This window comes from Beta vulgaris, chromosome 6 (assembly GCF_026745355.1).
Source record: "Beta vulgaris subsp. vulgaris cultivar EL10 chromosome 6, EL10.2, whole genome shotgun sequence".
Classification (NCBI taxonomy): Eukaryota; Viridiplantae; Streptophyta; class Magnoliopsida; order Caryophyllales; family Amaranthaceae; genus Beta; species Beta vulgaris.
Window position 1 is genome coordinate 48,586,483 of NC_079207.1, and position 72,089 is coordinate 48,658,571.

The 72,089-nt window shown below is 36.4% G+C and overlaps 4 protein-coding genes and 1 non-coding gene across 5 annotated transcripts in view; 2 read left to right on the plus strand and 3 right to left on the minus strand.

The window, feature by feature from the left end:
- The first annotated feature begins 7,045 nt into the window (after positions 1-7,045).
- LOC109135209 (uncharacterized mitochondrial protein AtMg00810-like) lies at positions 7,046-8,206 on the plus strand. Its single transcript, XM_019249930.2, has one exon. The coding sequence runs from the start codon at positions 7,046-7,048 to the stop codon at positions 8,204-8,206; it is 1,161 nt and encodes a 386-aa protein (XP_019105475.2).
- Positions 8,207-27,783: 19,577 nt separating this feature from the next.
- On the minus strand, positions 27,784-28,596 carry LOC125498601 (uncharacterized). The gene has a single exon (XM_048646834.1). The coding sequence runs from the start codon at positions 28,594-28,596 to the stop codon at positions 27,784-27,786; it is 813 nt and encodes a 270-aa protein (XP_048502791.1).
- Positions 28,597-33,355: 4,759 nt separating this feature from the next.
- LOC104896695 (MACPF domain-containing protein At4g24290) lies at positions 33,356-45,968 on the minus strand. Its single transcript, XM_010683463.4, has 7 exons — positions 45,030-45,968; positions 39,301-39,539; positions 37,786-37,987; positions 37,609-37,677; positions 37,316-37,499; positions 34,966-35,132; positions 33,356-34,383 (listed from the first exon to the last, which is right to left on the minus strand). The coding sequence occupies exons 1-7, from the start codon at positions 45,288-45,290 to the stop codon at positions 33,703-33,705; spliced, it is 1,803 nt and encodes a 600-aa protein (XP_010681765.1). The 5' UTR covers positions 45,291-45,968; the 3' UTR covers positions 33,356-33,702.
- A 17,819-nt stretch (positions 45,969-63,787) lies between these two features.
- LOC130591846 (uncharacterized) overlaps positions 63,788-72,089 on the plus strand; it is an 8,876-nt gene continuing 574 nt past the window's right edge. Inside the window, exons 1-2 of the mRNA XM_057395785.1 lie at positions 63,788-63,863; positions 71,705-72,089. The exon at positions 71,705-72,089 is cut by the window's right edge and continues 5 nt beyond it. Of these exons, the coding sequence (XP_057251768.1) occupies positions 63,788-63,863; positions 71,705-72,089 (461 nt within the window). The remainder of the gene's footprint in view (positions 63,864-71,704) is intronic.
- LOC125499158 (small nucleolar RNA R71) lies at positions 71,794-71,900 on the minus strand. Its single transcript, XR_007275876.1, has one exon. It is a non-coding gene; the product is annotated as a small nucleolar RNA R71 (small nucleolar RNA).

Here is a 72,089-nt window from a genome sequence, read left to right on the forward strand (position 1 = left end):
TTCATGACTGGTAATCACAATACCTGCCGGCCTGATCCACTCATGGTAGCCATCAACTTCTAAAGCCTAAGTCTTTTTCTGCTCTTCCTCTTCGTAGGATGCTTCCACAATAAAATCTCGGTTTTTTCACCATATACCCCTGATAATTTTTTTTGCACAATATAACCTTGCATATTTTAAAATTCACCATACACCCCACTTTTTAAAAAATACATCCATTTTACTACCTTACATGACATTTCATACCTTTGCATAACCCTAATCTTTGCATAGCGTCTCATGCATGCATCATCATTAGATAGTATTTATTTGCATCTCTGCATCATTATGTGCATTATTATCTAAGTTGTTTACACCTATATAATAACGTCTTCTCCTGCAGGTAATCAGATTACTTGTAGTTATCGTTTTGCAGACTAGCTTTGTTTTTTAGAAACCGAAGATATATAGTTCAGTTCAAACTGCAGAGCGTTTAGAATCGTTCCTCGTCCCAACACCGTATATTTTGACTATAGGATTCCTGGATCTCAGTCAAAGTGGAGGCTTCTGTAGACACAAAACATAGCATCATCCTATTTGGTCATGTCTAAAGGAAGAGTAATCAAGCAAGCTAAGCCAAAAGCATTTCAAAAATATAAAGTCTATCTATTAAAACCATAAGCCCAATTTTTTAGTCCCCATTAACTATTCCTAATAATTACTTGTATTTTAATATTTTAATATTAGTTATTTGCAATAATTAATTTTTAGAGGATATTTTTAAAATAATATTTTTATTCCTAAAGATAGCTGATTTTGGATTTTAAAGGTAGATTTTATCAAAGGATAAGAAAGAATCTTACAACAATTAAAAAAAAAAACTAGCTAGAAAATAGGTGCGCATAGCGCAAAGTTGTGCGTCCGGCGCACAACTTTGCGTTAAGCGCAAAGCGGAGCGCCAAGCACACGGTTTTATTTTATCTTTTCAATTCGTTCTCGGTTCCCTTGGCCTATAAATACCTCGTTTCTTCGAACGACTTTTGACAATTATTTCTATCGACTTCTACACATACTCTCTTATACTCATATTCATATTTCAAACCTTCAAATTTCCTGTCTCAAGCTTCAAGATTGCTCATTATGTAGATTGTAATACAAGAACTAGGCGTCAAATGTATAATTCCTTAGGGTCAATTCCAATTTCACTACAAGAAAAATCGTATATTGAGGCAATGTAGATTTGCCTTTGAAAACAATGATGTTGCCTCTAATAAATCAGTCGCTAATTTATGGTTGCCTCTAAAAGCCCATTTTTGTTGCAACATAACTTGTTACATCTAAAAAGCTCTACATTTAGTGGCAACTATGTATTCTTGCCTCAAAATATCATTAGAGGCAATATAAATAATTTGCTTTTAAAGACCACATATATTTAGGGGCAACCATATAATTTTGCCTCAAAACTTAATTAGAGGCAATGTAAAGAATTTGCTTCTATAAGTCGATATATTTAGGGGTAACTGTATAATTTTTTCTCAAAGATAATTAAAGGCAATAGGGACAACCATATAATTCTACCTTAAAATATAAATAGAGGCAATATATACTACTATAACGCAAAAATGTTTTGTGAAGCATAACAACATATAATCACTCTAGACGCCTTTTGCTTTCTAGAATCTCATTTTCATTTTTTATTATGTCGACGCATAATTTTTTTGTGACACATAACAACATCGAGGTTTTTATTCATTTTTTTTAAAAAAATATTGATAAATTTATAATGAATCACAATTAACATTATAAAATTTACATTACAAATCCATTGTATACAAAATATTTATGCATATCACAACAAAATACGTAAAAGTTTACGCCAAACTAAAAACCCCTTTATCTAATATGCAGGAAGCTATACTCATATCAAAATTTCCACATGGGCAAACAAAAATAGGTAGAAATTATAATCAATGGACAAGACAGAGATATAACAAGAAAATATATAAAATGAAAAGACTGAAGAGATGGTTTCGTTATGACACGTTAAATTGTATTACAACGGGCAAGGGAAATAAGTAAAACACCAATCTGCATTCTTACTGCTTGTTCAAATGCGCCAATGTATTTATTCAGCACCCCAGGCCCTTTTACCGATATAAATACGAGAGAAGAAGCAGAGTCTTTCCACAGCCGGGAAGCCCATATAACAGAGCATTTACACGCATCCTTAAAGGAGATTTACCAAATATACTTTAAAATTCTGAAGGTAGTGCAACCATCTATTAACAAAGAGGAATATAAGAAAACATACATATGTAATCCATTATATGACGAGGGAGCAGCCATGGAGAGGTCACTAGGTTGAGTATCATCGAAAGCAAAGTAGAAAAAAATAGAGTAGATAAAGATACTTCAATGTTGTATGCAGTAGAAAAATTCAACAAACGAAAGATAATGATGGCATAATGCTCTCTGTAGCTACTACTCAGATTAATCAACATTCAATCAATGGTCGCAGTTGTATCATCATGATCAAGAATCTTCATAGGACAAAGACAATACAAGCAACAAGTCCTAAAGCATATTGACTTCAAAAGTTCAGACTAGAAATCCTCTCCATGATACATTAAAAGCTAGTTTGGTAGGAAACGGCGATAATAATAATAGTAGATTTGCAAGTTATTTTGTAAGAGGGTAATGTGTCATCCCTTAAGAATGCAATAATATCTTCGATCCACATATCGATCCTGTTGAGAGTGTGAACCTGCATGTATGGAGTTTATGCTTGGCTGGCCGAATACCTCCTAGATTATGGTTCGAGGTGCTAACCACTCGGTTGAGCTCACCATCCGAGCCAGTGCATCAGCCTACTGATTCCCATATTTGCGTAGGTGATGGATATCGAACTTGGAGAGTTTCTTGATCAGCTCTCGAGTTTTCCCGAGGTACATCCACATATTATACTCTTTGGCTTCATACTCCTGTGATACTTGTCTGACAATCAGCTGGGAGTCAAACACAGTAGTGACAACCAGTGCTCCTGTTGAAGTTATGCAAGCAGATTCTAAAGCATCAGCAGCTTGCAAATATCAGCAAGGCATCAGCAGCACTGAAGCAACAACCTTCAGCTCTAACAAACTAAGCCAGCTCAGCATATTCTTTTATATGTGATAACAAACTTGTACAGCTCACCTAGAGTTAGTTACTACTGTTTCTCTTTGTCATTTAGTTGTATATATATAGCTGAGGTTGTAATAATTGAAATCAATGAAATACAATACAATTTCTTCTCTCTAAAATTCAGAGAGTTGTATTCTCTCAAAATCTCTTGTTATATTCTTTGAAGCATATCAATGCATTATTCAATGTTCATCTACTGAATTTCATAAAATTAGATGAACAAATTCATCAATTTCATCATGGTATCAGAGCATAAGTGTTCTGGATTATAATCAAACATTTCGCAACAATTCTCAATCTCTGATTTGAAGACTGAAATCAAGTCTGTTTTTCTGTAACGATTGAATCAATTTTTCTCCTTGCTGAAATCAAGAAATCGATGTATTTTCTTTCTGAATTTCTTCAAATTACATCAAGAATGGCACCTAGAAAATTCAAATTCAAATGCAAACTTAAATGAATCTCAATCACATCTTGAATTTTCACAAGATCCTAACAATGTGTATTATCTCAGTTCATCTGATTTAAACACTACAAAATTAGTTCCTATAGTATTTTCTGGTTCTGGCTTTGCTGATTGGAAAAGATCTATGGTGATTGCACTATCAGCTAGAAATAAGCTAGGATTTGTTGATGGTTCTATATCAAAACCATCTGGTAATGCAAGTTTACTGAAAATCTGGACAAGATGTAATGATCTAGCATTGGATGGATGCCCGCGCATTGAGAAGGAAGGACGCTTTCAGAGGCGAAAGGCCATGGGGTACGAGAAAGGAGCGGGGGCAGAAATAAAGCAACCGGAATCGTGAGTGACTCTTGGCTGCCTTCAACGATAGACTCAAGCGACCAGCTCGGCGAAAACTCACCCCGTATTCCATGTAAGGAATCCGGACACGCGAGAGCCCAGCCCGGGGGGAATGCATGGTTCCGTCATATCCTGGTTTCTTGCTTCATTAGATCAAGTCATTGCTAGATCAATATTGTATTTCAAAACAGCAAGAGAGATTTAGCTTAACCTTGAAGAAAGATTTGGTAATTTTTTCTGGAACTGAGTTATATAGTCTGCAACAACAAATGAATGACATAACTCAGGAAGAAGATGAAAATATTTCAGTTTTTTACAAGAATCAAATCTCTATGGGATATGATTGATGGTCTTGATCCAATTCATGCTTGTGTGTGTACTGGTTGCAATTGCAATATAACCAAGCTCATTCTGAAGTCACAACAGAATGCTAGATTGCTATGTTTCTTAATGAAAGCAAATCAGAAGTATGCCTTGGTCAAGAGTACTATACTCATGATGCAACCCTTACCAAACATAACACAAGCCTATAGACTTCTTTGCTAAGAAGAAAGTCACAGAGGACTTGCAGACTCTGCTAAGAACAACAATGAAGTTGTAGCTTTTACAGCAAGGAAGATTGATCAAAGATCTTACAAGCAACAAGCTGCCAGAGTCACATTCAACACTAATAATAACTCAGGCTATAATTCTAGCAAGGTTCTTACTGGCAACAAAAGACCTTCACTCTTTTATTGTGCTCACTGTAAAATGGGAGGTCATTCCATGGATAGATGCTGGAAAATTCATGGATATCCTGCAAATCACAAGTTTGCGAAAGGCAAGAAAGTAGCAGCAGTTGCTCATGGTGAAACAACTGATGATGAGAACAGTGAAATAATTCAAGCATCATTCACTAAAGATCAGTATGTGAAGTTGATGGATGCTCTTAATCAACATAACATTGCAGATCAGAATGAACATAATGCTGGAGGTTCTGGTTGTCTTGGACTGGCAGCTAATGCTCAACTAGCAGATACTTTTTGTCCAAATTCTATTTTGAAACAAAATTGGATCATTGACAGTGGTGCCACTGATCATATGTGTTCAAATTTAAACTTATTTATCAACTATCATGAAGTATCTGGTACCAATTACTTCATAACTATAACTGATGGAAGCAAAATTCAGGTAGAACATGTTGGAAACATTAAATTAGGTTCTTTCTTAGAGCTTAAAAATGTTTCACATGTTCCTGGTTTTCATTTTAATCACATTTCCATTCCCAAAATATGTCAAGATGATTCTTACACAATTAAATTCACTCATGACAAGTGTTTCATTCAGAGCCCTTTGATGAACCAGTGCATGGTTCTTGGTGAGCTGGAGCATGGTCTCTACAAATTAGGTGAAGATGTTCTTTCTTCTGCACCTCTTACTGCTTCTACTATAGATAATAATGCTACTGTGTCCACTCTAAACCTTTCTACTTGTTTCACTGCTGTAGAAAATGCCAAATTATGGCATCTTAGACTAGGACACATATCTTTTAACAAGATTCCAGAATTAGATCCTTCTATAGATATTAATGGTTGTTTAGCTGAACACATTTGTCAAATTTGTCCATTAGCAAAGCAACCTAGAAGATCTTTTCCTACTAGTTCAATAAAATCTACCTTTGCTTTTCAATTACTTCATGTAGATGTGTGGGGACCTTACAAAACTTGTACCTATTCTGGTCATAACATGTTCCTTACAATTGTTAATGATTTTACAAGAGTTACCTGGACTCATCTAATAAAAAGCAAGTCTGATTATGTTGCTTTAATGACTCAATTTTTGAATTTCATTGCTACTCAGTTTCATACTCAGGTTCAAACTGTAAGAACAGACAATGCACCTGATCTTGTAGAAGGAGACATGAAACAGCTTTTTATTGATAGAGGCATTGAAAATCAGAAGAGTTGCAGTGGTACACCACAACAGAATGGTGTAGTGGAATGCAAACACAGGCATTTGCTTGAAACAACAAGGTCTCTTCTATTACAATCAAAAATTCCTACAAAATATCGGGGTGATTGTATATTGACTGCCACTTATTTGATTAATAGAATGCCTCTCACCAGCATTCAAAATGCCACTCCCTTTGAAAAACTCTTCAAGTACAAACCTACTCTTAAACACTTAAGAATATTTGGGTGCTTATGCTATGCAAACACCACACCTGTGAACAGAACCAAACTAGATCCCAAAGCTCACCCTTGCATTTTTCTTGGTTACCCTCCTGCACAAAAGGCATACAAAGTCCTTGATCTTGTCACACACAAAATTGTAATATCTAGAGATGTTGTTTTCTTTGAAAAACACTTCCCTTTTCACTATTCTTCACTTACAAACACCCCTCTCTCACAAATTTATCCCTTGCAAATTTTCCTTCCTACAGTAACTGATCTTAGTGATTCTAGTTCAGTTCCTTTCTCTACTTCTCTTAATAATCCTAATTCAATATCATCTTCTTCTACTACTCCTACTACTTCTACTACTTCTACTACTCCTGATTCTTCCCTTCCTACTCTAAGGAAGTCTACCAGAATTTCTAAACCTTCTACACATCTTCATGACTATATCTGTTCTCATACTACTCTTTCTCCCTGGTGTAATTTGGTTTCCTAACAAAATTTTCCTTCACATTCTAAGGCCTTCCTAGCCTCCTTGCTAAACACTGTTGAACCAACCAGTTATCATGAAGCTGCCAATGATCCATTATGGGTAAAAGCAATGGATTCAGAGATTTCAGCCTTAACAGATAACAAAACATGGGATGTTGTGTCTCTTCCTAAAGGCAAGAAACCCATTGGTTGTAAATGGGTTTATAGAATCAAAATAAAAGCAGATGGTTCTCTTGATAGATACAAGGCAAGGTTGGTTGCAAAGGGTTTTACCCAAAAATATGGTATAGATTACCAAGAGACTTTCTCTCCAGTGGTGAAAATGGCTACTATTAGAAGCATCTTTGCTTAGGCTGCTAGCAAAGGATGGACTTTATATCAATTGGATATAAATAATGCCTTCTTGCATGGGGATCTCCATGAAGAAGTGTACATGCATATGCCTACTGGTATTCCTAATCCTCACAACCTTGTTTGTAGGCTTAACAAATCTCTTTATGGCCTAAAACAAGCCAGCAGGCAATGGTTTCAAAAGCTCAATTCTGCTTTGCTCTCACAAGGTTTTCTTCAGTCTAAAAATGACTATTCCCTCTTTATCAAGAAAGAAAGTGCTGATATCACTATCCTTGTTGTCTATGTGGATGATATAATCATCACAGGCACCAACTTAGCTACTATTGACTCTCTCAAAGCCTATTTACATACCACTTTCAGTATAAAAGATCTGGGGAAGTTGCATTACTTCCTAGGTATTGAAGTCCTTACCACTTCTGATGGCTTTATTCTCTCTCAACACAAATTCACTAAAGAGCTTCTCCAAGATAGTGGCTTGACTTTTCAGAAAAAGACCTCTACTCCTCTTCCTACCCATGTGAAATTATTGGTTGATGAAGGAGAATTGTATCATGATCCAGCAGCTTACAGAAGCTTAGTTGGTAAGCTTAATTTTTTAACACATATAAGACCTGACCTTGCTTTTGCTGTTCAAAGTCTAAGCCAATTCATGCATTCTCCAAAAATTGCTCACTATCAAGCTCTTGTTCATAATCTTCATTATGTCAATTCTACTGTTGGTCAAGGAATTTTTCTCAAAGCCTCTGATAAGCTTACTCTTCAAGCTTATTGTGATTCAGACTGGGCTGCTCGCCCCAACACCAGGAAGTCTGTTACTGGTTATGTCCTTCTCTTAGGGACTTCTCCCATTAGTTGGAACTCTAAAAAGCAAGGCACAACTTCTAAGTCTTCATCAGAAGCTGAATATCGAGCTATGGCTCAGGCTGCCTCAGAAGTTTGCTGGTTGGTCAGACTTCGTACAAAGTTAGGCATCTCTAATCTCACTCCTGTCACTCTACATTGTGACAATATGTCAGCCTTACACATTGCTCGCAATCCAGTCTTCCATGAGCGTACCAAGCACATAGAAGTGGATTGTCATTTTACTAGAGACAAGGTTCTAGAAGGCTTACTTCAGCTTAGTTATCTTCCCACACAAAATCCATTGGTTGATGTTTTTACAAAAATACTTCCTGTTGCTCAGCATAAAAACCTACTTTTCAAACTAGGTTTGGTTCCTAGCTACCTCTCCATCCCCTAGTTTGAGGGGGGGTGTTGAAGTTATGCAAGCAAATTCTAAAGCATCAGCAGCTTGCAAATATCAGCAAGGCATCAGCAGCTCTTCAGCAGCACTGAAGCAACAACCTTCAGCTCTAACAAACTAAGCCAGCTCAGCATATTATGTTATATGTGATAACAAACTTGTACAGCTCACTTAGAGTTAGTTACTACTGTTTCTCTTTGTCATTTAGTTGTATATATATAGCTGAGGTTGTAATAATTGAAATCAATGAAATACAATACAATTTCTTCTCTCTAAAATTCAGAGAGTTGTATTCTCTCAAAATCTCTTGTTATATTCTTTGAAGCATATCAATGCATTATTCAATGTTCATCTATTGAATTTCATGAAATTAGATGAACAAATTCATCAATTTCATCAATTTCTTCACATTCGACTTCGTTGGTTGATGCTACGAAGTTAAACTTGATGACATACTTCATCTTCTCCCCCCCCCCCCACCTGAATGATGACCAACCCAAAACTATTTCCTGTTTTTGTGGTCGACCCATCTACATGTATATCCCATGACCTAAGAATCCACCAATCCTGTTGCCCGAGCCCTACACTCACTGATAAACCCTTCTAGGGGTTGGGCCTTAATTACTCGTCAGGGTTCATATTCTAATCCAAAATCTTCTAACTAATCGGCTCATACTGTCATATGGGTCGATTGATTTTGTCCTTCAATCATTTTTCAGATGGGTTGTCCGATGAGGACCTTGATGGGATGTGCTTGGAAGTAAGGTTTTAGTTTCCTACTCGTCATGACCAGAGGAACCACCATCTTTTCAGTATGATTTTACTTCCTTTCCGCTTCTCTAAATGCAAGGGTGATGAAATAGACTGGTTATTATGCTTCTTCCCTTTCGGCCACAAGTACCGCATTGAGGGCGTGCTTGGACATTGAAATATAGATATACAATGTTTCTTCTTACAAGGGAGATATTAATTTGGGCAAGGTAGCAGCGTGCAATTTTAACTATTGGAAGGCTGGTTCCGCTTCCTCATCCCACTCAAACTCTTTTCTTTTAAGGGCTCTAAAGAATAATAAACTTTTATTTGCTAAACGAGAGAGGAAACGACCAAGTGCCGCTAAGCATCCTTTGAGTCGTTGAACTTCCCTCACATTCCGAAGGGATGACATGTCGAGCACAACTTTAATTTTTTCGAGATTGGCCTTGATTCCCCTTTCATCCACCAGGAAAACCGAGGCATTTTCCTCCTTTGACTACAAAGACACATTTCTTCGTGTTGAGTTTCATGCCATGTCTTCTTAGCGTGCTTAGTGTTTCCATTAAATTGCAGATGTGATCTGCTTTGTTCTTACTTTTTACAATCATGTCATCTACGTAAACCTTTATGTTCCTCTCAAGTTGCTCTTTGAGATTTTATTGATATGTTGCGCCTTAGGCTGTTACGGAAGTTGTATGTATTTTCTGCCATCGGGATTTGATGATAACTCGCATTAGCATCCATGAAACTCAGCAGCTCGTGTCCAACGGTCGAGTCTAAGCTACCAACCTGTCAATCTTCGGGATTGATTATCTTCAGGGTAAGACTTATTCAGATTAGTGAAGTCAACACTCATCTACCATGTTCCATTTACTTTCTTTTACAAGGACGATATGAGCTAGCCATTTCGTGTATTGACACTCTTCTACGATTCCTAGTTCTAACAGTTTCATAACTTCTGTGTGCATTTCTCTCGTGTCCTTGATGTCTGCGTTTCTGTTTGATGGGCTGAAACCCCTCTTTGATATTGAGTTCGTGGCATGCGAAGCTCGGGTCCAACCCTTGCATGTCTAAGGCAGAGTATGCAAACACATCTTCTTTGAACTCGCGCAGGGTCTGAATCAGCTTTGCTCTAAGCTCAGGGTTGATGCTTGTGCTCACTCTCAGTTTATGCTTGAGCTACTCATTTATCAAGACTTCATCATCACCCTCGACCGGTCGAGGTCCATCATATACCTATGGGTTATCTAGGTTCTCTCTCTTTCTTTTCTTTGGGCGTTGCTCGGTAGTGTCCGGCTGATCTGTTGATCATCATATACCTTCCCGACCATCCCATTGTCGGTTCCATACTACACGAGGAGTTGATACACCAATATCGCAGCTTTGGCCTTGTTAAGTGTAGGCCCACTCATGATGATGTTATGCGGAAGGGGAATGTCTAGCACTAGTAAATCGACTGGTAGGCTTCTACCTTGTCCTTTTCCCCTAGTCTAACAACTAGCTTTACCGTCCCCACGGGGTGTATTGTTCCTCCCTCGAAGCCTATCAGTGGTTGATTGGTCGGGGTAACATCTTCTTTTTGCATATTTAAGCTTTTGGATACAGTCAAGGGTAATGATGTCCCTTGATGACCCGCCATCCACTATTATTCTTTTTACACGTGAATTGGCGATTTTCATCTCAATCACGAGTAGATCATCATGGGGAGTGCAGATGGACCGGGTAGTTTCCAAAAGTTATGACAGGACAGGTCAAGGGGTTTGTTTCTACTTCTAACACTTGGTGCTTGAGACAGTGGAGGTGTGATTTGCAAGCGCAGCTAGTTAGGTCGCCCGAGGGCATGCCTCCAGCGATGACGCCCACAAATCCCTTGAATTTGTCACTACCATCCTGAAATTCTTTCTCTTTCCCTTTCTCCTCCCGATAATATTTAAGATATTTGTTCAGCTTGCCTTGATCTGCTAGATGATCCAAAGCCTTCTTAAGTTCCTAACACTCCTTGGTAGTGTCTTCATTCTCAATATGATTCACACCATAGCCTTTGGTCCCTTCTATCTTTTGATGTTTTGATGGGAGGAGCAAGGGTTGAGTAAGACTAAATTATGCTTTAAATTGAGGTTGATCTATCTTCGGTTGTTGAATCGTGGATTGTTTCTGTTGAAGCCTAAACAATCAACGGCCCTCCAGGAGACACGTGGATCCATCAGGAGCATCCACGTGTCCCATCAAAAGGAGTAAAAAAGAGGTTTAAACTTCGAGTTTTACTGAATAAAGGAGTAAAATCCCACCTTTTGGCCTGAAAGAATATTCAGGGCCTAAATCCTAAAAAAATGACTACACATGATTGGCTGGTGTTTATCACCCAATCATGACCTCCCACATGTCGAGATCTGATTGCCTGACCAATCAAGTGTCCTTATTTTAAGGTAATCTGAAATGGCTGCATTCAAGATGCCAATAGTATAAATAGCCCCTTGAAATCAAGAGAAAGGTAATTTTTTGAACAATGTTCCCATACTCTATGAAAATACTCTTTCGCTTTCTCTCTCTATCTCTATTTTTGTTTTTCACTCTTGATACCTGACTTAAGCTTCGAAGGGGGAATCGCCATTGGTCCCTTCTTTTATAGGTTTGGGAATAGAGCTCACGTTCAAGTTACAAGATTCAGATATCACTGCACAAGTTCATTGAAGAACATTTTAAAAGATAGGAGTTTACTTGTCGGCCAAGTAGTCCAAACATTTGGCGCCGCCTGTGGGGAGACGCTGTGATGAATGACTGTCACTCATCGAATGTGGCAAGGAATCGAAGGTTCCAAATTTAAGTTGATCGAAGATATGATAGACGATAAGAGACCACCTCGAGGGATAGACCACCGTTCATAGTCAATGTTCTTGGACAGATTCATGTACCCGTCATCTAGGTTAATCGTGAATGACCACTGATTGTTGCTCATCTTGAGAACGTCTTGAATGGCTTACAGACTATGATGGGAGCAGTCATCCAAGAAGAAATCAAGAACAATATGCGGTTTTTCCAAGTCAATCCAGATCTAGCTGCGAACAATCCAGTTCCTTTTATAGGGCGTTCCCATGAGAATCGTCCAGTTCCAAGCCAACCTGCTCGTCAGAAACCCTATAGGAGAATAGCCACAGAAAAATAGCCAAAAAAGCAGTGAGCAGTGAAGGAAGATGAACTAGAACCTGATGGTTAAGACCCAGGAAGATGCTTGTCCAAATGGACACTGAATGAAAACCAATGCCCGTGAGTACTTAGAGGCAAAGAAAGTTGTTGCATTATAATGGTTGGCCAGAAGATCTACATCATATTTGAGAGATGCCCCTTTCAGGTTATCTTCCAAAATAAAAGGAAGAAGGTTGGCTCCTTATCCTTTTCGTCCAAGACAAGAGAAAACCGTAGTGAAGCTAATGGTTTATCATCGTGCAGCCCCCGCAAAAACCTCATCTAACTTTGTTTTGAAAGAGTACCGTAAAGAGTTCATGCCCATCAACGGACAGCTTGGATCCCCCCGGATCAACTAGCGAACACCCTTCTCAGTGAGGATCATGGAAGCACCCCCTTTTCCCAAAGGCTGGTTACAACGATCAAGAAGTTGTAATTATTACAAAGAAATACCAGTCAGTAGACGGGTGAAAGAAATCTAAATTACTTCTAAGTACTAAAAGAAAAACGGCCGACAACTTACCTCATATGCAAGTTGAGACATCTAACCAACATGCCCAGAAGATGCACCCTTTTAAGATATTGATGTAGGACTCGAGGAGACATTTAAATAGCTCCTCCTTGAGCTTCTCACATTCGACCTTCGTCATCAAGGCGAAGGCGGCAGAGGACTTAGCGTCCGAATCTGCCTGAGCAGCAGCAACAGCAGCAGGTCCCTTGCTCTTATCTAAAAGTATAGAGGAGACAGTGTTCTTGTTGCAGATGACTACTGCTAGCTTGTTGGACGGACTCATTAGACGACCATCAACCCGTAGTGTCTTAACTACATTGGAGTAGTAGACTCACTCAAGGATAGGGTAGAACATGTGTAAGAATAAGGTGGCATTTGAGCCACCAGTTGAGCGACATTCCTATTGAAGGTCAAACCATCGTTAGTAGCCGCATCCGACTGAGCCTTTATCTCATCTGCTGTCCCAGGCTGGTTCTTAGAATTATCAGTTGCATTCGACTGGTTGAAAAGGAGGGGGGTAGAGGCTAGGTTGGCCTCTCCCGCAAATGGAACGATGGCGGACGAATTATCCACCTTTAAAGGCCTTCACCCCGAAAGAGGTTGGGACTTGTCTCCTGTCCCCTGGTTGAAGGGAGTAGTCTTCTGAGCAGACGGACTGTAACACCCTCGCTGACCCGAACCCTTCCTTATTTGATAAAACTCGGGTTTTGGGGGAAATAAATCCACGAGAGTTCGACTCGACGGGTGGTGCTACCGCCGCAATTATCTATTTGGAAATAAATGCAAGGCTAAGTTACAACACACCAACTCAAATTCATTAATCATTACAACTAAGTAAATTGTTCATTATATTAGACAATACTAATTAATTAAGTGTTCAGAGTTCCAGCAGAAGCTAATCATATGCTAAGTGGATGAAAACTCTAAATCATCTCCCTTTTGTTCCCCCGATCGGTCACCCACATGCACAAATGCATTGAAAAGAGACAAGAGAGACAAGCTCCCAAAAATCAGAAAAACTGAGTAATTTCAACTCCATCCCGTAAAATACTTAAGTCGAAAATACTTTGTAAAATTGTAGATTTAATAGTTTTGGAAGTCATAACACATATACACATATATATATATACACTGAATAATCATATCATTGATTCAATTAATCCAGTTATTCAAGGAGAGGAAAGAGAACACCAGTAAGCCGGGGTCAATCCCCTGTGACCAGTTACTTCAACATAGTAGGCCAGGGAAACCCCCTGTAACCACCTACTTGTAGGCCGGGAAAACCCCCTGTAACCACGTACGAAAAATCATAATGGCCATAATAACAGAGTCCTCAGTGTGCACACCCCTTCTACTTGGATCACAACAAGATAGAAAGAAGACAATAACAGAATAATCAACATAGTAACCTAAGAACCTGTAGGGGCTGCTAAACCACTCATACAGGGCAACCTGTTCATCATTTCCGTCCGATATTTCACTTTACGTGATTAACATCTTTTAATCAAGTCATCACATAAATCACATATACATTTACGTCATCTTGTTCAATCTAGTGTGAACATATTCAATCCATCATAATCTCAATCCATTCATAGAGATTTCATTAACTCCTTTACATAAACACAACCGTCACTTGAGTTTATTTATCACTTCAGATTTATAATCATTTCATTATCACAAGTTCTTACTGTTTCCAATTTTCATATAAACTCAATATTAATAACGATAATAATATTCATGATAATCATAATGATATATAGTAATAATAATAACAATAATAATCACAATAATAATAATAATAATAATAATAATAATAATAATAATAATAATAATAATAATAATAATAATAATAATAATAATGATGATGATAATAATGATAATCATAACATTATTAAACGACATTAACCGATTTTAATAACGTTATAATAAACATCTTTGTCATATCGTACATCGTTCATAGTCATGTCCCTAATCGAAAATCCATAGTCATTGTCCATTTGTCATTCTTATTCGTAATCCGCATTAAATCGATAATCCATAATTATAGTCCATACTTATAAATTTTATAAGCACATAATAATCACGTAATCAATTCGTTTTACGCTAACGGGATCTATGTTTGAATGGACATCGGAGGTTACCTCGTGACGCGTGCCCAAAAGTTAAGTTTCGCCGAACGAATTAGCACTCTTGATAATCCTCGTCTGCGAAATCGGAGTCCACAATAAATATTAACGAGATCTAAGTTAGTTCTTAAATAACCCTTTTTTATATACGTGTGTAAAATAAACGATTTAAATAGTTCAAATAACTTAAAGAAATTTTTTAATGATTTATAAGAGAGTTTTGAATCAAAGTAAACCATTTATGATATCATTTTAAGTATTAAAAGATTACTTCAACTTAATTTAAACGATTATTTTAAACTTAGAAAACTAACTTTATTTTACTTCTTAGTCTAAATTAGAAAATTAGAAAACATTATCAAGTTATAAAAGATCGACTTAAACAAAAATACACTAACTTAATAAGATAAGCTAATTTAGAAAAGTCAAAGGTTTGGGTTTTAAAAGTAAACTAACTAAAAATAATTGAAACCAGTTAAACTTAAAGAAAAGGAAAAGAGATGGGTTTTTAAAAAGGAAAACACTTAGTTACTCAAACTGAGAGAATAAGGGAGGAACGAAAGAAGTCAGTCGGAACCGGGGGAGGTGGAGGTGTTCAGAGGTGGCGGGTTTGGCCGGCGCAAAACGGCGGACGGAGGAAGATCAGGGCGCCGCGAAAAGGATCGGGTAAGGGTTGTGGTGGTTCGCGTGGGTCGTGCCAGAAGGGGGGAGAAGTCTGGGCTGTGAAATGGGGTTTTGGGGTTGGCGTTCGTCGAGTTCGGTGGGGTGGTCCGGTGGTGTGACTGGTGGTTTTTCGAGTGGTGGTGCGGTGGTCCGGTGGTGTGGTGGTTCGAAGGAGCAGAGAGAAGCAAAGGAAGATTGTTAATGGTGGTTTTAGAATTCCATTTTTAATTTCAAAACAATTTTCAAAAATTAAGGAAGGAAGAAATGAATTGAAGCAAAGCTTTTTCAGATTGTTTGCTTGAGCAATTGAGTGTGTTTGTGTTGCTATTTATAGAGAAAAATTTCTGATTTTGTGAAGCTTGGTCAATCTCCATTAATGGAGGAAGTGAGGCTATGGTGTAGCCTTTTGAATATTTTACCCCCTAATATCTGATTTTGTGGACTGAAATTCAAGTTTCTACTGACAAGAGTTGTAATTTGTTGACAATCTTGACTCATTTGCTGCTGTGAAATCAGACGAAGAAGATGGGAGGGGAGGAAGATGGTGAATCACGTTTTCACCTCTTTTTCCTTTTTTTTTTTTTGTTTTATTTCATCTTTTCTTTTTGGTAAAAGACATATGGACTATGGGCTAGTATTTGGGCCTTGGATTATTAATGTGGATGGATAACATGAACAAAGGTACCCACAAACAAATTTAAGGAGTTTGATAAATTAGAAATAATAAAATGAATAATAAAACAAGTAAATGATTTATTTTAAACTTGTTAAATTAATCAAAATAAAATAATCTTTGAAAATTCGGGGTATTACATCTACTCCTCCTTAAAAACAAAGTTCGTCCTCGAACTTTAAAGTTAGATATTTAATAATAACGAAACATTAGCTTTGCGCTTTGTTAGTATTACACGGACGATCCGTCTTCTTCTTGGTTGTAAAGCCTTTAGATTTTTTGGGTGGGGGTTGATCCCCAGTATTGGATGGTCGCTTCTTAGAAGAAGCCGGTTTCCCAGCCAACGTCTTGGACGTTGGGGCACTCTTCTGCCAAAAGAAAAAATACACAAGTTAGATTGTTCGACGTCCACAATAATAAAGCAAAATAGTATCCTAAACACTGCCTGCTTTCCAAAGGAAGTCGGCCAAGATTTTAATTTCATTCCCTGGACGAGGACTAACTTACAACTCGTCTAGTGAAATCCCAAGATCTGGACGAAGACCATTCTGAAGAAGGAACCCGCCCGAGTTTGGAGGTTCCTCTTTTTTTCGTTGGCTCCCATCCAGAGACTGAAAAGTTTTCGGGACATGGACGAAGATTGCTCGAAGAAAGACATCGGCCAGACATAGCTACCTTCCTTTTGCGATAAGTCCTCGTCCAGGAGAAAGGAGGACTTTCAATTTATACGAAGACCATTTGCATAAGGAATCCGGCCAAACCTAGCCGCTTTACTTCTGCAAAAGTCCCTCGTCCAGAAAATAACAAGCAACATGGACGGCTAGTCTCCAACGCTCACCTTTTGTGAAGGATCCTCGTCTGAGCAAGGGCTTACGTCCATATTGATTTGACTGACGGCTGAAGCCATCCGCCTTCCTTCCAGAATAGGCCCATGTCCAGACTTAAAAGAAGAACGACAAAAAAAACTTATTTTGACTTACCAAGGTGTCGGCCCTTTTCTCAGGGTCTGACTTGTTAAACTCTTTCCATAAGTTGTCACTGAACTTAGACATGTTGATATCCCCTGTCCAAGACCTCTAAATTGTTGCTCTAGCCACATCTACAAAAAGAAGGAAAAGACAAGTAGAATAGTTAAAGAGGCATGTACTTTTGACGAAGCATTTTCCTTAGAGATTTTGTGTTATACCTCTGTCCTCAGCCAAACGCAAGCCGGCAGCAACCAAAAAGTTGTGGTCATAAAACATTTCCTTAAAAGGAATCCAGTTAGACGGCACATTAATGGTTGGATGATTTTTTCTCAAATACTCATTCGTCCTGAAGTAATCTACCACCTCGTCATCTGATACACTCTCCAGATCCATAATGGAGGTTATTCGTCTAGAGTTTGTTGTCGCCTGGCTTTGATATTAGTATCATCGGGCAGTGGCCTTATTAGGGGATTGAATGAATCAGAAATCAGCCTTCCATTCATGCATCTTGAAAGGCTTATCCTAAGCCATGATGTACCCTGTACGGTTGCAGACGCTGAACCAGGCCCCATGCACTCTCTTGGGACCTTTAGATCTATCTGAGTGAAGGCTGGCAAAGAAGGCGGTTTGCCCTCGAAGTTCAAAAACGGCTATAAAAGTAAGAATATTATGCCATGCATTTGGCACCAACTGGTTATGGTCGATGTTGTAGTATTACAGCACCAACTGGTTATGACTCCGCGACCAGTTTGTAGACGGGAATATGCCCTCTTTGATCACTCAAGATGGTCTCCCCCTCGTCTGGTATTAAAAATGTATAGCCTGAAATGGGCATGGCCAAAGATAAATGGCTAAGGTCAGGGCCAACTTTCTCTAGCCACTTACGGTTGGCTAGGATAAACCCAGGGTCGGAAAGGGGACCTAAACGTCTCATAATTTCGTACGAGGTAGTAGACGGTTCATCTGAATCATTAGGGGAGCTAGACTCGCCCTCGTTATTTTCGCCTTCGTCCATTCCAACGTCTCTCCCAGACGGACTAGCCTCCAGGTTTACTTACTCGATCTCTTCTTCCTTGATGCTACAAGAAGAAGAAGGATCAACCGCTGGTCAAGCACTTTGACTCTCGTATTCCCTCTCTTCGATACCTCGTCCGGTGGACTCCTCCATCTCAGAACTGAAGGCTGGGAGTACAATTTTGCGTCTAAGACAGGCAGTTTGCTTGAAGCGTGCCAGATTACCCTGCACAGGTAAAGACTAAGTCGTCTGACTTTGTCGCCTCAATTCATAAAGGAGATATGCATGATCGGCCAGAATAGATGCAACCCTAGAATGTGTCAAAGAAGAAAAGCTATCGTTTCTAGACTCAAGGCAAACTCTTGAACGGGCAGGATTACTTGATGAAGAAGAGGAATTCATTTTATTGATTTTTAAAGAAAAAGTAAAGAATAAAAGAGAAAAGAAGAAAGATACCTGACGAGCGCTCGAATGTTCGGTGGAGAAAACAAAAGTTGGATGAACTCACTAGAAAATCATAAAACATTCAAATTCTCTCTCTATAAAAAAATTCTTTCAAGGTGTGAAATGATTTCAGAAAGGACAAAAGAACATATTTATAAAGGGGTGAAAAACCTCCTGAACCGGTTATTCCTAAACCGATTAAAAACGATCGGAAAAACCCCAAAAACTAGCGCATGTTTGTCTTTTTTGAAAATGAGGTAACTTACTCGGGTTAAACGGCATTAATCATCTTACGACACTGGTAAAATCCACTTTTAGGGGTAAATGTTGTAGCCTAAACAATCAACGTCTCTCTAGGAGACACGTGGATCCATCAAGAGCATCTATGTGTCCTATCAAAAGGAGTAAAAAAGAGTTTAAACTCTAAGTTTTACTGAGAAAGGAGTAAAAGCCCACCTTTTTGCCTGAAAGAATATTCAGGGCCCAAATCCTAAAAAACGATTGCACATGATTGGTTGGTGTTTATCACCCAATTATTACCTGCCATGTGTCGAGATCTGATTTCTTGACCAATCAAGTGCCCTTATTTTAGGGTAATTTCAAACGACAGTATTCAATACCCCCAACACTATAACTAAATAGCCCCTTGAAATCAAGAGAAAGGTAATTTTTTGAGCAGTGTGCCCATACTCTATGAAAATATTCTCTTACTTTCTCTCTCTATCTCTACATTTCCTTTTCACTCATGATACCTGACTTAAGCTTCGGATGGGGAATTATCACCCAAACCTGCTGGGTTGGTCCCTTCTTTTGCAAGTTTGAAAATGAAGCTCAGGTTCGGGTTACGAGATTCACACATCATTGCACAAGTCTCCGTTCAAGAATAGTTTGAAAAGTTGGCCAAGTAATCCAAACAGTTCCCCTAGTCAATGACTCTTCTGATGGGTTGATTGTTTCTGCTACTTTTGTTTTATTCTCGGTAAGGGCTATCCTCTTTCCTCTTATTTGTTTTATCTATTACTGGCTTCCAGATATCTGAAGCCTGAATGAATTTATGGGACCGAGTCACAGCCTCGGTGAATGTGATGACCTCATTTTCTGCCAATGACCATCTGAATTTTCCGATCCCGACATCAGGGAGGTGAAGGCGAATCCGTCATATACATAAATTTTCAAAGATTCTTCATTGAACCTCTTAATGTAGCTAGCGAGGATTTCATGCTCCTACTATTTGATCAAAATTAGATGAATGCTTGTCTTCTTATGTAAGTGCCCTGCTATAAAATGTTGATAGAACAATGCCTCTGGCACCGAGAAATTAGTGATGATGCCTGGGGAGAGTCCCAAGAACCAGCTGAGAGCCAATCCTTTTAGTGTTATCGCGAAGTATTAGAACTAAGTTGCCTCGCATCCCGTTGGTACACTCATTTGGGCCTTATAGGCCGCCATATGATCATCAGGGTCGAAATTCCCTCAATATTGTTCAATTTAAGGGACTTTGATTTTACAAGGATGTGAAACCTTTCCCGACTGAAAGGAGTCATGAAATTGAGTACCCCCTATTTATCAAAACGGGACTCTTATAATGGGGGGATCCTCAGTCTCCTTCCTCTTCCGCCCCTGTCCTCTTGGAGCCGAGGGGGGTGCCTTCTCACCCCCTTTGAGGAGTCCAAGAATAGGCCTGTTATTCCTGGTGAGATTTCTCTTAATTATCCCTTTGCTTGTTGTTGATTATATGTCGGCCATCTTGCTCTTGTTTCTGTGGACTATTCTCTTCTATAATTCGTCGGGAACCCAAATCTGGTACTCGATGGGAGTTAACCTATTAGGATGCTCCCCCGCCCCCCACAACTCGTTGCACGCCCTAGTTAAGGACATGAGTGTCGGGACCATCCTTGGCTCGGGGTTCTCCTCGAGTTAACTGCCTATTGCCCCCCTTGACCTCCTTGGTTGTGCTGAGGTGCTCCCTGGTTAAGCTCTGAAATTCCTGCTATAAGCTCCTGCAAGCTTCGCTGCATGTTTGTGTTCAACTACTATTGGGTGATTCTCTTTATGTCGGCCATAGTTACAGCCGAGGGTGGGTCTAATTGGTATTGATCCCAAGGGATGGAGTGCTACGAGGAGTGGATCCCTCGTCATCCCAGGCGGATGATTCAACAAACACATTGTGATGAGTGGACTGTATCAGTTTTGGTTGATGTGGGAGTGAAGTTCGGATTGTTTTCCTTCTCGATGCCATGTGATGTAGTATCCTCCCAGACGGTGTCAAACTGTCTCTACTTATAAACAAGTCAAAAGAGCGATGTATTATTGAGGGTCTAAAATCCCGAGATGGAGTTAAAACCCGAGTCTTGTCACCGAAAGTCGTACAAAATAGTCAAACTGACCCGGGGATTTTTCTGGGAAAGCCCATTCGACGCTCAAGTCAGATGTGATTGAGGTAGAGAGAGTAAGTGAGTAAATGTAGATAGAGAGGCTCTGGTTTTTAAAGGTGAGAATTGAATACTTGTTCATTAACAACACTAGTGATATTTATAGGATTGTGGATCCCTATACAGGTAACCATTAAAGAGAACTTCCCCACTCAATAAGGGAAAGCCTAACTGCGGTTCAAATGGGATTAATTGATCCGAAATTGTACATTATCAATTAGAGAAGGGGAGGAGTGGTTGAGAAAGTTAACTAATCTAGTTCACCATTGGATCAACTAACACTTAACGGGTCCGATTTGTGCTTCGAATTGGATCAATTATTTAAGTTAACTGATCCACTTTAGTTTTGCTAGATCAGTTAATGCTAATGTCAATTTGAAAAAAAAATCATATTTTGACAAACCCTAAAGAGGAGGGAAAGAAAGAGAGGTTGGGAACCTTATTTTTATCATAAAATTACATATCAAAACCTTCACTATAATTATTGTCATAAATGTTGAATTAATAATGGGTTGAGTAAATATAATAGCCATCCAACCTTCTATAGCTCCTTTATTCTTAAAATAATGAAAAACCTCAGGAGTTATGAAGATATTATCCTGAATAAGTCTTTCCGAGATAAAAAGCTCCAGAAGCAGATGAATAATCTTTCCACGGAAAACCTGGAGTCGATTAGTAAAAAAAATTGAAATGATATTATAAATAGTAGAAAGTAAACTAATTGGTCGAAAATGATTTATTGAATCAAGATTGCTAATTTAGGAATTAAAATTTTAATAAGAGAATGGAAGAAAGCTTTATTAGCTCTACAAACTGATCATCCAATTAGGGACCCAATATATCTAAAAAAAGAAGGGAGGGAAACCATCCGGGTCATGAGTTTTATCCTGTGCTAGATTAAATTCTACTAATTTAATCTCATCACTAGTTGTTTCTTGAATAAGGTATTTGTTATCGTGGTCGGGAATTATAAGGGTGATCAATTAAAATCAAGATTTGGATCAAAAAAGCAATATGTATGATCCTTCTAATAACATCTTGTGTAGTTTCTTTCACAATACGTATAGGATTAGAAATAGACTCACCTGAAGTAGAAACAAAAATTTGAAATTGTTTGCGATTTTCTTAATGTTAACGGAAGTGTATATATAAGAGGTATCAGCATCACCTTTACTCCAAAAAATTTCTTTATTCTTTTGCTTCCAAAAAGCTACTTGGTAAGAGAATAATTTAGATCTTTTTATAAATAAACATTCCTGATAAGATTAAAGAGAGATCACTCGGGTTCAAGACTAATTTGGATTAAACAATACTAAACATAGCATCCGAGGAAGTGAAACATGATTATACAAAGAACCATAAGGGAAAAGGGTAAGCCATGAAGTGTTATCTACCGCTAGACTTGGGCATGGACCAAGCCCGATCTGTGCAGGTCGTGCCGTGCCCGGCCAGAAAAATCCAAATTTTTTCCACGGGCCTGTGGGTCGGGCTTGTGCCTCCTGCGGGCCTGACCCATGTTTTATGTTGTTTTTCTGGATTTTTTCCAGTTTTAGACAAAAAAACAAAGAGAAGGGGCTTTCGACCCACGGGCCATATAGGCGTGCTTGTGTCGTACTAGGTATGAAATAAAATTTATTGAACGTGGTAGGCCCATCTAACAGATAACCGGTCGGGCTGGGCCTCGAGCGGGCTCGGGCTGGGCTGGGTCGGCCCGCGTGTTGGTACGGGCCATGCCTACCTCTAGCTATCATCTTGTCAATGCGTTCTAATACATTACGCTCCCCACCTTTTTTCCTTCTCCAAGAAAATTGATTACATTTGTGAGGAATTTAAATACAGCTTAAACTACTTAGAACATAATACATATTATTTAAGCTAGAAAATCTAATTTAGCACCACCAATTTTATCAGAACGAGAACTTGGTTCATTAAAATCACCCAAGACAACAAAAGGGTGCGTTAAACTACTAAAATAACTAGTAACACCATTCCAAAATATCATTCTTATGTTGTGATCTAGGAAGAGCATAAACGAATATAGTAGTGAAAAGCAAATTAGGAATTATCAAATTTATATTACAAGCCAAAAACCCGGACTTGACATAACAAAGAGAGAATGCCTTAGAAGGATGTCCCTTCCATAAGAGACCACCTGACATACCCTGGGTAGGGAGAGCTTCTCAAACAAGCACGAGAAGGCTGGTTATGGGATATAGTTTCACACAAAATAAAGATAGCGGGTCTATTTACATTACAAAGGCACTCATAGCCCAGCCCTTGGATATCTTTATAGCCTCACTGAGGGCCTTCTCTGCGTCGTCGAAGGACTTGGCCGCCTCCTCCTTCAGATGATCGTTATGTGCACTTAGAAAGAGGTTATCCTTTCTAAGTTGAGTGGCGGCCAATAGAGCATCATTCATCTCCTTCTTCAGCTCGGTAGAAACTGCGTCCATGGCTAGTTGCCATTGCTCCCTCTCACCAAGAAGTTGGTTGATCTTGATGAGATACATTTTGTTTTGAGACTCGAGTTGGGCCGACCGTTTCTCCCAGGCCTCCCGGGATTGACGATGCATAGTCTCCAGCAGCTGATAGTCGTGCATGGTCTTGTCCCCGACTGTCCTAGCTTGATGGAGGAGGTGCTTGTTTTCTTTTCTAACCTCCCTCGCCCAGTCTTCAGTTATTATACAGCGAGCAAGAAGCTGTAATCATCACAAAGGAATACCAGTTAGTAGACGAGTGAAAGAAATGTAAATTACTTCCAATTACTAAGACTAAAATGGCCAACAACTTACCTCAACTGCAAGTTGAGACATGTAAACAATGTGGCCCGAAGATGCACTTCTTAACCCCTTGATGTAGGACTCGGGATAACATATAAATAGCTTTACTTGAGCTTCTCACATTCGACGTCGTCATCTTGGCAAATGTTGCAGAGGACTTGTCGTCCGAATCTGCCTGAGGAGCAGCAAGTCCCTTGCCCTTACCTGAAAGTATAGAGGAGGCAGTGTTCTTGATGGGGATGACTACTATTAGCTTGTTGGATGGACTCATCAGACGTCCACCAACCCGTAGTGTCTGAACTACATTGGAGTAGTACAACTTACCCGAGGATAAGGAAGCAGATCTGTAAGAAGGTGGCATTTGAGCCAACAGTTGAGCGACATTCCCACTGAAGGTCGAACCATCTTTAGTAGTCGTGTTCGGCCGAGCCTTTGTCTCATCAACTGTCCCAGGCTGGTTCTCAGAATTATCAGCCGCGTCCGACTGATTGAAAAGGAGTGGGGTAGAGGCTAGGCTTACCTCTCCCACAAATTAAACGATGGCGGACGAATCGTCCACCTTGAATGGTTTTCCCACCAAAAGAGGTTGGGACTTATCTCTCGTCCCCTATTTGCAGGAACTAATCTTCTAAGCAGGCGGACAATCCGTCCTCTTCTTGGCCGTAAGCCTTTGGATTTTTTGGGAGGGGGTTAATCTCTAGTAGCGAATGGCCCCTTCCTGCAAGTGAAACATGATTATACAAAGAACTAAAAGGGAAAAGTGTAAGCCATGAAGTACTAGCTATCGCTAGACCTGGGCATGGGCCAAGCCCGGTTTGTTCACGGGCTCGGCCCGCGGGCTTGGGGCAATGGTAAGCCGGGCCGGGTCCGAGCCCGGGAGAGGCGAGTTATGCCTTGCCGGGCCTGAAATTTCCAAATTTCGTCCACGGACTTGTGGGCCAGGTTTGTGCCTCATGTGGGCCTGACTCATGTTTTATATTATTTTTTTGGATTCCTGCCAGTTTTAGACAAAAAAAAACAAAGAAAAGGGGCTTTCGGTCCACGGCTCATATAGGCGTGCTCGTGTCGTGCCGGAACTAAAATATAATTTATTGACCATGGTAGGCCCACCTAACAGAAAACCGGTTGGGCTGGGCCTCGAGCGGGCTCGGGCTCGGGCCGGGATGGGTCGGCCTGCGTGTTGGTATGGGCCATACCCACCTCTGGCTATCGTCTTGTCAATGCGTTCTAACACATTACCCTCCCAGCCTTTTTTCTTTTTGCAAGAAAATTGATTACTTGTGTGAAGAATTTCAATACAACATAAACTACTTAGAACATCATTCATACGATTTAAGCTAGAAAATCTAATTTAGCACCACCAAGTTTATCGAAACAAGAACTTGGTTCATTGAAATCACCCAAGACAACCAAAGGGACGTTAAACTACTAACATAACTAGTAATTGATGTCGGGTCATTTTTGGTGTCGGTTCGAGCTTAGTATCGAGCTTAGTATCGAGGTTTAGGAGAGATTTGACGTTAGGAGGTGTTGTCGGAGGATGTTGTGTTTTGAGGAGACTAGGGAGCGGTTTGCATGGTGGCGTATTCGAGGTCCTATCTTGGCCCTCCGATCACTTTTTGTGCCCCGGGGTCCTTGTCCTTGGTTCCTTTATGGCGCATCTTCCGAGGTTTCCGAGCTTTGTCCGAGTTTCGAGTCCCAAGGTCCGTCGTTCAAGCTTCCTTGTTTGTTCGTTGTCCGAGGATCATCTTCACTCTGATTCTACAGCTTCATGGCTTACTCAAAAGCCAAGTTCTTTCTCTTTTTTCTCTTTGTGATTGGTTTTAGTGGTTTTGAGGCAAACCATACATCGCGACCCACGATCAGTGTCGCGAGTCGCGACCTGCCCTTAGTCGCAAGTCGCGAGGGTTGTTGCGAGTCGCGACCCCTGTGTCAGCCGCCTTTTGTTTTCTTTTCCTCCCTTGGAGGGTGAGGTTGTGATGTTAGTTTTTAGTTTTGTTCTAACTACGAGAGAAGGGCGAAAGAGAACAGTGCTTTACAAAGTTTCTTCTTCGCTTCTTTGGTAGATTTGTAATGAATTTTATGGCTTTGCTAGCTTAAACTTGTATCTTGGATTTGGTTGTTGAAGCTCTAATCTATTGGTGATAACTTCTTACTCTTTATTTTCTCTATGGTCATTGTGATGCTTCTTGTATTTATCTCCATGATGTTTGCATAATCATTGCTAGGAACGTTACTAGTGTCGTTGTGTTATTCATCTAATGCTAATCCTAGGTGCATAATCGGATTGTTGTGTTCCTAGCTCCATGTAGCATACTACGTGTTTGATTAAATGTTGAACGTTAATCTTGTCCACATAGAGAAGCATTGCTTATTATTTGAATGTTATTACTTTGATAACATTAGTAACCCTATCGTGTTCCTCGACTTTAATGCTACTTTGGTTTGGACTTAAGTGCGATTCATTTGAGCTAAGTCATAGTAAGGGCGGTTCAAACCACGCGGATCGTGTGTTTAACCACGATCTAGGAGTATAGAGGTCTAGACTTCCCGATAGGTGACCATAGGAAGTGTTGAGGGTTAAGGTTTCGTGATCACAAACTAGGTTAGGGTGGATGCTAATCGAGTCCAAGGCCTTTTTATATTGTAATCTCTTCGTGTTTTAGTACCGTGCGTAGTTTAGTTTACTTACATTGTTCCAAATCCCCCCAATTCGGTTACTTTGGCCTTAGCACATACTAGGGTTCTTAATTCACTAATTTTCGATGAAGTTCCTTTGTTCCCTATGGATACGATCCCTACTTCCATTATACTTGCTTAGTCTGCATGAGAGTAGGTTAATTATACCCAGCACCATTCCAAAAACCGCTCTTATCTTATAATCTAGTAGGAGCATAAATGAATATAGCAGGGAAAAGCAAATTAGGAATTAGCAAATTTATATTAGAAGCCACAAACTAGAGTGATTTGAAATAATAGAAAGAGAGAATTCCTCACTAGGATCTTCCTTCCATAAGAGACCAGCAGACATGCCCTGGGTAGGGAGAGCTTCTCAAACAAGCATGAAAAGGCTGGTTATGGGATTTAGTTTCACACAACATAAAGATAGTTGATCTATTTACATTACAAAAATTCTTCATTTCAGTTAAAGCATTTTTTCTATGACACCAACTTATATTCCAAAAGCACAAACAAACAAAAACTGACTAGACACAATTTTTCTTTAGAGCAAAAGAGGCAGAAGACTCATCACCATTGCCCTTCTTCCTTTTCGAGGAGCCAAAGAGGGATTCATGTTTAACACCCAATGCTTCGATATTTTTCAGAATAAAGCTTCTAGAATTAATAGAGTGGAAATATTTATGAGCTTGAGGCTGATAATCACCCAAGGACTAGTTCTCATTTAGTAGCAGAGTTGCATTCTTAACATCAGAATCAAATAAGGATCATTCTGCTTAAACCCAGAAAGGGAAGCAAATTGATTTCTATTCTAAAATTCAGGATACACCATTTGTAAAGGAACAATAGAGATAACAACTTCTATATCATTAATGGCATGGGGTGGAGCAAATAACTAACATGAATTCCCCCCTCTATAGGATGGAGCTTCAACAGACTTTGTTGAAAAGTCTTGGAAGAGGGGAAAAATTGATTTAACAATACTTCTATTTATATGTTTTATTAATCCAACTCCTCTGCAACATAAAGCCTTTGCCAATTTCAACAATCAACACGCTCCAGGCAAAGAGTTCATTTCAATCTATTTTTACTCGGCGCAAAAACAAAAGAATGAAACAACAATGAGTCTTCCACGAGTGTCAACCGTCGTTTATCACCACTATTAGAAATTATAGGCCTTTGATATCAGAGGCGGATCCATGAATTTTTTATTGCCTGGGCCATATGAATCGAACAAGAAATTTAACTAACCAAAAATTAAGAAATATGAATTTTTGAACGACAAAGATCCACAATCATATGATTATATGTTCCAAAAACTTTATTTGATACAAACTATTCTCGTCATCCAAATTGGACTCTCCTTGTTTTCATAGAATTAAAATCATCTATGATCGAGTCGATTGTAAATTTCTCAGTAATATCCTTCTCTATATATATAATCCAGTATTCCGATAGAAAGTCGTCCTCCATCTTATTTCGCAAGCTAGTTTTAACAATTTTCATTGCTGAAAAAGCTCTCTCAGAAGTTGTTGTACTAACAGGAAGAGTTGAAATTAGTCGAATAAATCTATAAACTAAAGGATAGACATTGGACTTACCAATTTCAGCTAAAGTCCGACATAAATCAGTTATGGAACTCAAATTTTTCATCTCATCATGATTAGAGACACATCGGTAAAATAACTGAAGTTGGTACCTCAAATGAAACTGATCATCTTTAGAAACGTCTGGAGGATAGTACTTTTCTGCAAGACGGCAAATGTTATCCACATTGAAGTTTTTATATCCCTTGTTAGGATTCAAGGATGCACTTAAGACAAAAAGCTTTGTTATTTTCTCACTGAAACGACTATTTAGTTCCTGCAATTGCTGATCCATAGTAGTTGTGAACACATCAATTTTATAATGATGTTCCATTGATATGTTATCTTTGTTACGTCGAGATCGTATTGAATCAGAATAACTAGCTTGCATATCTGGGACCAGAGTGCCATGTTTGTTGCAAAATGAGAGTACTTTGTCCAAAAGATCTTTCCAACCTTCATCTCTGAGATCTTGAATTGAGGATTTTGTATCAACAAGTAAATCCATAGCATGCAAGATATCTTGTGATTTTTGTTGTAAGGCTCGACAAAGTAAATCTGTGAACGCCATGGGTTCTTTCATCATATGCAAAATGAATACAAAATCAAATGCTAATAATTTTTTAAGAGCATAATTAGCATCGCCTCATTGTGAATATGTGGTTCGACGATCAATGGCTATTTTCTCAAGTACTGTACGTGTCGCATTGAACATTCTTAGTAAACTGTAAATTGATTTAAAATGTGAACTCCATCTAGTATCTCCAGGACGTTGCAATGTACCAATTTAATTCATCCCTTTTCCAGTATCAACCTCCTCAATTTCAATCAGGTGCTTCAACTCAGCTACTTGACTATCATGTAACTCATCATGATGCTTGGAAGAAGAACTAACAACATTCACAATAAAAATTAAATCCTTGAAGAAATCATGATCAACCTCAGATACTTCTCTTGCGGCAGCAATAAGAGATAATTGCAACTGATGGGCCAGACAATGCACATAATATGCATAAGGGCAATCATCTATAAACAAAGCTTGTAAACCATTCCAGTCCCCACGCATATTGCTAGCTCCATCATATCCCTGACCTCTAAGATCTTTAATATTCAACTCATGATTAGACAAAACTGTTGTTATTTCATCTTTGAGAGTTCTAGAACTTGTATCTTTGACATGCACCAAGTCCAAAAATCGCTCTTGTACAATACCATCTTCATTAACAAATCTTATAACAATAGCCATTTGCTCCCTTTTAGATACGTCTCGTGATTCATCTATGATTATGCAAAATTTTGAATCACCAATCTCCTTTCTGATTTCATTCTGCACTTTCTTAGCAAAGACATGCAAAATTTGCTTTTAAATTGACGGAGCAATATATTTGGCATTTTGTGGTGCATTTGCTAGCACCACGTCTAGTACATCCTTGTTATAGGATGCAATGAGTTTTAACATCTCTAGAAAGTTTCCTTGATTTTTGGAGTCGGCATTCTCAACATGTCCCCTAAACGCACACTTTTGAAATGTGAGCCATTTTACAACATTTATTAAAGCTGATAGCCTTAAACGATTATCTGCAATCTGTTTTGGAGTGAGATTTTCAAAAGCAATGTCTATATGGCCTTTAGTTTTCTGAATATTCTCCCAACATTGAACAGAATATCGTCCATGAGCTTAATTAATGTCTCTTCCCATATGGGATACAAATGCACAATCTTTTCCACAAACTCTCTTCCAATTTCTAAATCCTTGTACTGTAAAAGTATCTGAACCAGCTTTTCCCCAATGGTTTCTTATCGAAAAGAAAGCATGGTGATATGTCATTTTTATGTATAGTTTTTAGATGCATTTAGGTTGCATTTTAGAGCATTTAGTTTCATATTTAGGTTCATTATTGCATTATATTCTTAAGTTATGATTTTCTACTCCTATTCGGTATGTTTTCTTGTTTTTGATGAATTTCAGGCATTGATAACGTATTTGGAGTATGATTAGCTAAGCTTAAGGATTAAGAGCGTGTGGAAAGAAGATACAATGAATATGGATCGTCATAGATATTTTATAGTACGAATTTGAGCGAAAACGAAGCGGAAAATCATTAGAAGAAATGTGAAAAAGAGTCACGTCTACTCTTCAGATCATAACTTTTGATGTGATTCTTAGAATCGAGTAATTCCACCAGATTTGGAAACTAGACTTGAAGATCTTTCCAACGATAGGTGGCACGCCCCGAGGAGACTTCTAGTCAAGGAGTTATGCCTTTCGGAAGATTGCACTGTTTCTGCTGGAATCTGCCACGCGTACGCGCGGATCACTAATCCGCCTATTAATGATATATTTAAGACTTTTCTTATCTTGTAAATTACTTTCCAAGTCATATTAGGTTATTGAATATTTATTTAGATAGGTTTTCATTCTTTTCTCTCTCCTCCTCCCCTTTCACGTTATTTCTTTTAGTTTTAGGTTTTAGTCTTCTCTTCCTCTCTTTCTCTCTAGTTTTTAGTGTAAACCCTAATTTTCATTCTTTTTCATTAATTTATGAGTTCTATTAGTTTCTTTCATTGATTTCTTTAATTATGTTTTCTTTTATAGTTTTAGATTTCATTATTTATTTCATGATAGAGTAGTTTCTTTTATCTATGGTTAAGTTGAACCCTAATATGATTTAATTCATGATTGTTTCTTTAAATTCTCATATTAATTATTAATTGTTCTTGCTTAATTGATTGTGCATATGTCAATACTAGATTAGGGATAACTAGTATTGTTATGATTCCATTGTCTTGATCACAACGGGAGTTGGATTTTGACGGATTTGAGTATTTCAATTAAGGACATGAAATTCTCCACGGAGTAGGTAGAATGAATTGTTAGGAAGTTAAAGTGCCGTGTTTAATGTCTTTAATTTGCATGATTCCACGGGAGTAGGCTTGAATGCATATTAGAGAAGCCATAGATACTCGGGAGAGGTTTATGGTACTTTATAGGGTGTACTTTTCCTTGTGAACATTTAATTTATTAGTTTGGGGTAGAAATTATTTTGTATTATTTCGTGCTAGTGGGGATACTTAACTGTAGAGTCTTTTATTTATATATTGATTAGTATAGTTATTTCAACGATCATTGATATTAATCTCCTTTAGTCTTACCATTATTTAAGGACTAATTATAGAACAACTTTCTCTCTGTGGATTCGACTCTGACTTACCCTACTACATAGTTAGGAGGATTAGTTAGATTATTTATTTTTGTTAGGTGCGCGACACGCCTATCACATGGGAAACAATAGGCAGCATCAGTTGTTGGTGAATACTCTAGCCACGTAAAAGTCTTAAACCAATTAGATGCAAATCGACGTGGATGGCTTTCTGGACCTGATAAGGGATACTCAGATAAACGAGTTTGGTAAGGTCCAAACTCAATGAACTTGCCCACAATTTCTCGTTGTATCCCCGAGGGATAACTACTGATTGGCTTACGCAATGCTGGATCACGCACAAAAGAAGTGTCACTACTATTAGGTTGTTGATTCGGTATCTGAGTTGGATTATTTGGAATCACATTGTTCGTCGTTTCATTAGGATCATCAAAGTTCACGTTATCAAAATTTATTTCTGGAGTAGGTTTTTGTTTCTGGAAGTACGAATCAATGGTTTTTCTCTTCATATTTTAAACCTAGAAAAAAAATACTGAATTATATTAATAATGTATCAGATTAAGACATTTTGAATTAAAAAAAAATTATATGTAAGTGCTAAGAAAAAAGTTATAATATACTTCGTCTAGCAATTAGCAATTAGCAATTATTCTAGTTAAGTAATTTTATTAATGAGATATAAAAATCAAATATTAATTTAATATGCAATATAACAATAACATGATACAACTATGCAAGTCATACAACCAAAGAGTTCAAAAAAAAAAAAAAACATGGTCGCCTGCAATTACCGACTAAGAATGGCGAATATCATAATTCATAAATGCAATTTGGAGTATTGATCGCCAACTATGCAAGCTACTGCCTAGTGTCTACTAAATACTAAAGATGTAGAAATTAAAGGCGAGTACAAAGTATTGATTGATTGCAATCATGGCATCAACATTCATAAAGGGTTGCAAGAAATCAAAAATTAATAAAATATAAGAAAAGTTGAAGGCAACTAATTAAATATAGGATAAAGAAAGAAAGTATTGTACTTCTAATGAAAATCTGAATTTTGATGTTGTACTTGCAGTCTTGCACTGTCGCTTTCACTTAAACGCCTACTTCACGCCTGCAATTACCGACTTGTTTGACTAGGGTACTAGGGTAGGGATTAGTATTTTCAGTTTTTTATAATTGAATATCTTTTTTAAACCTTGAAAACTCCAATTTTTTGGCTTATTTTATATATATTATAATGGGCTTTAAAATAGACTGATTTATTTTCTGGACCATGGGGGGCAAGGCCCGGGTAGGCCCCCTTGGATCCGCCCCTATTTGATATCATATAGCCATTTCACACATAGGATATTAATTTAATCATAATCTTGAGGATAAAAAACTGGAAAAAAAAAACTTTCCATTAATTTAAGATAATGGTAAGGGGTATGACTATTAAGGATGAACAACAAACAAACATCAATATGTGACTTCAGAGAATTAATCAATTATCACAATGTCGAACATGATCACTAAGATATAAGCTGCAAACTTGGATACTTGTAATTCTCTCAAAGCAACGTCAAGAATACTCGTTTATTCATATACTGATACTTTATCCATGCTAGTTAGGTATCCCAGGGTATTTCGCTATTATAAGCAAATATCAAAGGAAATATCTTAAAGACATATCCTGCAAGATCGAGAATAGTTGAAGGATGAAGCAACATGGTTCTCCATTAGTTGTTTGAAAGAGGGGGAATATGAAGGCCTCTCGCATTTTATAGATTTTGCGGGGATAGAGGACATGTAAATCTGATTTGATAATTTTTAATGAGATACAGATATACTTCCTCCGTTTCTAAATAAGTGCAACATTTCTTGTTTGCACGTTTGCCAATGCATTATTTTAACCATTAATATCTTCAATTATCAATAATTAAAAATTATAAAAAGTTGATATTAAAAAAATTCACATTTAGACGAATCTAACAAGATCCCACATGACTATGTTTTTCCTAAAATGTAAATCACCAAAGCTAATTAAAGTTTAAACTGTGAATAGTAAACACTATGCAAATGTTGCACTTATTTAGAAACGGAGGAAGTATAAATTAACCGTAGAAAGATCAATGATCTATATTTCGCAATAGGGGTGATTAGCGGTCAACATTCACGGTAGAATTTTCAATGAAGCGGTGAGCACTTGAATTGCAAACACCCAGCCTTTCTTTTTCCATTATATAGACAAGGATCACAAATTACATAAAACGCTGAAAACTATTTTCTTCTATTTCCTTTTTCTGATGAAGCAGGAAAGGGGAGTAGATCAAACCAAAAGTTCATATAGCAACCATAGTGAAAAAAATTCCTTAATTTCCCACCACCTTTTGCCTGCATTTGCACAGTTTCTTCAATCAATAATGTGGTGATTTGCATCCAAGCTGTCGTAAAAATTTCACCTCATTCACTCCACAATATATTTCCCTTCAATTTTCTACCAATCCATTAAAAAGAAGATTCGAAAGCATTTATTCGAACTCATCATCGTCGGGTAAAATAGGGGTAAGTAATGAATATTTCACCCGGAGCGAGATTTTACCCTTTTCAACAAGGAGCTTTGCACCAGAAACAACCCAGTAACCTGGGGTGTCTTGCGGTCCTCTTGCCATCTCTGTCGTATCAACAAATTTCAACAGCCTGGGTGCTTGGACAGGGACTGGAGGACCACCAGGATACACAGCAGAGTTGATATTTACATCAGCAGGCTGCGGTAGGGGTTTTGCCACTGCCGTAAAGTGCTGACTGATCAAAGTTGATATGAGCCCTGACTTGCGGGCCAAACCTGGAGATCCATCCCACTCTGCGTTCTTTACCAGTGTTGCTCCCAAAACAGTGGAAAAACGGAGTCTAAGAAAAAGTAGCTTTTTGAACCCATAGTCCCCAACTTCCAGCTGAGCTCCGGTTACAATTGAAAGATCTTCATCAGACTCAACTGGAGCTGTGCATACATGTGAAAAATTCTTCCATCCAACTTTTTCATAAAACCTCCGGTCATAGTGTTCTTGCTGAAAATTCCCAATAGGATCATCTTTCAGTTGAAAAATTTTAGGAAGAGATGACAAGTGCTGCAGATGGACGGCCAGGCGATTGCTTTTCCTACCTTCAAGATAAAGCCGTAGGCCCGTCACAGGCCTCCGACCAACATCAACCTGCGCCCATATCAAGAAGCAAGACATATTAGGACACAATTGCTAACAAGAGGCTTAAGCTTAAACGTTGGGCTCGGCCAAAATTAAAATTTTGAATTTCTAAAAAGCACTTGGTGACATTGTAAATTTGTAATGAGAAAGTCGAAACCATCGAAAGAAAAAGATCATCGATTAAACAATTAGTTATCGACTAGGTTAAAATCTAAAGGCAAACTAAATTATTTCTTTTATTCAATCCTAGTGAACTCTATCTATTTCTTAAATTATTGTCAAGTTAATGATATAATAACCTCTCTTCTTCACATTAAAATATGATACTGGTTTGCTCCCAAATCAGGTAATTTTGTTTGGATTACCGATTTGGATTGGTAATCCACACTCTACAAATTTGATAGATGGTTTCAATTCAGAACTTGATTGCGCATGAAAAATTCGGGCTATTTCACAGCAAGAGAATAATACAACCAAAGCTTTTTAAACGCAGACTCACATATACGCCTGCAGGTTAAAAAGCTAGAACACAAATAATGTCTACTTTCTCAGCCCGTAAAGACGAAAGCTAAAAACATCCAGGAAAGTTACCGGAGTGGTATTGACATAGAGCTTCGGACCCATGAAACTGAACTGCAGAGATGCATGGTTTTGTTGCCTGCGTTGAGGACCCAAGGGAAGTTCACTGAACACAGGTGCCCATTGCCTTGGTAACTGAAATTCTAGAAACTGATGAAGCTCTTCTAGTGGTGGTTTGTCTGCAAAAACAAACCAATACAATAGGTAAACCTCAGTTTGCTCATGCAGGCAATTCCACCAGGTTAGGTAGGTCTGTAATAACTTTAGTGATTGGTTTGGCACATCCTGAAGAGCAGAACATGATTCAGAGTAAAAAAAAATACTATCTAAAGTCAAAACTGAAATGCAGTTTTGCTGCATATCTGAAAGTTGCAATGAAATCAATATTAAACCCATATCACCAAAATCATTGGGAAGCAATCATCTTATTTTTAAAAGAAAAGGATTAGGGGACGAGCAGATTTCGCAAACAAGATCCACAAGCTTTTTCGCAATCACTGTCTTTAAGAGAGACTCCTAAAAAGTTTTATACTAATTTGAAATCATTAAAACGAAGAAACAGGATAATTACGGATGTCAGTGTCTTATTATTTTCTGCTTGACAAATAATGCAGTTCATACAGAACATACAAAGAACTCTTTGATCATGCAAATGGACTAGAGCTGTCAAAGATTAACACGACCCGAAGTCAAATATAACTCGATTCAATTGGACCCAACAAGATTATCACCCAACCCGACCAAACCTGCGACCAACCCAACACCCACATTGACTCAAGCATTCCAGATACTTACTGCTCTAACAAGAGGAGAGCTCAAGGTGACACACTAAATACATGAGCCCAAACCACAACCTATACACCCAAACCATGAGAACCCAAAACTAAATGTAACTGATATTACCTCCATGTTGGTATGTAACCCTCCCTCTGGGACAAACTGTTATTGACAAACTCCTGATTCGCACTTTTTAGTTGTCCAGTTAGAAACAATTTATGTTCATAAACTTCTGACTACTACTTGTGGATCATAGGGAGATACAATAACACAATAATGTTACTAATAACCATAATAGTTAGAAGTGAAATTCCAATTTATGAAATGCAATAACTCTTCTAACAAAATACTTCCTTTATTTATTAATAAATGCATCATATTGACTGGGTACACCTGCCAATGTACAACTTTGACCATCAATATCTTCAATTATATATTATTAAAAAATTATGAAAAAAATAATATTTTGAAAATATACATTGAAATTGATCCATCAACAATTAAAAATTATGACATTTCATTTTACAGCATAGTAAATAAATATGATCAAAGTTGATATCCAAATAGTGTAACAAGTCAATATGATAACTCTATTAAGAAAAGGAGGAAGTACATAAATGTTTCGTGCTTTCAAATGATAAGATCCAAGAATGAAGTATACCCACCCAAGTCCAACCTACATCCGAACGACCACCCCACTTAACAAAGGAATAGAACCCCAAAGGAGCCAATTTCTAATAATACTCGAACTTGGAACAACTGAACAACACTCCTTCTGAATTTTGACCTGATCCGAAAGTATTTAAGCCAGTCGCGAAACAACCCAAATCGAACTTGGTCTGAATCTAAACTGACCCACTCTATAGTTGATATCATCCATACTAGACCGACCCAAACCCAATTACGATACGATCCAACTTAACATGAACCCAAAATAACCTGACACTAACCAGTCTAACCCTACCCAACTGAAACCCAATTTCAATTGGCTTAAACAAAACATGACGCAACCCAAAATGATAACTGACCCAAATTGACTCGACCTGAACCAGAACCAACAAAAAAAGAACATTGACCGGAGATAACCGACCCAAAATTGAGCGCGCACCTGAATTATTAGCTCTAAGCTAAACAGCCTATTCTCATAGCAGGATTCTCGCCTTTTCCTTCTCCGTCACTTATGCTCATATGTTGTTTCATGATATATAAAGGAAAATACTCTAGTCAGGCATTACACTACCATGAGTCCTGACTAATCTATATATCTGCTTCTAGTTGTGATTACCAAAACAGCTAAGGATTCAGCTTCGAATTGGAGGACTTGCTTATGAACACCAACAAAGGTTAGAAACCAAGCAACATAAATTCCGAGATGATGCGAAGCAAGGGTAGCACTCTGCACACCCTAAACTGGTTTGATAAGCACATGTTTCCCCTTTTCCCACAAGCCTTGTCACAACAATGGGTGGGTTAATGAATGAACCATTTGTTGCTTCACATGAACAAATTCACCTACCTTAATCTTTTTTCTAACAGGTCAGCCAACATAATTACAGAGCTGAGATAACCAGTAAGATGAACTTACAGCGTAAATAAAGATTTATTGCGTGGCTTAAGAACCCACTCCCAGGGACACCGTTCAACAGAGACGTGATTGGGATAAATGACATGGAAATTACATCTGGCTCAATTTGTACAGTTTGTAACCATTCATAATGAGGACTCCTTTTATCGCTTCCGCCTCTCCTCTTGCAAATGGTAGTAATGTCCTGGAACCGAAAAGAATTGCTAATAATAAGATTAAAGAAATTCGTCCATGCAATTAAGCATCAAAGAAACTCAGGCCATATACCAAGGCAAATCGCATTATTCAAATACCTCCTTGTGTGAATATGAACAAGAAGGGCTCATATCTGCAAATCTCAGTCGCTGTTCTCGAACATCAAGCTGCAGAGAAAAGAGCAAGCAATAAACTAAATGTTCCATAAGCAAATGTTCAGCATTCCCTGTTTATCTAAAACATGCAGCCAAGATATAAATGATAGAATAGAAAACCTTTCCATCATGATAAATTTGACCAGAATTCATGTCATCCTGCCCTTTGGCATCTAAAAACCTTTTGTCAGCGATCTCCTTCAATTTTTTCTGTACTTCAGCAGGTTGAAGGGATGACGAGTGCTGCTGCTTTACATATACAACATCCTTCCCTCCCATCTTTACCCCCACAATAATGTGGGTCCCAAATCTTTCAATGAACCTGAAGATAATCAAGAAACACCAAGTCAAAAAGTTGATTATAGCAAACTCATGGAGTTGCAGAACGTTTCATGAAGATCTAATTTGTACCACAGTAGGATGAAACTTTCAAAATGCTGATGAGTCATGAAACCATTATTAGTTCTTTTTTTCCTGTAAAAATGAATCAACCCTCCAACCCATGTGTGATAGAGACAAACAAAAAGTACGACCCGTGTGATAGGAGAGAGTTAGCGGGAAGATATCACCAAAAAAAGAAATATTATTATTAATGTAAAACTTTCAAATAAGGAAAATGTTGCAATTAAAAAAAGAATGGAGGAAGTAGTTAATAAAAAAATTATATTGGAAAGGTAACAATTTGACTAGAAGCATGTGTACAAGGGAGTTCCTGGCAAAGTTTCCTTACTAAAGGCATAACATCAACAATTACATGTTTGGTTACCTTCACAATCAAAAACCTCAAACAGCTCATTAAGACCTCTATCATTCCTCTTTTTACTCCGTTTCGAACTCCAACTCATGTATGCAAGCTTGCAAGGCCAGTTTTGAAACCAAAAAAAAAAAATTTAGCATAGCCAAATCCACCTCCTAAAGAAGAGTAAAACTCGCTAATCCATAAAGAGCAGTCTCAACTGTGTACGGTTAAAAAGACCCCTTCACAAAGAAAATGATGAATAATCTCATGAAATTCCAACATAATTACTCCCTCTATCGCTTTCTAAGTATGCTGCATCGCTTTTTTTTGGGTCAAAGAACTTTCACCGTGTATAATCCTAATATATAAGGAAATATACAGTCTTGTGGGATCTTGAATCTCAATGTGTATTTTCACAGTATCTACTTTTGATGATTTTTTCTTAAGTATATTACAAATATAGTAGTTTCAAGATGCATCTTACAAACGGTAAAATTCAAGGAAAGCATACTTTAGCAGACAGAGGGAGTATTATGAGAACGAAATTGTAAGATAACTCAGAATGACTAGAAGTTGCAGAAAAATTAAGCCACTATGTTGGACAACTTTACTTTTATGAGCCCAAAGAGTTACAAGATCGTGCCATGTGTGGACAGACACAAAATAACATTATGAGTCATAACTTAAAAGACCAGCTGAAGTTAAAATTATAAAATAAAAAATAAACGAAGCGAAACTTTAGAATGCTAAACCCAACACATAAGAAGAAGAATTCAATAATAACCTATAGAACTTTCCAAATTTCCAATCTATTAGTGGCTCGACCTCCCTTTCTATATGCAATAATGCAGCAGATGCTGAACACAAGATAGCATAATAAATGAACTGAGAAGTACCTTGCTAGTGCAGCAGGCTCCCATGTTGAAGGGACATATTGTTTCACATGATCACGCAATACTAGTTGACTTTTTTCTAAAGCAACAGTATAAAGGGTGATGAAAACCCCATCAAATGCCAATGTTTTTGTGTAGGCTGCATCCTTTTGCCAGCATCCAGAGAACTCGAACATAGTATTAAAGAGGCCAGAGGGTATTTTACCCGTTAATGATATCTCTTGATTAAACTGTTCCGACATCTGCAACGAGAGCCCAAAACCATAAAGAATCGACACATGACAGTAAGAAATTGCTCTGTACTCGTCCGTATTTTTATATTTTACCCACTTTGACTGGGCACGCTTGCCAATGCACTTCTTTTCAAAGTGAAATATCTTTCATTACATATTAGTAAAAGTTATAATGTTTGGTATTAATAAACTCATTGAGACGAATCAAATAATACCCCACATAACTATATATTTTCCTATACACTGAGAATAATTTAGAAGAGTCTCTCTAGTTGTGAACAGTCTCGAGATTAAAGTGGGTAATTATAAAAATACAGAGGGAGTCTGTCATATCCTTCTTTTCACACAAAAGAGAAAGGAGAAGGAGAGGGAGACACCGAGAGCAACAAAAATCCTGAATAATACCATTCAAAACAAAGTACTAATGTTAGACTTTAGCAAGAACAAATGATTATCATCAAGTATTCTTATGACAGCACATTGAGATGGCCTTAAGAGGAACAACTTAAAGATAGTTACCCCCAAAACAAGAAGTTCCAACCTTGAGATCCAAATAATGAATCAACTAAATTTGCTTGTGTCATATGTTACAATGGTTCCAGCTAAATTGACTTTGACACTTACGCATACAAAAAACAGAAACTAGAGGAGTATGTTGTTGTTAAGGTTTTGATGATGACAAGCAAATTTAAGTTTGTCTTTATTTAGAATGTGTAGATTCGATGGAGGGTTCGGAGTTCCCGATTTGGAACACGCTGGAACGAGTTCCTGAGTGGAATACGATGAACGACACATCTTCCATTGAAAGACATGTTTTTGAAAGTGCAAGTTCAAGCCTAATTATAAGATAAACTGCTACAAGTTATAAGAGGACCAAGAGCATGAAAAAATGTGTCATTCCTCAGTGTTTGCAATTCAAAGTTCCGAGAGTTTGGAATAAATGAAGCTACTTTTTGAAGCTTAATCAAGAGGAACATAAAGACTAAAAGTTCATAGTTCAATTTTTAGGATTTATGTACATATTTAAGGGTCTCAGTTAATGTTTGGGAACTAAGAACACATGTGCGAAAATTGGATACAAATTCTCTAATTATTTGGTTTATAAATCATAACGTGTTCTATTAAGTGAAAGAGTTTTGATAAAATAAAAAGACAAGTTTCTCATGGAAATCAAAAGATCTTTCTTGGATCCTTTTTCAAAAATTGTGAGATCAAGTTAAAATAACTAATTTCCTAAAAACATTCTTTCCTTGCCAAGAACTTCGGTGTCTAGGATGCTAAGCTCAAATACCCCATGAAACGTGTTGTTCCAATATTTTAGGAACTAAATGTTAGTGGAGTTAGTTGGCTGAGTTTATGGAGTACTTGACACTATAAACAAAGAAGTTTATTTAGTTTTCTCAAAGTTAGTAAAGGTGTTCAAAGTTTCTAAATTGTCTAAGTTCTCCTAAATATTAGAGTATCGGTTTCATTAAGTTGTAATTGGAGTACAAGGGATTAGAGCCAATTCCTAAGGCTTAGAGTTAGCCTTGTTGTTGAGAGAGTATAATGAGGAACTTTGATCGAAGGGGATAATAGTTTGGGAACTCAAGTTCAAGAGGAACTTGGAGTAGAGTTAGGTTGTAACATATGCGTCGCGATAAAAGAAAGAGTGAGGGAAAGTTTTCCCTTGAAGAATATCAAGAAGGTTCTACGGTTAAAATACCAAGTGTTCCTATTGCTTTCTTAATTAGATTTACAATTCCGCAAAAAGCTTCCTTATAAACTAAACAATGTAATCCAACCCATTTTCTAGTGTTCATCCTACGAATAGCACAATAGATGCTAGGGGGGTGGGGGATACAAGCACACATTAATTATAAAATTTTGGTTCGTTAACTTTGGTTACATAACTGCGGTCCTTTGCTAAAGTTTTGGTTACTTTACATTGTTTGTTCTCTGTTACAGCCTTAGTTTTAAAAAGCGCGCAAGGCACTAGGCGAGCCAAGGCGGTGAAAAAATCGCATCCAACTGCTTAGGCGAGGCACACGACGAAAGGCGCAAAGGAGGCGCGTGCTTTATGGTGCCTTTTGGCGAGTGAGAGACACTATCCCTTTTATTTTTATTTTTCCATGTTTTCATGTTTTTGAATGTGATTTGCTCCAGTGTGTGGGTAGAAAGACTAGAAACCCTAGATCTGAAATGCACCTGCTTGTTGTAGGACGTCGGTGGTCACTGTTGGTCGTCGTCTCCTCGCCGATGGTCACGGCGTGGCAGATAAGTTTTGTTCTCTTATCTTCTCTTCTACTTCTGTCTTTCTTTTTTCTTCTTTTATTTATCTTTTTCTTTTATCTATCTTCTTCTTTTATTTATCTTCTTCTCTCTTCTCTTCTTCTTCGTTGATCTTCACTTCTTCGCTGATCTTCTCTTCTTCTTCATTCTTCTTTCTTCTTCTGTTTTTCTAGGGGAAAGGGGACGTTGGTTCCAGACTAGCCGTTGGTATTCTTTTTTTTTTTCTCTTTTTTTCTTTTTCTTATTTTTCTCAGGCGGTAACTTTTTTCTTTTAGCAATATTTTTTTTTTTTTGTTTTGCCTTCACTTTTCCTTATAGTAAAATATAATTTCTTTTTATTTTGTCTTCACTACGAATTTTTCCATATGGCAGACTGTAAATTACTTGTTATTTTTTAGATCCCTTTACATACTTCTTTAATTAAATAGTTTTGGGATATCATCTAAATTGTAGCATGTTGACTGTTGATGATGAATATTTGGATTTTAGTTGTTCTAGTGGGCTAATCTTGAAAAAAATTGTTTGATTTCGGTATTCTAGCCATGAACTATACTTTCTTATACCTCTTTTGGGTCTTTAATATTGTTTTCAGTATTACAATGTTTCTTTATTTGATTTCTAAGTATTTTGGCACCAAAGGTGCGCCTCGCCTACAAGATGTGTGCGCCTTAGCGTTGCATCTCGGTGCGCGCCTTTTAAAGCTAAGGTTTGAACTTTGAAGTATCAAGATGCTACCCCAAGAATATTTCTGACTCGTAAGTCGCTAACGTCCTTGCTCAATTTGAACTTTTGATGCTCATCTCTTGAACTCGTTATGTATTTACATAGACACCAATTGCAAAAACCCCACAAATAGCAAGCTTTCCTTTTTTGGTAGGAGAATCAAGGTTGCCAACTCACCGGATATGACTAAAATGTTATTGAGCCATCTCTAATAAGATTCAACATCACACATCTGGTGACCATTGTTGAAGAGTGATATTCAATGTAGTCCCTGTATCTCTTCAATCTTTCTCTCTCTCTATTTGCCTCTTCAATGAATGATATTCAAGTCAATCACGCTATCTCCCTTACATTTTGGCTAAATCACAACTATTTTCCCCTTATTAGCCAATCTTTCAAAAAAATTACATTTACATGAAAAATGATCATCATGTAACATAAAAACATATATAGTATCGAATTCAACTTGCATTTCATGCCCAAGCTCGCTTTTTAAGCCTCCCCCAAGAAAAAACAAACAATTAGGAAAAGAAAAAAAAGACAGAAGCGGATAGGCTGAAGTCCATGGTGACAACTAAAAATTTTCATGAGTATGTTTTTGTTATTCGAATGGCGTATAATAACATGATTGCCTTCAGATAATCATAGGTGCTTGATATTGGATGTGGTAAACTAATGACATAAGCACGTATGTCTTTGACTGATTGAACTAATGATTGTACTCTAGAGTTTCACTTTTCTGTGCAACATTGTTTGTTTGTTCTTAAACTCCTTTATCCACTTCAAGGTACTACCATCTACCATTCATCCTGAATTAATCACTTTTAAGCTTCTCTAACTCAACTGAGGCTCATATCAAGATCCAAACAACCATTCAAACACAAGGGAAAAATTTCACATAGTTAAAAGTCCTAGATAATAACTTAACCAAATTGAGGCTCACTTTGATACATATATCCGGTCCATAGATAAGCTCTACACGAATAGGTAAGAGGCTGAATCATAGTTTAAGGTCTCCTTACTAAAGATAATATTATAATAATTACAAAAAATCGATCGAGACAAATGTATATATAACACAGCATCTATATAGCAAAAGACTGGAAAGGGTGCAACTCGACTTCCAGTACCTCAAACCTTGCCCATAAGTAAGTTGGTGGATAGTTTTGCTATAAAATGAGCCTAACAAGTAAATCAATGTTTGCCTCATTATCCTATGTGAACAAAGGATCACTTGCAACAAGGTACTCGGGCACTGATTTAGTCAATTTCAAATCAATCCTTACAATAAAAGTAATAAGCTTGTTTTTTGTTATTCAAAAGAATAATGTAATTCACACACTTCTTGAAGAAATTGTGCATGGTTAGCAATTATATTAGCACCTTATATATTTCAGCCCCTTATTATCTAAGGTATCTGAGATGGATTGCCAAAGATAGCCTAAGCATAATCTAAGAAGTTTGACTTCTATTGTAAGTCTACATCAACCAAACAAGCACTAAGATAACATAGAAAGATGCACATGGGTCTTGACCAATCACATCCTTGGACAAACAATACTAACTCAAAATTCCTCCAATTACTTAACATATGAATTTCTATGGTAAAGCATCCACACATAAATCATTAAGTTAGCTCTCCCTTGTCTCCAAGCAGGAAAAAAAAAAACATTCATCATGCTTGACCCAATTTGTGTCACATTCGGGTATAAGGTTTTGATCTCCCTTGACCTAAAACAAAGAATTACATGGCTCTCTCTCCAAATTCATTACTTATGTTAACTTATGACCCTACTAGTGTAAATTTAAAATAGCTTATTGTAGGTGTGAATTGAATTTGGATAGCCTCATTGCCCCTGCACTTAACTTAGCTGAGATCATTTGTCGTCAAATTAACTTATCTCAACCTGATAGTCACAAAATTAACTTATTAAAACTCAAATGAACTTTTTCCTTATTCTACTTTTTCTTAAATAAGTGAATATAAGTTGAGGAAAACACCCTCAATCAATTTCTCTCCCAATTAATTTTTTCTTTATACTTCACCACCATCTACGTCAAAAGTATTTGCTCTTTGAGGGGAAATGGAAATAATAATTGGTACCTTTAATAGTTGTTTGGTATCCTAGTGGAGTGGAAACAATTGAGAGGTTTATAATTAAGGAAGAAAAAGGTAATTTGTTTCCACCAGTTTGATACGGATAACAAATTAGGGGAGTATGTTTCCCTCCAGAAACGGTATTTGTTATTTAAAACTCATACCAAACATTTAGAAATGAAGAGGCTTATTTGAATTCGTTTTCAACATCAAATTTTTCCATACCAAACACCAACCTTTAATATGTGTGTCCAAACCTAACACGACCTTTATTCATGGACGAAAAAGTATATATAATCATATACAACAGCAGAGAGATAATAAAAAAAAAAACTTGGGCTCAATTAAGTGGAGAATCAAAGAGCAAGTAACCCAAAAAAAAAAAAAATATGGTAGCAGTAGAGTACCTGTTGAAAAGAAAGAACATCAGACCTAAATCTGGTTCTTTCACCTTTATCACATTTAACGGAATTGGGTACATTCGGAACATTGATTCCACCAGGCAAGGCAATCTCCTGACAATGATGCTCATCAATTTCAATCAAACGAGAATCCGACGACTCTCCTTTGCAAAATTTAAGTCTAAGATCTGCTGATATATCGTATCCTCGACCAATCGATCCAATCGCAACTTCCGCTGCTTTCGCACCCGATACTTTCAACGCCATTTTTTTGTTTTACTCAAACATCACTCTATTACACATTCAAATTACTCCAATTTCATGTAAATTATTCTTCAAAAATTTCAAATAATAGCTACTATAGTTCAACAGTAAACCTTCAAATGCAACAAAATAAAATCAAAAAAATAATAACAGGAAGTTGAAGAGTGAAGCTGTGAACTGCACAACTCAAAGTTCGGCCAGAAAAACAGGAGAAAAATAAAATAACAAAGAGAATGTTAGGAGAGTATCGAAAGTAAGCTCAGATCCTGAGAGAAATAATATTGGAAACCCTAAAATAGGAATTTGGGAGAGTGGCAGAAGGAGAAGGGAGATAGATGAAAGGAATGCACAAGAAGAGAGGAGCGAAAAGATTTTTGGAGAGCTGTACTAGTTTGATTTTTATTTTTATTTTTATTTTTATTTTTTGTTTTAAGAGTGGAAGAGATTGGTCAAATCTTGGAGTAGTCAAATCTAGGATCAACTATCAAGGATGACAACCCAAGGCATGAAAAAAATATTCAATTATTTTCCTTGTTTATATTGTGATGAATGAACATGTTTGGGGGGTTCAAAATCTTGAAATGATGAATAGTGGAATGTGAATTGCTTGTGTTAGGTTGAGGTGGCTGCTGCCTGCTGGCGTTTGTTTGATATAAAATCAACTATTGTGATTTGTGAGTTTTCAAGATTATGCATCTCTCCACTTATGATATAATGAAGTATTGAAGTGTATATATATTGTGAATTACTACCTCCCCTTTATTAATTATTAGTTTACCCCTTTTGACTTATAACACTATTCATTTTTATTACTTTAACCATCATTTATACTTTATATGTAAGGAAAACTAGTGTTTAGGCCCGGGCGATGCCCCAGAGTTTTTATGTGCTACAATTTAGTAGTAGGTAAATAAGTCATCTCATACTCATTTAAAAAAATCGTATCATTCACTCATTCATTATATGGATTGCAAAAGTTCTATTTTCATATATCATCATTAATTTTGATTAGATACGCAATAATAGTATAGTGGAGTGATGGTTGGATCTCTTTCTTTCATACTTGAGGTTGTGGGTTCGAATGTTTACGTATGCTTTTCTTTTGTAACTATATGAGAAAGATGTAGATAGAATGCTACTCAATGAGGGATGGTGACACGTGACACATATATGTTCGTAGGACGTTTTTCAATATATTGGACGTGAATGCGGCCTAAGCCCATATTCAATACAAACTTATGATCAAATTTCGTTTATAGTATTACTGTAAATATAAAGGTAGTACTGTAGTGGTCAACACTGCTCTTCAAATGGTATCATGCATACTTAATTAATTTTAATGAACATGCGAATTTAGATGCAAGGGATATGTTTAATAACATTAACTAATTACAACACATATATGTAATTTTGTGGAAACATGGATCACTAAGAGACGTTAGATCAGATGGTGATTCTTTGAAAATCCTTACATAAGATCAGGGGTTTGAGCCTAAGTTTCAGCATATTTATTTTTTAGATAATGACCACTTGACTTTGTTGGTTAACAGACACGTGGCAAAATTTTGGTGCTAGGAGGAGGATGCCACGTGGCGCATAAACGTTGTTAAGCACACCTTTTAATATATTTGTATAAATATAATCATGTGTGATATTGTTTGATTCGTCTCAATGTGTAGTTTTGGAATATTAAATTTTTATAATTTTTACAAATACATAATTAGAGATATTATTACTCAAAGTTTTACATCGATAAATGTGAAAAGTCAAAAGGGGTAAACTAATAAATGATGGAGGGAGTAGTATATTATGATGCAACTGACAATTATATTAAAGTTTGTATATTTCAAAGCTTTATTATATTTTAAACTTTCGTTGATACGACCAAGACGCGTAATAAATAAAGATTATATAGTGTATAATTTATACGACGTGATCCTATTTCTATATATAAAATATTACTAAGTATAGACACATGATTCTATCTCTAATTTAGTGCACAATGATGAAACATATGGTCGTCCTAATTGATACGGTCTAAAGGAAGAGCAATCCAACAAGTCAAACTCAAAATCGTTTTAACAATATAAGGTCTATTACTCTGTTAATTTATTTATTCCAATCTCAGTTCTAAAAGCCTAATTAATTATTTATGATAATTAACTACATCTTTAAATCTCGTCTTTTAAAACCTCAAATAATTATCTTAATTATCTCGATAATTAATTGTACTTTAAATAAATTTTAATTATTCTGGGTAATTAATTATATTAATAAATATTTTCTAAATTATAAAATATATGAAAAATCAGATTTTATCTTTAAGATGATTGAATTTCCGGTTCATAAACAATACTCCCTTAGTTTTCTTTTGTTGTCCCTATTTGAAATCGGGGAAGAAATAAATGCAACTCAAAAAATGAGCAAGATTCCACAATTTCAAATAAAATTAAATTAACTAAATATAAATATTCTTCCTCTTTGAGTTATTTTATGTTAGACAACCAATCATGATACAAAAAGTTTAAGGGTTAAGAGAGTAAAGTAACTACAAACTAGTATGAACACATTTATTGCTCTTTAAGTTAATCTATGTTAGACAACCAATTAGACAAAAGTTTGAGGAGTAAAAAGGTAAAAAAAAAAATTACTATTCAATAGTGTGAACACATTTATTGTAACTTAAAACTAATGAAAAATTTAATTATAATTTACACTATGTATGAAAAGATTCAATATAAGAATAACATATTGAAATTTCTCAATGGGGAATACAAGAACAACAAAAGAAAACGGATGGAGTAATATTTAATGAGGATACAAAGAATTCTTTAAAGATCGGATAAATAATAAAACCCGACAAATCTACGGATAATCAGCAAAATTTAGCACAAAAGCAGATTTGTTCCACCCATTGTGATGTGTATCGTACAACATTGACACATCTTGCGTGTCTTCAAATCTATAGCTCGTTTCCATTCGATTTTCGACAGGCTTTCCTTCACTTTTTCCTACTACTTACATACACTTTCGCGCCGTGAATTTACTCTCTAGATACTTAAAACATAATCTTAAAGACTCCAATTTTCATTAAGTCTTGATTTAAGTTTTAAGATCACTCCTCATGCGCATGGACTAAAACGATAACTGTAATATTAGAGAATTTACAAAAATCGATTGATGAATTTACAAAATTACCGAAATTCAAGAAAGTACCTTGATTTTGGAGCTCGACTAGGTTTCGTGAATTTTGAAGAATTTCCAGAATTCCGAAATAAAGGAACACACCTTTGAAGTTCGACTGGTATTCGAAATTTCGCCTCTTTGCTTGTTTTTCTTGAGTTTCGCCTCTGTGCTCAGGTTTTCTTGATTAATTTCGCCTACTTGCTGCGTTGAAGACCTGAATTTTGTAGATATACATGAATTCGGGAAGAAATTTGGAATAATATTGAAGCAAATCGTGAATTCTCCCTCTTCCTCTTAGTATATAATCACAATTAGTGAATTCAGTTCCTCCTTTCAGTTCATAGGAGAGGATTTGGGAGATTGAAATTTGTTGGCAAAATTGATAGGGTTTTTCAGTTTGTGATTCGATGTCAGTTACCTGAGTAGATGGGTTTCTTTTTTTTTTTTGAGGGGAAGTAGATGGGTTTCTTTGTTTGAGGAAGATAAGGTTGTTTGAAATTGATGCGAATTTTCTTGTGGAAAGTAGCGTTTAAAATTTCGTCAAAAAAAGTGAGGGAACTATAATAATATGTTGAGCGAATTTTTTTTTTTGTGGGCTAACGCAACGACCTATATTACATTATTGTTATTATTTCATCAAATGCAACGACCATCATCAAGCCGTTGCAATATATATATCTAATGCAACGGTTACTATAAAGTCGTTGCAATAGCTTAATCCATAAACCTAAATTGAAATGTGTCGTTGCAATAGATGATCCTAGTGCAGCGGTATAAAAAACAACCGTTGCATTAGCTTATTTTAACCATTGCCTTTGATTAAAAATGTAGTAGTGTGCAGATTGTTATTCAAGACCCATGCAATAAGGTATAATTCCTGAGGTCAATTCCAATTTATTTCATACTATACTAACAATATGTTTTTCATGATGTAGATCAATAAGAGATTTATGCTTTTTGTATATTCTACATCTCTAAACCTCTTCTTTCATATTCTTTTATATATTTATATCATATTCATATGCATGTTGTAGTATATAATCGTGTCTCCACATTTGAGTACATAATGATTATACATATCATCGTCCTAAACAGTCGGACCCGAAGGGGAGCAATCAAACAACATGAGCCCAAAATCATTTTATCAACATAATGTCTATTTATTTATTTCAGGTCTAGTTTTAAAAGCACAATAAATTATTCATGAGATAATTAATTGCAGTTTAAAAGCCCATTTTAACTTAACTCAATTAATTATTCCTAATAATTAATTATATTGTTAATAAATATTAATTATTCTTGATAATTATATTTTCTAAATTATAAGATATTATGAAAATCAGATTTTTATTGCTCAAGATAATGATATCCTAATCTAAAAAATAATATTTAATAATGGCAAAAAGAACTTTTAAAGATTGGACAAATAACAACATCCCCAGTCAGATCTTTGAATGCGCTCCGTGCGCCCGAATGCATTTGGCATGCAAACATTGTGCAATCGCGACATCGAGAGAGTTAGCAAAATTCAAAAGCGCAAAAGTGGATGTGCTACTCCCATCATGTAATATCCTAAATTTTTATAACTATTTTATGAAATTTATTTTGTTATAATAGGATTTTATAATTATGAAATTTTGAAAAAAAAATTAAAATTATAATAAATCATATTTTTTCTTTTATGAGACTCTTTTTTTTATTAAATCAAAATTTTATCCTTTAAAAATAAAATTTTCGAAATCATATTTTTAGTAAATCATATTATTTTTTTCGTCCAAAAAGAAAAATATAGAGAAAAGAAAATTCTGAAATTATAACTTGAGTTGGTTTTGGAAAACTATTAAACTTTTTTTAAATACTTATCTTTTAGTCAAAACCCTAGATTTACATACATATATATATACCCTCAAACACCCAAAAATCCCCACTTAATACACGTTCTTCATCTTTTTGGTAAGTTCCAAATTTCAGATCTAAAATCCACCATTGTTGTGTTTCGAAAATTTGAAAAGAAAATAAAAATAATTGCAACCATTATTACGCCGTCGCCAATGAATTCGCCGGAATACTGATGTTAGCCGGTCGACCTTCTTCTTCCTTCTTCTTCTCTTTCTTCTTTCTTCTTTCCTCTCTCTCCTGCTTCTCGTTGTCTGATGCGTGGAGTTCTTAAAGCTTTTAGTCATTTTTTTAAATTTTTTATTTATTTAAAAAAAAGGGGGGAAAGTTGTCAGCAAAAGTCACGTGGGCTATGTTGTCACACATCAAAACTTTGAACACTTTGTACAAATTTTCTTTCTCCTTTCCAAAAAAGTGACAGAGTCACGTTTTCAATTTTTTCATTTTTTTTCATTCTTTTCTTTTCCTACTTTGGTTATTCATCTTGTTATTATTAATCTTATAAATTTTGATTAATTATTTTTTGGGATATTATATCAATTGACTAACTTTAGGTAATATTATTTGTTGTAGACAGAAACTTATAGAAGACGACTTTTAGTTGATATTGCTATACTTGGGACGCATTCGAGGTAATGCACAATGTCCATCAACAATTAGAATCTCGATAGGAATCCTATGTGCTATGTGTATAATACATGTAGTTATGTGATTCTATGTCTATGTTAGACGTATATTATGTGACAAGAATAATATTAGTACTTGTTATGACTAAAGTTATTATTATTAGTTATTTTAGTACTACTATCCCTGCGTGTAATACATATGTATCTACTAGTATTTTGTTATTACCTTTGGATTTATAATATACATATGTAATCATCATGTTAAAAATTATACTAATGTTGATAATGTAACTTAATGGGTACAACTAGTGAGTTAATGATGTTACGAGCGACATTGTAAGTTGATATTGTGACTCTATGAGGCTCTAATGATGGACGTATTGGTTACTATAAATTATGGATGTTGATTATTGTAATTCTATAAAGTGATTAAGTTGTGAAAAATATTTATTGAACTGAAGATGTTTCTTGTTAATGTCAATATGATGTTTGATGTGTCATAACTTTTAAAATCTATTAATCATGTAAAGTGGAAACATTATTAAGGGAATCAACCTGTGGACTTGGATCCTCCATAGGTGATGAACAATATTTGATTTTTATTCTGTTACAAATCTTTATTGTCTTCCTCCTAATACGTTGGTGCGAGTTGCAAATACTCATTAGATTAGTGAGGAGAGTGCACACTAGGAACATTCTGCAAAATGATGTTGGCCATTACTCTTAATTTATTTGGGTGACGACCCATGTTTAAGTAGGTGGTTACTGGGATTAGTCCCGGCCTAGTGACGTTCAAATCCCCTCTAATAATTAAATTTGTGGTTGTATGACTCATATAAACTTGAAATAATTGAAATGGTTAAGCATATTATATACTTGAATGTATTATGCTATACTTGTATGTACTACATTATACTTGTCTATATTATGCTATAAAAATTATTTTCAAAATACAACTATTATTATTTTATGGGATGGAGTTGTAATTACTTAGCTTTCGCTAATTTTTGTGTATTTGGTTTCTTTTGTTCTTTTCCTATTTATATTGTGCAAGTTGGTGAAAGGGACTAGGTTGCAAGAATGAGTGCACTTATAGTATTAAGTACACCTAGTTTAATAAACATTATAGTATTGTTATTTGAAATTGTTTAGTTTTGGATTAGGTTAAATTAGACAACTTAGTTTGATTTATTTTTATACATTGCTTTATGACTTAAAATTTTATTTTTAAGAATTAGTCTTACAATTATTTTTAATTACTAGATGCGGCGGTAACACCCTAAAGGTTTGGTCAATATTTTAATACAAAATGAATATTTTTTAAAGTTTTGGGGTGTTACAAATTGGTATTCAGAGCTTAGTTATAATAAATTAATATAAATTAGGAGTTAATAAAATGTGTTAAATAATTACGAGTCTAAGGTTAAATAATATATGTATTAATAAATTAATTAATAAACATTAAAATAAATTGTGAGAGTGGGGTCGAAAAGGGTTTACGTGCCTTAATGTGAAAGCACTTATTTCAGGTGCTTATTAATTGTTTTTTTTTCGTTCTTAGATGTTTAGATGCTGAGACAAAATGTAACTACAAGAAAATGTTGTTCTAGGAAGATCGTTCCACCATAGGATGTTGAAATTTATATTTATAATAAGGTATGTATACTAAGTTCTTTAGTAGTACTAGAAATTCTCTAAGTTCCTATATATGTGTTTTTATTAGGAATTTTATTACTTTACTATTTTATTTTGAGTTGAATAAAGTTTAAGTTCTTGTTATAATTGTTGCTTACTTGTCAAATTGATGTTATGCGGAAGCATGAAAAGATTGTCTTGCAATGTTATGATGAATACATTTTGTTGAGGCATGTAATTTTCTTATGATTAAAAAGTTAGTATTGAATAATAAAACTATGTGCAAGACCATGTATGGGTCAATCGTTGTAATAATACCAATGCTAATGTGCATGAATTTATGCAAACCTATCAAGTATACACTAGATCTCGTAGGAGACTTTTGAACAAATGGCTGAAACCGAAAACATTGTTTGAGAGGCTGAGATCTCTTGAACAACTTTCACAACACATGGGTTTAATGTTGCAAAACCAATTAGGGAATAATGGTGGAGAGGAGAGAGGACCCACAAGCTGATATGGCAAAGAAGTTAGCAACCCTTAAACCTCCAATTTTTGTAGGAAAAAAAGACCCATTACTCTTAGAGAACTGTCTAAGAGACTTGGATAAGTTATCACTGCTACTGGGACACCTGAAGCTCAAAAAGTAGACCAAGCTACCTTGTATTTAGGGAGGATGCAGATCACACTTGGTGGGAGAGTCAAGGTCCTATAGTTAGAGCTCAGGAAAACTTTAATTGGAATGCTTTTAAGGTTGCTATTAAGGATAGATTTTTTTTCCTTGAACATATTAGGAGGCAAAAATACAATAAGTTTACTAGATTTAACTAGGGAGGTACTATGTTTGTGCAAGAATATGCCCAAAAGTTCAAGAGTTGCTAGATTTTGTCCATATTTGTGCCAGATGAGAGAGCCAAGGCACAAAAGTTTGAGGATAGGTTAGCATTTAGAATTCAGACTAGACTTGGAGGAGCAACTTCTGTAACTTTTCAAGAGGCTCATGCTAGGCGTGAAGAGGAAGTTATTGGGAAGAATAAGAGAAAAGACCCACCTAATTAACAACCAAAATGACCATGAAAATGACAAGAAACCTCGATATGGGGGTAACAATAATAATGGGGGTAATAATCACACTAATGGTGATGATAATTATCAAGGGTATCGTAGCAACTACCAAGGTCAGGGGAGATCAAACCAGCAGGGATCCCGTACTCAGAACCCTACCTGTATGAAGTGTAATAAAAGCCACCCAGGTTTTACCTGTCAAGGAGACCCAATAACTTGTTATGCTTGTAGAGAAAGGACATAAGGCTAATAAGTGTCCCAAGCGTCAGGATAATGGACAAAATGGGAACAATGGGGGGGAATAGGAATGGTCATGGGCCTAATCAAAACCAGAACAACAATAAACATCCCTATAACAATAACAACTCCCAAGGTCAGGCTTCGAATGCTCAAGGAGGGAACAATACTCAGCATAATGGTCAGAATAACAATCGGGCGAATGGAGGAAACAACAATCAGAACAGCAATGGAAATGACACTCGAGGCAACAATGGAAGAATTTATGTTATGAACCAGAATGGAGCAGACACCAACACCCATGTTGTGACAGGTACTTTCCTCTTAAACTCTAACCCTGCTCACTTACCTTTTGATTCTGGGGTATCTCATTCTTTCGTAGCTAGTTCATTTGTTGAAAAGTTAGGTATAAAACCCTCAATCTTGTGTCAAACTTTCATAACGATACCTTCAGGAGAAGTAGTTCCTTGTAGTTCCCTATACCAAGACATACCCATTACCATATTAGGATCTAATTTGCCTGCTAATCTTATTCAGTTTCACTTACCCAACTTTGATGTAATTTTGGGGATGGATTGGCTTGCTATGTATAGAGCTAGAGAGTTTCATACCCAAAAGGTGTCTCTTAGAGGGCCAAAGAGAAATAGAATATCCTATTGATAAGTCGATTTTTAGTTGCATATAGGTAGGTATTAAGTCTCATTTTCATGAAGATTTTAGTGCATATTAGTTCTAATTGCATGATTTGGGCATTCTTTTGAACCATTATGTTATTTCAAGACTTCAGATCTTTCATGTGATTTTCAGGTTATTGAAGCCGATTGTAACTAAGAGAAGCTAATATGGTTCGTAGATGGTCTAGATGGCGGTTTCCGGATGCGATAAGATGAGTTTGGGTGCTTTTGGGGTTGAAGGAATGACGATATCAAAGATTACTCTCTTTGCGGGACCGAGCAAAAGTTTGCTTGCCCACGCACCAAGGCGCACGCCCAAGCAGGATCTCGCTTGCCCACTCACCAAGGCGCACGCCCAAGCGAGATCTCGCTTGCCCGTGCATAATTGTAACAAAATCGTCTGAAACCTTCTGTTTCGACCGCATGCCCAAGCAACTTCTTGCTTGCCCGTGCACGGTCCTGCACGCCCGTGCAACTTTTCGCTCGACTGTGCACACTGTTGCCCGATTAATTTTGCGGTTTTTAATTATTTCTTTTTTTATTTACTTATGAAAACAATATTAGGTTTTATTAAACATACTTTTCAACACTTTTTTTTTCATTATTAGAGAATAGACTATCACTTTTTAGAGAGCTTTTGAGAGAAAACTCCATTAGTGAACATCAATTTCTACATGTTTGATTTCTTCAAGTAAAGACTAAGTTTTCTTAACCTCTTCTTTTCCTTCATTATTATTATGTCTTTCAATTTGTTTATTATTTGCTTTATTATTTCAATTATGAGTGAGTAGTCTTATAATCTAGGATTAAGTTGAACCTTAGCGATGATTAATACATGAATTCCTCCATTAATCCCAAATTTATGTGATTAATTGTTCTTGCTTGATTGAATTGTTCTTATTTTCATTATCATACTAGGGATAGATGATTTTCAATTGATTCCTTATATCTTGTTTTCAATGGGAATTGAATCTAGATGGTTTTGTTGATTCAATCAAGAGTATGAATATCTCTATGGGAATAAGTAGATAGGATTACTACGAATTTAATTGTGATGCCATGTTTAATGTCTCTTTCTTGCATGATTCCATGGGAATAGGTTTGATTGCTTGTTTAGAGCAGCCACTGGTACTCGGGAGAGATCTTTGGTAGCTATAGAGTGCATTACTCCTCTTGAATCATTGATTATGTTTATTGGGATGGAAATTATTCATGTATTGGTCATGCTAGTGGGGATACTTAATTCTAGATGCCTTTATTGATTGATTATACCTTGTGTGTCTTTAGTAGTTGTCATAGTTTAGTGTTATTATTAGTTCAACACCCTTTTCATCATTGTTTGTCACTTGTTTAGTTAAATTGAGTCAAGATACCTAGTGGTTGATACTGTTTGTCCCTGTGGATTCGACCCTGACTTGCCCTGCTACATAGTTAGGAGCACAACAAGAATCTGCCTTCGTAGCGTCTGAATTTAGCGTCCGACGATATAAGCGGGCGGTAAATTTAAAATTAGCGTCTGATAAACGACAGATGCAAATTAGCGTCCGCTTTATGAAATTTAGCATCCGTACTTTTAAACCGACGCTAAGTAGCGTCCGTTTACTTAATTTACCGTCCGAATGGCGGACGCTAAAATCAGAGGTATAAATTGAAAAAAATACCTCCAGTCGACCAAATTATCAACCAGACAACCCTAACCACGCCTCTCTCTTCCTCACTCTCATCTCACGTTTCTCTCTCTTCCTCACTCTCATCTCACATTTTGGTGCTCTTTCTTTCTTTCAGATCTCACGAAATCAGGTATTTCTACTCAGATTTAACTAATAAATTTGTTTTTTTTTTTTTAGTTTTGATTGTTGATTATGTAGTTTATTTTCTCGATTTTCTTTGTTTTTTTAATTTGGTTTTGCGTTTTCTTGTTCTTGGTTTTTCCTAGATCTGAATTCCCTAAGATTTTTTAATTTTTTGTTTTTCGATTTTTCTTTATTTTTTTGAGTTTTCGGTTTTGAGATTTTGATTTTGTGTGTTTTTATTTTCGATTTGGTTAGTCAATTTTTCAATTTCGCGATTTTGGGTTTTTTGTCTTTGGTTTTCGGTTTAATCTTTTGATTTTTCTGAGATTTTGAGTTGTTTCTTGTTTTATGAATGTTGTTTCCAGATCTGGTTTTTGGGCATGAATTTTCATTTTTTTTTTGGGCATGAATTTTCATTTTTTTCTCATTTCTCTTCACCTGTCTTAATACAAAGATGAGGCATGTAGATATCTTGAACATGAAGTAGTTAACTAGTATGAACATCAGAAAATTGGTAATTGCTGCAGATATGTTGTTGCTCATGCAGTTTTAAAAGCGTTATCAATTTTGTGCAAGAAAAAGTCTGCTTGCTGCTTGTTTTATCCATTAGGCCCAAGGAGTTTGTTTCTTGGTAGTTTTTGCATGCTTTGTCAATGGGATATCAAACACATTGGCTATCTATTTCCCATTTTGGCCCTAATCAGCTTAAACTAGCCATTCTTATTCTGTTTAGTTGTGTATTTTATATTGTCCTTTGATAAGTAAACTTGCCATTTCCTGAGGGTTATGTGTCTACTTTGCGAAACAACGTTCGGTCTCGTGCGTGGGGAGCTGCAATTGGCTGTAGTTATCGTGTTGAACATTGCTGTATCATGAAGGTGATATTTTGCTGCAATCCCTCTTATTTCCTGTTCCCTAACTCCAGCTAAAGATTCTCTACTTAAGTTAAAATATATCTAGAAAATGGATTCTATTAATGTAACACCCCGATAATTCACTCTTTCTAGAAAATACTTTTATAACAAATCTAGAGAATTACCCAGGCATTATCGCCCGTGTGAAAACGTTTCGGCTTACTCAGAATTTTGCAGCGGAAAACTTACTAAAACAAAATCAACTTTATTAAACTTATGAAATAAGAGTCAAACAATGTTTGAACTGAAACACACCAACTTAAAGCTAAAGTCTGAAAATATAAATTCCTAGAAACAACTTAAATACTATTAATGTCACAAAAGCCTCTCCATTCCAGATTCCCCAATGGTATGCATCTTCGAACCTGTAATGTCAATGCTTTCTTGACTCTGCTCCCCCGAAGGATCACCACAGGATCAATAGGCAAAGCCATGATCACAAACAGACAAAACGTAATCAGCAAAGCTGAGTACTACATATCAGACAACAATAATCCTAAACATGATACTACAACACAACTTGTAGAATAAAATAATAATAACATAACAACTGCAGATGACTCTTACTGAACTAGACTCTAACTTTTATTTCTTCTTTAAATGGAATAGTTATGGGACGAGTTGTCTATACTGAATTAGGAAATACGGTCATGACTCCGTAAACCAGAATGACCTGCGATATCGAGGAACCTTTGAACTAAAGAGGAATGGTGATCAATCCAACCCTCGAAGATACATATCACGGCGGACTATGTACCCCAACCCTTAGTGTCCAACTCTAGACGTGCACCAGTCTAAAGTCTATAACTTATTCTCGTTTCACTTTACGTTAAATATAATTATTACTCGTGTTGACACCACAACAACCAAATAACACATAATTCAATAATCACATAATCACAACAACATTCTTTTTATCTTTGAATTAACAAGTGATCCACCTTATCAAACAAGATCCCCTTTTTTTTCTTTTATCCTTTGTTGAACCTAGCCAACATAAATCCGTACCTTTATATAGGTATAATCCATACTTACCAAATAAGATCCACGGTTCTTATAAGATAAATTGATAATCTCCAAGAAATCTATGTAACCCATGATTTCAACTTACTTAAATTAATCCACTTACGAATTAATACCAAAACTGAAATTATTGTTTGCATCAAACTTCCATACAAACAAGTCATACTTAAACATATTCTCAGTTTACATGTAGCATACAAGCAAATAACATGTAAAGCCATCTCAGTAAACCATATATATGAACAACGAGGTCCTATACATGATACTACAAATTAAAAACATCCCTAGAGCATGTTTCTAACCATTTAGCACGTAGACTATGTACGTACCTTGTATAAACACAACGGTAGGCCACCTTTAAGCACTAAAAGTCCCCTACAGTGAATTCTCCGCCTAAAACAACCAAATAATCAAGTAAATACTTGAACTAAAAAAAAAACAGCAACTTTAAAACGTCCCAAACCCTTTTAAACTTCTTTAAAAATCGTTTTTATAATTCAAACTCTCATTATTTTTAATCCCTAGTATAGATCAACTATTGTAGTGATTAAAAACCATTAAAAACCTTAAAATATTAACTTTCTGAATTTCCAGCATCTATAAAATTTTCTAAACCTTCTGAAAATATTTTAAATGAATATAAAAATCGTATTCCAATCAAAATTCATATTCATACTTTAAATATACGATTTCTAGTGATTTAAAACCCTAAAAATCACATCTTTCATGATTAAAACTAAAAATAATAAATCTGAAATTTTTCTTTTATACATATGATCCGAAAAATAATATTTCATAATAAAAATAATAACTCAAATCGTAATCATGCAAATAATAATAAAATAATAATAAAAATTAGAACTTTAATGGAATCTTAAAGGAGAAGTAAAGAAAACAACCAAAGTAAAAGGAGGAAAGGGGCGCCGCGGCTGTGACAGCAGCAAGGACGCGGCGGAACAGTTTTTCGGCTTCAAGAAAAGTTTGTGACGTTTCTTGTTCAACAAGAAACGTTACTTAGCGAAGAAGAAACGATTTTTGAGAGAAAAATGAATCACGCTCAAGAGGAAGAGGAGAGAGAAAATGTCGAGTGAGAGAGAAGTCGAAGTCACGTGCAAGGGAGGAGAGAGAAAATAAAGTGTAGGGCAAAATATTTGGGTTTTAGGATATTTAAATAGGCTAATCCTATTGGGCTTAGGAAAAGGAATTTCAATAATTAAAACTTTGATGACTAACAAGATGGGCTTTTAGGACTTTAGTCATCAAATTATCCTTTCCCTTTTTATTTCTTTTGGGCTTTCGATTCCATTAAGTTTTTTTTAAATATGCTTTTAATAATTAAACTCTTATTTAAAACAGCTTAATTAAAATATTACAAACTTTATTAAGCTAAGAAAAATATTTTTAGTTGACTTTAAAAATAGTCAACCCTTTTTAAAAGTCAAATCATTTTCCAAACCCATTTGGATTTAAATATAATTCATAAATAACTTTAATATATTTATGAAAATCCTTTAAAAATGTGGGGGATTACAGTCTACCCCCTTAAAAGAAGTTTCGTCCCGAAACTTAACACAAAACCCTCGTACTTTCAAAAGTTTGAACTAACATTTCGAAAACTTTTGGGAAAAGGTAGTGCCTCTCGTGCACTTTCCCATTTTTAAAACACTTGTGTTACTTACGAACACTTTTCTTATGCGGAGACTCTACTTCTTTTGCACTAACATGTGCAAATTGCCCAACATAGGCATACATATACATGAAAATGTCATAAAAATAGACAAAAAGCGCGAAATTTATCGCATTCTACCCCCTTAAAGAAAACGAGTTACGCCCTCGTAACTCACCTCAAGGAATAGGTCTGGATACTTTTTCTTCATATCCTCTTCGGCTTCCCACGTTGCCTCTTCTGACTCGTGGTTAGACCAAAGAACTTTGACAATATGAACATCCTTGTTACGCGTACTACGCACTTTCCTGTCGAGAATCTTGACAGGTCTTTCCTCATAAGTGAGGCTACTATCTATCTGACTCGTTCAGGCTCTAACACATGGCGCTCATCAGGGATATAGCGCTTCAATTGGGATATATGAAAACATCATGCATCTTTTCAAACTCCATTGGCAATGCCAATCTATAAGCTACTTTCCCAATGCGCTCCAAAATCTCATATGGGCCTACATATTTAGCACTCAGCTTGCCCTTTTTCCCAAATCTCATAACGCCTTTGGTGGGTGATACTTTCAGGAATACTTTATCACCTACAGCGAACTCATCTTCGCGCCGTTTTAAGTCTGCATAACTCTTCTGCCTATCTTGCGCAGCTTGAATTCAGCCTGAATCAATCTAACGTTCTTGACGGTCTCCTCAATGAATTCTGTCCCCAAAACTACATTCTCACTATAGTCATTCCAGCAAATGGGACTTCTACACTTCCGTCCATATAACGCCTCAAAAGGTGCCATCTTGATACTCGCATGGTAACTATTATTGTAAGAGAACTCAATAAATCTAATTGGTCCTCCCAACTTCCTTGAAAATCTATAGCACAAGCTCGCAACATATCTCCATAGTTTGGTTAGTCCTCTCAGTCTGACCATCGGTCGCAGGGTGAAAGGCGGTACTCATCTTTAATGTTGTCCCAAGGTTTGACTTGACCTTCTTCCAAAACTTGATAGAAATCTAGAGTCACGGTCTGAAATAATGTCCTTTGGACTCCGTGCAATCTCACTACATGCTTGATATAGGTTGTAGCGAGTTGCTTCTTCTTCCATGTCTCCTTAATAGGTATGAAAAAGCGGACTTGGTCAGTCTATCCACTATAACCCAAATGGTATCATTTCCACTCCTCGACTTGGGTAAGGCAGTCACAAAGTCCATAGAAATCGAATCCCACTTCCATCCAGGAACCTCTAGTGGTTGGACTGTCCCCATGGGCCTCTTATGGTCTATCTTCACTTTCTGACAGGTTAGACACTTAGACACATACTCGGCTACCTCTGTTTCATGTTCGGCCACCAATATATCACCTTAAGATCCTTATACACTTGTCACCCCCAGGGTGCACAGAATACGGAGTATTATGCCCTCATCCATAAGACGTCTTTTAGGTCGTCACACTTCTGTGGTACACACCACCTCCCTTAAACCTTAGACTCCCATCTCATGAATCTTGAAGTCTACTCCTTACCTTGCTTCATTTTCTCTTTTATCTTATCTAGATGCTCATCCCCAACTTGACCCTCAATGATCTCATCGAAAATGACACTCCCAAAGAAAGATTACTGAGTCTAGCCTCACTTTCCCCAGGATTTAAAATTTCTAGGTTCAACCTTTGCATATCTCTACACAACTCCTCAGGGACTATCAAAGACTCAAGCTATGACTCGATTTCCTACTCAAGGCGTCAGCCCACATTGCTTTCCCTTCATGATACTGGATGTCTAGATCGTAATCCTTAATCAACTCTAGCCATCTCCTTTGTCTCATATTCAAGTCTTTTTGGGTAAATATGTATTTCAAGCTCTTATGGTCTGTGAATATCTTGCAGTTGCCCCATAAAGATAATGTCTCCAAATCTTCAATGCAAATACTATGGCAGCTAACTCTAGATCATGGGTAGGGTAATTAGCCTCATAAGGTTTCAGTTGACGCGATGCATAAGCTATTACCTTCCATTCTGTTGCAACACACAACCCAAACCATTCTTCGAAGCATCACTATAGACCTCAAATCCCTCATTCCCATCAGGTAGGGTTAAGACAGGTGCAGTGGTTAAACGATCTTTCAAGATCTGGAAGGCTTCCTCACACTTCTCATTCCACTCAAACTTGGCTCCTTTTTCATTAAATTCGTCATAGGTCTCGCTATCTTCGAGAAATCCCTCACAAATCTCCTATAATAGCCAGCTAAACCCAAGAAACTTCTAATGTCAGTCACACTCTTTGGAGTTGGCCACTCACTCACAGCTTGAATCTTAGCAGGATCTACAGATACTCCTTCCTTAGACACAAAATGACCCAAGAATGCTACTTTCTCCAAACGAAACTCACACTTAGAGAACTTGGCATATAATTGGTTCTTCCTCAAGGTTTCAAGATAATCCTCAAATGTTCATCGTGTTCGGTTTCATTCCTCGAATAAATCAAAATGTCATCGATGAAAACCACTACGAACTTATCTAAAAACTCATGAAAGATTCTATTCATCAAATCCATAAATATAGCAGGAGCATTGGTTAACCCAAATGGCATTACAGTGAACTCGTAGTGACCATAACGCGTTCTAAAGGCAGTCTTAGGTACATCCTTATCAGCTACCCTCAATTGATGATATCCTGAACGTAAGTCAATCTTCGAGAACACACTCGCTCCATTAGTTGATCGAATAGGTCATCTATTCTAGGCAAAGGGTACTTGTTTTGATGGTAACATTATTCAACTCCCTATAGTCTATACATAATCTCATACTCCCATCCTTTTTCTTCACGAACAAAACAGGAGCTCCCCAAGGCGATGCACTAGGTCTGATATAACCCTTATCCAAAAGTTCTTGCAATTGTGTCTTTAACTCACTCATCTCAGGAGGTGCCATTCTATAAGGTGCCTTAGATATAGGTGCAGTTCCAGGAACTAAGTCTATGGTAAACTCACAGCTCTTGCAGGCGGCATCCTGAAATTTCATCGGAAATACGTCCATAAACTCATTCACTATTGGAACATCCTCAAGTTTTAACTCAGCTTCTTTACTCACATCTTGCACACTACAGAAAAACAGCTCACACCCCTTTCTCATCAACTTCTGCACTTGTAGAGCAGAGATCACTCCAAAGTTTTTAGGTTTCCCAAATCGTCTATATGAGGTAAATTTTCCCGAAGGGTTTCTCAACACTACTTTCTGGACTTCACAATCGATCCTGGCCTTGTAATGACTCAACCAGTTCATCCCAAGAATCACATCTAAATCTCCTAAGTTAAACTCGATCAAATCGGATGGAAAGACACTCCCTCCTATCTTCAAAGGTAAGTTCTTAAATAACTTAGTACACTTAACGACTTCCCCAGTAGGAATACTAACAGACAAGTCAATTGACTCATACTCCACCAATCCCAGACTCTTTAAAACAGAAGGCGAAATAAAAGAATAAGTAGCCCCCGAATCGAATAACGTTTTAACGAAAACTGAGTTGATAGAGAAATTACCAGTTACCACATCCGCAGATCTCTCTGCCTCGTTATGACTCATCACGAACACTTTTCCTGCAGGTTTGTTCTGGGTAGATTATCATTAGCAGCAGGCCTACTATGGTTCCCTTGGTTATTTGACCTCCAGGCTTAGGACCCTGGTTCCCTATTTGATTAGACCCTGGTCTAGCCTGATTACCGTTTCCCTGAATTCTCAAACCTTTTGTGTTGCGTAGCACTCATACTCTCTGTGACCCTTCTTCTGGCAGTAATGACAGGTCACTGGCTTCCTTCAGTCTTCCCAGGATGGTTTTTTGTCACAGAACTTACAATTGTGAACCTCTCAGGTCTACCCTGACTACGATTATCCTGGTTGTTCTTCCTTGAAAGTTCCCATTCCCATTCCGGTTTTTCTTAAAGTTACCTTGGTTTCTCCAGTACTAACCTCCTTTCTCTTCTCACCAACTATTCCAGCCTTCTTATCTCTTCTCGATTGCAACCCATAAATATGAGAAGCTCTCCCATACACTACATCTAAGGATGTAAAGGTCTCACCCCCTAATCCCAGCTGGATCTCATCAGTCAACCCCTGTTCGAACCTCTGAGCCTTAAGCTCCTCAGTAGCTACAACCTCAGGTGCAAACCTAGACAAGGCTATGAACTTACTATAGTATTCAGAAATGGTCATACTACCCATTCTAAGGTTGATGAACTCTTGGGCTTTCTGCTTCCTCATGAAGGCAGGGTAAAACTTTCCTCTCAGCACAATCACAAAGGCTTCCCAATTGAATCCCTCAGCAGCACTCAATCTAGCCCCATTTTCTCTCCACCACAAGTCAGCCTCATCTTTAGGTATAAAACAGCTTGTCCTACTCTCATGTCAGCAGGGCAATTCACTACCTCAAACAACTTTTCAAATTCCCTAATCCAGTTTTCTAGGAAAGTAGGGTCAGCTTGTCCCTTAAAGTAAGGTGGTTTCACTTTGGACAGTCTTTCAAACATTTCTCCAGCAGTCTCTGGACGTTCAACCTTGTCCTGGTTCAGTTTCTCCGCCAAGAGGCGAATAGCGTCAGCTAGTTCAGTGTTGTTAGCCATTCTACTTCGGGACCTGAAAGTAATATAACTCTCTCAGGCTCCAGAAAACTAGTATAGACATCTAAGCAAGACAATACTTGATTTGATCACTAAAGATCGCATCACATACAATTTCACTAAGTTTCAACATGGAATGTTCACTAATATTCATACAGTTGTTCACGTAAGTAAATTCATAGTCACATGAATTTAGGCAAGAAAATTGTAATCACATGATGAAAATAAATAAATAAAAAAAAAAATATTCCCATTACGTGTCCAAAAATAAATTTTACTCCTTGAATTAAACAAACTAAATTTATTCTTCCATAGAAGGGAAAAGAAAAATGTGAACTAAAATAACACACTAGTATATATTATATTTCCTAAAATGCTAATCCTATAAAACACCTTTGTCTTGTTGGCACATACCCAACATTATTCTTTTAACTAAAACCTTATGTACCTCTATATATATATATAAAAAAAATATCTATAAGTTTATAATCTATGGCACTACACTGCCATCCTTATCCTTATCTTCCTTATATTGTTGAGGTACAAAGTCTTCATCACTAACTTCGTCCTCTTCGTCAGTCTCATAGTAGTCAACGAATTTTCTCTTGATCTTAGACTGCCTAGTAGGTATGGTGTCCAAGTCTTCCTCAGGTTCAGATTCCACCCTCATACATGCATCATATATGTCTTCCCTGGTAGTTCCTCTAGCATGATCCATTTCTATGATGACTTCATCATCCCTAGCATATGTCTTCTCAAGATGCGACGCATTATCCAATGCAGTTCTTCATATTCCCTATGGTCAATGGGTGGATGATGGTCGTCGTCTTCATCGTCAGTCAGGACGATAGGGTTAAAGTAGTTTCCTAAATTTGCAGCCATAATAGTAGAGCTACATCACAATAACCCAAAAGGTTTAGCACTCTTCCTTAACGTATTCCCACCAAGAATCAAAGGATAAGAAAACAAAGGCATGTAAAATATAACACCTTAATAGGCAAGAAGGATATAACAATTAGCAGGAAAGAAAACATTCATGCATCGTTGGTAGGGAAGAAAATAATAATACACTTATTTGCAGGGAAGAAAATTTATAATGATGCTGAACTAAATTTTCAATGCAGGCATATAATATTTTATCCTATATGCCCTTCCTATACTACCCATTCCACAATGCATACTGTAAACCTTAAAGGCATGAAATAATGCAGACACTTTTTATAAATACGTTACTTTTGTGCCTAAAAAAAATAAAAAAAAATATAACTTCGTCTAAGACATTCGAAAAAAAAAATTTACTCGACAATTTTTTTTTTTTTTTTTTATTCGGCTCATAGAAAATTTCCGAAAAAACGAAAACGAAAACGAAAAAAATTTCGAACCCCTCAAATTTCGGAAAACGAGATTTTCGAACTCTTCATTCCGACACTTTTCGGGTTTAAAAAAAAATTTTGATCCTCAAAATATTTGTGTCTCATTTTTCGAAATGAAACGTAGGAGCAATACTAAGGTTTCCTTCAAATAACCAATAAGCTAGGTAACTTAAGAAGCTAAAGTCACTTAATAAGCTAGTTAGTTAGGCGCCTATAAGTCTTAAACTAACCTAAAGCTCCGATACCACTTTGTAACACCCCGATAATTTCTCTTTCTAGAAAATACTTTTATAACAAATCTAGAGAATTACCCAGGCATTATCGCCCGTGTGAAACGTTTCGGCTTACTCAGAATTTTGCAGCGGAAAACTTACTAAAACAAAACAACTTTATTAAACTTATGAAATAAGAGTCAAACAATGTTTGAACTGAAACACACCAACTTAAAGCTAAAGTCTGAAAATATAAATTCCTAGAAACAACTTAAATACTATTAATGTCACAAAAGCCTCTCCATTCCAGATTCCCCAATGGTATGCATCTTCGAACCTGTAATGTCAATGCTTTCTTGACTCTGCTCCCCGAAGGATCACCACAGGATCAATAGGCAAAGCCATGATCACAAACACAGACAAGCACGTAATCAGCAAAGCTGAGTACTACATATCAGACACAATAATCCTAAACATGATACTACAACACAACTTGTAGAATAAAATAATAATAACATAACAACTGCAGATGACTCTTACTGAACTAGACTCTAACTTTTATTTCTTCTTTAAATGGAATAGTTATGGGACGAGTTGTCTATACTGAAATAGGAAATACGGTCATGACTCCGTAAACCAGAATGACCTGCGATATCGAGGAACCTTTGAACTAAAGAGGAATGGTGATCAATCCAACCTCGAAGATACATATCACGGCGGACTATGTACCCCAACCCTTAGTGTCCAACTCTAGACGTGCACCAGTCTAAAGTCTATAACTTATTCTCGTTTCACTTTACGTTAATATATTATTACTTGTGTTGACACCACAACAACCAAATAACACATAATTCAATAATCACATAATCACAACAACATTCTTTTTATCTTTGAATTAACAAGTGATCCAACTTATCAACAAGATCCTTTTTTTTCTTTTATCCTTTGTTGAACCTAGCCAACATAAATCCGTACCTTTATATAGGTATAATCCATACTTACCAAATAAGATCCACGGTTCTTATAAGATAAATTGATAATCTCCAAGAAATCTATGTAACCATGATTCAACTTACTTAAATTAATCCACTTACGAATTAATACCAAAACTGAAATTATTGTTTGCATCAAACTTCCATACACACAAGTCATACTTAAACATTTTCTCAGTTTACATGTAGCATACAAGCAAATAACATGTAAAGCCATCTCAGTAAACCATATATATGAACAACGAGGTCCTATACATGATACTACAAATTAAAAACATCCCTAGAGCATGTTTCTAACCATTTAGCACGTAGACTATGTACGTACCTTGTATAAACACAACGGTAGGCCACCTTTAAGCACTAAAAGTCCCCTACAGTGAATTCTCCGCCTAAAACAACCAAATAATCAAGTAAATACTTGAACTAAAAAAAATACAGCAACTTTAAAACGTCCCAAACCCTTTTAAACTTCTTTAAAAATCGTTTTTATAATTCAAACTCTCATTATTTTTAATCCCTAGTATAGATCAACTATTGTAGTGATTAAAAACCATTAAAAACCTTAAAATATTAACTTTCTGAATTTCCAGCATCTATAAAATTTTCTAAACCTTCTGAAAATATTTTAAATGAATATAAAAATCGTATTCCAATCAAAATTCATATTCATACTTTAAATATACGATTTCTAGTGATTTAAAACCCTAAAAATCACATCTTTCATGATTAAAACTAAAAATAATAAATCTGAAATTTTTTCTTTATACATATGATCCGAAAAAACATATTTCATAATAAAATAATAACTCAAATCGTAACATGCAAATAATAATAAAATAATAATAAAAATTAGAACTTTAATGGAATCTTAAAGGAGAAGTAAAGAAAACAACCAAAGTAAGAGGAGGAAAGGGGCGCCGCGGCTGTGACAGCAGCAAGGACCGGCGGAAATCACGTTTTTCGGCTTCAAGAAAAGGTTTGTGACGTTTCTTGTTCAACAAGAAACGTTACTTAGCGAAGAAGAAACGATTTTTGAGAGAAAAATGGAACTCACGCTCAAGAGGAAGAGGAGAGAGAAAATGTCGAGTGAGAGAGAAGGCTCGAAGGTCACGTGCAAGGGAGGAGAGAGAAAATAAAGTGTAGGGCAAAATATTTGGGTTTTAGGATATTTAAATAGGCTAATCCTATTGGGCTTAGGAAAAGGAATTCAATAATTAAAACTTTTGATGACTAACAAGATGGGCTTGTTAGGACTTTAGTCATCAAATTATCCTTTCCCTTTTTATTTCTTTTGGGCTTTCGATTCCATTAAGTTTTCTTTTCAAATATGCTTTTAATAATTGAACTCTTCTTTAAAACACGCTTAATCAAAATATTACAAACTTTATTAAGCTAAGAAAATATTTTTAGTTGACTTTTAAAATAGTCAACACCTTTTTAAAAGTCAAATCATTTTCCAAACCCATTTGGATTTAAATATAATTGCATAAATAACTTAATATATTTATGAAAATCCTTTAAAAATGTGGGGGATTACAATTAATCTCTTCAAAAAATCATCTATTTTAGTTAATTATCTTGACTAAATGAATTCTGTTGATATCTTTCTTGATCAAAAGATTTCCTAAATGAAATATCAGCTAAAAGATTGTCAATATGAGTTTAATATCTAGTGAGAATGTATGCTGCAATCTTGCCTGTTCTTTCCTTGATGAGAAACGAAGTTTGGTCTCCATAGTAGGGGTACTAGGAATCTAGGATTGTACAATGGAAACAAGGGGAGGAAGGAACATTGGCTGGGATTGAATTTATTATAGTAGTTGAATATCTGTACTTAGAGTTTAAACATCAGATCCCCTTGGTCTAAATTTCAGGCTTGTAGTTGGTAAGATCTTTTAGGTTTCAGTCAATTATATTTTGTAAGATGTTCCATGTTAAATTGATTTGTTTATGTTTTTTGGAAGGTTCAAAAATCCATTATAACTACGATGCCAACCACGATAACAAACAAAAGGAAATATTAATAAAATCTAAAATAGTATAAAAATTGTGGGTAGTCACTAAGTAGCTATCACTTTTTACCCCTAAGAATACATTTATGGATAGTTTACTTGCATTTTAATGATTATTTACCTTAAAATCGCTAACGTAGATCAACGATGTAGATTAAAGCATTGTAATGGTTATTGCTGAATACCAACCACTTAATATATATACAAGGATTCTAAGGATTTGATCATGAGATTTATTGCATTTAAGGTCTCAAGTCTTAACCTGAACCATCTTTCTAGTGGGAGGTTTGCTTGGCTGGTTATTGAGCACACTGTTCAACTATTCAATTGATATACGTAGTATATGATCATAGGATAAATTACAGAGTTAGAAAGATAACGAGACTTCTTTTGATCCAATCTTTGTTCATGATCCACTATTAAATCGTTCTTGTCATGGCAATGTGATCAGTTGGCTGCTTTCTCTAATTGACATGTTACCGTTATGTGATGCAGAAATGTTCATTGCAATGCAGAAATGTGAGCACCTGTCGTTCAATTGAAAGAGAAGGAACAAAATAAAAGGGAGTGTACCACAACTGAAAATGTCAGCCAAGACAAAGATGAGAATAGGTGGCTGGCCTGGTGGTGCAGTACCTCGGCATTGGCAGTGGCTTGGACTAGTATTAGATTAAAGTTGTTGTATTAGATTTTAGTTACAATGTAATTATACTATTATAGTATTAATTTTGGTATTAAATTGTAATTATATATATTTAATTTAAATAAAATTCTCATTTGTTTAATTCTCAAATTTTGTTATTCTGACATTGTTCATTTTGAAATAATAATTGAAAGTTAATAAAATGAATTAAATAAAAATAATAAAGTAAAACTTTGGGCAAGTGAAAGCTGATAATGATGGGTCTATTTGAGCATTTGGTTTAAACATTTAGCGTCCGATTTTCATCATTAGCGTCCGCCTGGAAGATTGGACGCTAATTAGCGTCCGATACTTAGCATCCGCTTATAAGCGGTCGCTGATTACTAGTGTCGGACGCTAATTAGCGTCCAACCTTCCAGGCGGATGCTAATGATGAAAAATCGGACGCTAAATGTTTAGACCAAATGCTCAAATAGACCCATCATTATCAGCTTTCACTTGCCCAAAGTTTTACTTTATTATTTTTATTTAATTCATTTTATTAACTTTCAATTATTATTTCAAAATGAACAATGTCAGAATAACAAAATTTGAGAATTAAACAAATGAGAATTTTATTTAAATTAAATATATTAATTACAATCTAATACCAAAATTTAGTACTATAATAGTATAATTACATTGTAACTAAAATCTAATACAACAACTTTAATCTAATACTAGTCCAAGCCACTGCCAATGCCGAGGTACTGCACCATCAGGCCAGCCACCTATTCTCATCTTTGTCTTGGCTGACATTTTCAGCTGTGGTACACTCCCTTTTATTTTGTTCCTTCTCTTTCAATTGAACGACAGGTGCTCACATTTCTGCATTGCAATGAACATTTCTGCATCACATAACGGTAACATGTGAATTAGAGAAAGCAGCCAACTGATCACATTGCCATGACAAGAACGATTTAATAGTGGATCATGAACAAAGATTGGATCAAAAGAAGTCTCGTTATCTTTCTAACTCTGTAATTTATCCTATGATCATATACTACGTATATCAATTGAATAGTTGAACAGTGTGCTCAATAACCAGCCAAGCAAACCTCAGCCCACTAGAAAGATGGTTCAAGTTATCTTTCTAAATGTTTAGCGTCCGTTTAGCGGATGCTAATTGGACAATTAGCGACCAGGGGTTTTGCATCAGCCTTTTAGCGTCCGTCATCGGACGCTAATCTCATTAGCGTCCAATCCCGTGTTTTTAGCGTCCGATTTTGGCGGACGGAAAAAGGTGACATTCTTGTTGTGGAGGATTAGTTAGGAAATTACTTTTGTTAGGTGCGCGACACGCCTATCAAATTTCGGCGCCGTTGCCGGGGACTAACGGTATTAGATTAGTTTATCTTTAATTTATTTAACTAAACTGTTTTTTTTTTTCGATCATTGTTACTCTATTTGCTGTTTGATCTCTTTTCTTTCAGTCTTATTGTTGCATGCGCACTCGTAGCAAGGGTTCACAAGATCTAATTACTCTTGATCGCGAGATCGAAGCTACAACAAGGAGATTAGGAGGTCAAAGAAGAAAACAACAACAAGAATCAACAATGGGAGACGAAGCACCACCAAAGTCTTTAAGGGAATATGCTATGCCCGATGAGACCACCACCACCATTACCTGACCAACAACAACTGCTACACATTTCGAGCTCAAGCCACAGTTCATCCAGTTCATCTCACAGGACTCATATGCGGGAACACCTAAAGTGAGCCACACTGATCATTTGGCTAACTTCCTAGAAAAGTGCAATACTTTGAAATTAACAAATGTTTCTGATTATTTGATTCGCTATTGTGCTTTTTCTTTTTCTCTTAGGGACGAAGCTAAAGAATGGTTTAAAGAAGACATGGTCGGAACTGAAAAAGGTCTTTCTTTACAAGTTTTTCCCTCCTATGAGAACTTCCAAGTTTAGAAATGAGATATCTGGTTTTCAACAGCATGAATTGGAGTCTCCATATGAAGCATGGCAGAGATACAAGGCTTTGCAAAGGCAGTGTCCACACCATGGCATTCCTGAGTGGCTATTGATTCAGACATTTTACAATGGTCTGAAGCACGAAGTTCGAATTTCTATTATTGATGCCGCATCTGGCGGTACTTTCATGGCCAAAACTCCCAAAGCTGCAAAGACATTGTTGGATGATATGGCTGCCAACAACTACTTGAATGACTGGAGTGTGTCTCGTGGAGCCCCTAAAAA

Bases quoted from the DNA above. Each gene is read 5' to 3' on its own strand.
- LOC125498601 (XM_048646834.1), bottom strand. From the start codon at position 28,596: ATGGCGTTCACAGATTTACTTTGTCGAGCCTTACAACAAAAATCACAA.
- LOC109135209 (XM_019249930.2), top strand. From the start codon at position 7,046: ATGCATATGCCTACTGGTATTCCTAATCCTCACAACCTTGTTTGTAGG.
- LOC104896695 (XM_010683463.4), bottom strand. From the start codon at position 45,290: ATGGCGTTGAAAGTATCGGGTGCGAAAGCAGCGGAAGTTGCGATTGGA. The intron at 37,500-37,608 runs GTATTTGAATAA...TTTCGGTTCCAG, and splicing joins GTTCATATTCACACAAGGAG to GACATTACTACCATTTGCAA. The intron at 34,384-34,965 runs GTAACTTTCCTG...ATATGGGCGCAG, and splicing joins TCTATGTCAATACCACTCCG to GTTGATGTTGGTCGGAGGCC.